We start from the raw sequence: 71,285 nt of genomic DNA on the forward strand, positions 1-71,285 counted from the left end.
ACTGCAGGCCTCATAGTATAGAGAGAATTTGCATAACATAAAACCGCTGGAGCTGCTTAGTAAGACCGACCAGATGTGCCCATATCATTAACTCAGGCCACAAACCACGTTACATTGTTCTTTTGAAAGAATATGAAAGGAACATAGAGTGAGATGAAAATCAACGCAAAAGTTCACAAAACTGATTTTAACGTTGTTAAGAAATTTGGTTCATAACTTGTGTCTCACTGTTGGTGAGATGTTCCAGCACTACCACTTTCTTCTCCTGCTACATAGCTGTGATATATCTAGAAGTTGTTTGCTTCAGTTACTAATGCAGGCTTGATTAAGTTATGGGATGTTGTGACTGAGTGTAGAGTCAATTTTGGAAAATGAATATACACTAGATGTTAATGTTATGGCACTATGAAGTTTTGGAGAAGAAATTACAACTCTTTACAACAAGAGTTTTAATACTTGCAATATTGATTAGGTAACAGATATATTTATCTTTCCCATGAAAAAACAAGCTGTTCTCAGAAGAAAATAAGGTTCCCAGAACACAGTCTGAAGCTAGAAAGGTGGCAGGGTTGTTTATTTTGTTTATCTAGTCTGTTCAGATGTAAAAACTCAATGAAGATCTTCCTCTTGTGATTAAAATGTCTTCCCTAAAGCTACATAGTGAACCTTATAGATAATATGAATATTGTTTTAAAGATGATATTTAATCTGCTATGTAATAATTCCACTTTATTGTGTTTCAAAATTGTACTGAATTATTCATTAATTTATTAATTTAGAACTAAAAATACTACATAAAGAATAAAGAAGATCTTCCTTCCCTCCTTCCTTTGATTTGATGATATTGTTATTGCCATACTGGAGATGTGTATTGGTGACACACAAGGGGGGGAAAAAACACAATAACATAAAAACTTGAAAATGTTATTGTATAAACGTAGTGGTGTTTTTGTATGCCCTACTATACAACAACTTAACTGGTTAGTATTTTCCACTAAAGTGTATATTATCAAAGTGGCATATTCAAAGAATGAGGTATGACCACATATGAATGGAACAGGTGATGTGATTTATCAGGCTTTTATTTTGATGAAACCGAATTAAATCAAGGATCGATTTGACTTTAACTGACTGCTTCAGATTAACTACAGTATTTATTGGCAGTACTCTTTAAAAAAAAAAAAAATTAACTTATTTTTTATCAATATTTTTATTTTATTTTATTTTATACATAAACAAACCTATATACATATATACAATAAACAGACAATAAACAGCCAACACAACACAAAAAAGGAAAAAAAGAAAAGAAATATATGCATATATACAAATACATAGATAGGGGTATTAGCAAATCATATATTTGTTTTTAATCATTTATAATATTCCAAGGTTCTTATAGCTTTTCTGTCTTTCATGTTTTTTAGTGGCTGCATGTAATATCTGGTTTCTATTTTAAATTCATAAAAAAATGTTTTTTTGGATGACCATTTGCATTTATGGATGTAATATTTTCCTTGTAAAATAAAAAGATTCAATAAAAACAGTTCCTTCCCCATAAGTTTTTTTTTTTTTATCATAAGTGAGAATCATGTCTTTTTATTTAGTTTAAGCTTAATTTCTGTCAAAGATACAAACATGTTTTCCAGTTCTTTCCAAAACAAACATAACAACATTAAAAAAAAAGATGACAAATATTTTCCTCCTCCTGTTCACAGAGAGTACAGCTGACATTAACATCTTTATATCTGGAGATGGCCTGTCTGACAGGATATATGATCTTAAAGAAACCTCCTTTATCTTGTTTGTGACAGTACTCCATACATCATGTTTCTCTTCCCTGAACGGATGACCCGCCCTACTCCGCATTTGATTGGCTGATTCTGATATTTCCGCAAATAATCACGACATCAACCAACCACAGGATACGAGGGAAACCAGTATTAGCCAATCAGAGGCCGAGTAGAGCCGGGCATGACGTCGCAATCCTGGGTAAATAAAGAATCCCCCCGCCGCGCCGTGACGTTTGTGATACCCGGAAATAAAGGCGGAGTGAGAGCTCTCCTGTTTCCCCGTCTCTCTCTCTCTCTCTCTCTCTGTGTGCCAGACAAACTGAGACAGGGACATCATGGACCCAAACACGACGATTCTGCGAGTCAAGAGAAAAAGGGGGACCGACCCCGCAGATGCGTTGTTACTGGCGTGTAAACGCATCCGTCCAGAGACGTCCCAGAACTCCGGTGAAACGGTACCGGAGCCAAATGAAGCCGAAGTGGAAAACTCGGTCTTCAAACTCGTGGCAACGGTGGCGACACAGGTGAGAGGCCCGCTGGAACGGTTAGCCAACCGGGCGCTGCAGGCTAATGTCATCGAAGCTAGCGGGGGGCGGGAACGGCAGATACGCGTTAGCTAGCGTCTTGGTGTACATTTTACGATTTAGTAATGCTGACTGTCTGAGCAGAAGCTTAATTTATCTCCTTTAAAGATGATGGTAGTCGTTGAAAAACGACGCACCTCTTGTGCTAGTTGTTGTTGTTGTTGTTAGCCTAGCGCTCAGCCCAGTGATTGCAGTCTGCCAACATTAGCTGTTGCTTCACAGCAGTAGCCTCGTTAGAATCGTCAGCTTGTTCTGTGTGTATTGAACATATAAGCGTGACATGTCTGCTGGTCTCGACTAGGCTTCGTTTCCATCCAACATAAAAGCTGTTGGGCCGCCAACTAGACTGTATTTATGTCCAGTGTCATCCATCATGCAAGCTAATTATCTGGCAAACATGGTCTAACATATAGAAATATGTTACCCTCACTGTTGTTATAAACGATTTTCCTGTATTCTGTCTGTCTCTATAGGGCGTTTGATATACCTTAACATGTTTCTGCTCACTGTAACCATTTTTTAGAAAGTTTAATTATGAATGAGCTCATTTTTAGTTTTAAACTTAGTTGAGGGTGGTGAGATATTTTGCAGGATTATCCAGTGCATGTAATACAACTTAAAGGTGTCAGTATTCAAAAGTCTTGTGATATCCATGTAAGAGCCATATATTCTCCTTTGTCATGTCATCTCCAGGATTCGCCTGTTCAGACGCAGGTCCGGCAGGCTTTGGCTCGGCCTCGGATGGCCCACGCACTTCGCCCCTCTGCTGCCAGTTCACAACGGATAATTGGGGACCTGCGGAGCACAAAGTGGAGCACTCGGAGGGAGGAACGCTACAGAATACTCTCCAGCCACCGTACGGGGCTGTCAAACCCAGCTGAGCAGCAAACCCCTCAGACAGATGCTTCTGGAGATGTGGAGGGAACTCCAAAAGAGCAGGACAAACGTTGGAGTCTAGGTGAAATCCAGGTGGTTGATCTCCTACACGAGAATGGAGAGGACCCGTCCTCTGGCAAGGTGAGTTGAGCATAATCGTAGCTGATTAAAACTAATGAATGTGGCTGACCTGTGGTCACATTCTACTCGAGTCTACACAATTAATCATATCTTTAATGAAAATGAACATTTTGATGCAAATGTAATCATTCTCACTAATTGTAAATCATACTGCAATTGATATCTATCCAAATAATCCATCGATGACACTGTGTTGATATTTTAAGAGCCAATAGTTATCTGCCCTATACTGTCACAATATCAGTATCAAGGTATTAAGCTTCTTCAGTTCTAACCAACTGGAGAGGAGTTTTCAGGCCCATGAACTCTGTGTGGTTGTGTCCTTACAGAGTCGTTCAGTTGTGTGAGAGCTGAGTTGATTTTACACCTATGAGACTTTGAGGCAAGATCCCACCAATAGCTATTAGAATAAGGTTATAGAATATTTGCAAAAACTGGAAAAGGACAAAGCCAGTGACAGGCCATTATGTTACACACTGTACACCGGTGAAGCCATCCCATGTCTCTGTGGACTCCCCAGCATACAAAAGAGAGAAGCACCACTCAGATGCAGCAGCAGCATTAACTTAGTTGCCTTTAACACATCCAAGCACTTAAACAGTGTCTGAGCTCATTTGATTGTTAACACTCAACACACTTACACATCCAAAACTCACAAGATTTTGCCAACGAGGTGAGGGAGATAAAACTGAGTCCAGATGAAACAATGCTTTTTTGTGATGTCACAAACCTGTTACCAACACGCTGAGGCAGAAAACTGTCCATCCAAAGGACAGAAACCCAGCTATGAACAAAGTCAGTAAGTTCATGCTGTTACATGCAGCCAGGACTGCACAGATCAGATTTGTACACTGGGGAGACAAAACAACCTCTTCATAAACAGACGAGGACCAACTCCTCAGCTCAAGACTCTGCTGTCCACCTGCACCTGAAGGATAATTAACTTTTAATCATCATTTCTTGTTGTGCCCCGCCTCTTTTTAGTAATATTATTTAAATATTGTTCTCTGTATATTTCAATTTTATGAACTGTGAATTTTCTCAGTGGATCCAACACAGTAATGAATACCAATACTTCTTAATGCCTTAACAAAGTAATTAAATACATTATCTTTGCGTTCATGACTGAATAAACTAAACTGATGAAAACTGACTCTAAAGGACGATCACTTTCACACTGTTATACTTTGTTTATATTTGGTGGACCCCGCCACCTTTCTAGCAAATCACAGATCTGTGTGGGGAAGACTTAAGGTGCTCAACTATTGTAGTTGTTTAGCTCCTTGTTATAAAATGTATTAACTGGAATTATACCAGTTTCATAATCCTATGTTAATCTGGTCCACGCATTAGTAAACATGGATTATGGATATCACCAGCAGTGATTAATTTATTCTCTTGCTCTACTTTTGTAAAGGAGCAGTCCACGGACCCTGAAGTGATCCTGTGTAACAGCACCAAGATGCTGCGGGAGCGTCTGTGCGTATCTGGCGAGAGGCTCGGGGAAGAGCACCGGGAGCTGGACGATGACTACGTCTACGATCTTTACTACCAGGAAACAGTCACACCAGGGTGGATCCAGGATGTCCTGTCTGTCAGGGCCTATGCCGATGAGGGAGAACTGGTGTGTTTGAATGGATGGACGGACAGATGAATGAGTGCTGAAATCGGAGTGAGTGAATGAAGAAATGGGTGAAGTAGAGAAAAACAGGGGTCTGAACTCAGAATCCTCATGTCCTAACAGCCTGAGAAATTTGTATTTGTGTACACAGGCAGTCAGCTGACATGCAGCGGGTTAATGCCTGCTTGTAAATGTAGTTTTTATTAACTCAAACAGAGTGGCCCTCCATCAAATACCAGGCCATCAGTCCAGTATGACAGTTTCTCTGAGAACACCAGTAACAATAACGGATCAGCAGAAATGAAGCTGTCAGGTAAACGGGCTGTGTTTTGTCCCAGGTGCCTGACCTCGTGGTTCATGAAGAGGAGGTGTATGAAGATGAGGATGATGAGAACGAGGAAGCAAACTGGAGAAATGACTACCCTGATGAGGAGAGTGGTTCAGACAACGACCGAGAGGAGCGTTTTGGTGGTATGTATTTTTTTTTCTCTTTTAAATTAAAATGACCAAAGACAGTGTAGGCAGAAGCTACATGAGCTTGGGTAATATTGTAATTATAATGTTTGGCATCACGTTTTAGACCAAACCACTTAAACCTGTTAGTGACATCTAGTACTGAGGGGTGCAGATTACAACCACTCCACTTACCAGCTGAATATCCCAACAGTCACCCGTTCCAAGAGTGTAGGAACACCTTCAGTGACCTTCAGTGAATGTAAAAACATGAAAACGCCCTAGAGCCAGTGGGGGGGGGGGGTCGGTCTGATGTGTTCAGTCTGACTGCTAAACAGATCCTTCACTCATCAAACAAAAGAGAAATGATCTGCAAAGCAACATCACAGGACCAAACAACAACAATGTGGTAACTGGCAGTGTCTTTGGCAGCTAATATAAGGAGGAAAATACCACGGTCATACTTCAAAAAGTATCTGTCGTTCTGTCTGTCCTACCGACTCCTAGACTGTCACTCTTCTGCCTAAAAAAACAGCGTCTGTCCGCTGTAGCAGAGCCAGGCGGCTTTTTGTTGTTAGATTTTATCCACCTCCAATGCGTTGAGTTGTCAGGGTTATGGTGTTTCCTGACTGCCTAATAAGTACTGTGTATGGTTTATCCAGTCTTTGTAGGTTTTGGCCAGTCATGTGGTTCCTGCCAGGCTTTACTCATGACATCTTCTATCCATCTTGAGATAACTTGACCCATTTCTGACGATTTGGAAACATTCACAATATAATCCAGCATTTAATATAGAGAGAAGTGCTCTGTGTCGGTCTCAGTCTGCCTGTCTTTCAGTTAAATTTCCATGAATCGGTAAGCTACTGCGTCTGTCTGTCTGTCAGGAGGGTCACAAGAGGGGCAGGTTTCTTGATGATGTGGTGGAAATCACGGTGTTTCCCCTCACTCATTGGCTGGTTTGTGTTGCTTGTATTCAGGTTACTGGGAGGAGGAGCACTCGTACAGCCAGAGGAGCTGGCAGCGCTACCAGAGGGAAGTGCTGCACGAGCTGGGCTGCCGTGGTGAAGATGACGATGCGGATGATGGAGACAAATATGATTCTGACTGATCTGTTCTAACCCACAGCTGTCAGTGGTTCTTCCCAATGTCCTCTCAGAAATAACCCCATAGTATATATCCCTGTGTAGGCGAGAGTGGAGGAAAATAACTGCTCAGGTGGCACAGAACAGAAACATGCCTGAAAATTATAACTGAAACAAATCAAAGTGTAGCAGTTTGTGTGTAGCACTGTTCACCTGGCAGAAACATCACATTGTTGGTACCAGTAACAATCCACTTGTGTTCCAAAGTCCAGTTCTATGTATCGGTGTGTAAGAAAAGCCAACAGTCACAAAGTTTGTCCACCATGAATGGTTCAGAAAGTTGCGCTTTTCGGGTGGAACCCATCCCTCTCTACTACACAGGTAGGTGTTATTTCCAGAAGGATCCAGAGTGTCTTTTTTTTTTTAACTGTGGTGGAGTGAACTTGTGTGTGTGTGGGTGTTTGTCCAAAGTGGATGTGTGTGTGTGTGTGTGTGTGTGTGTGTGTTAGAAATGTTGCGTATTAGTGCTACATGCCTGGTATGCTTTGTGCTGTTAACACTTCTGTTAGTGAGACGTCTTGGGCTGCGCGTGGTTCCAATTTAGGGTGTTTGCATTTTGTGCATGGTTGTGTGTGTGTGTGTGTGTGTGTGTGTGTGTGTGTGTGTGGGTATAAGTGTGTGTTAAGATTTTGCATAATGTGAAAGTGTGGTGCATTGTTTCTGTTGTGGATGTGAGTTTGTTTCAGAAATTCCCCTTTTTTGAAGTTCAGATTGTTTGTTTCTGTTGGTTGCTTGTTGGATTAAAGTTTTTGTAAATATGTAGATGTGTATAAAAAGAAAGCTTTCAAAATAAACCACAAACATCTCAGTGTCAGTTTGTCCTGCATGATGAATACACTGCTGAGTGAGTAAAAAACTAGGGCTACTGCCAACGATTATTTCTTTTATTGCATCTGTCAAATGTTTCGTGATTAGTTGTTTAGTCCATAAAATCTCAGGAAAATTGTGATAATGTCCTCAACTGTCTAAGATACTCAGTGTGCTGAAGAAAAGGACTAAAAAAACCCCCAAATATTCACATTTAAGAATGTGGACACTTTTTCAGACAAGTAATTGATGAACTGTTGCAACTATGACAAAAACATTTACAAATCATGAGTGTGAGTATTGAACATAAACTGTCATTCAAGATCTAAAGAGAGGCAGCTGTTGTTTGATCCCCAACAAGAACTCACAAATGTTAAATGAGTCTGACAACTGGAGCAAGGAACCACTCTGCATCCTTGTTCTTGCTGCAGATGTTGATCTGATATGTTTTCATCTATTTGCCTGAGGCAAAGCAGTTTTTGATAAAGAAGTGAAAGCAGGTGAGAAAGGTTAGTGTAGAAAACCAGTCCCAGCTGCTCTGACATTGTAAACGCATCAGTCCAGAAAGTGTAAGCTTAAAATCTTTGTCTGTGATCAAATTTTACATGTTGGAAATGTAAATAATCCATGGTTAGTGTTAGAAAAAGAAGCATCACAGGTAATAAAGAGGTTCCATTTCAGGTGAAATTGAATTTTTCTGGAAGGTCCCTTGTGGTTCAAGGCTACACACTGCTGGAGCTGTGACGGAGTGAACTCATTGCTTACAGACAAGAACAGCAGAGAAATTACAGCCACACTTTTCATTACCAGCTGTGCTTACAGCAGCTTGCAAGAAAAGGACAAATTCAAGAAGGCGACAACCAAAACAAGTTGGACAGCTCCAGAGGTGAAATGTACAGAAGAGGATGAAGGCCATGCAGGAGGGAAAAAATGAGAGGAGGAAGTTTTGTATTTTTCATTATGCATTTCAAGAAAAAAGTCAACTCTTCTCAGCTCGTCTGGTCCCTCAGATCCAGTTCAGGGAGCGACTGACAGCTGTGTGTCTCTGCATCCTTTCAGTACCAGCCTGGAGAAATGCAGCCATCTCTTCCATGCTTGTGTGGTTTTTCCCCCTAAACAGACAAAGTTTTTGGCGCAATTTCCTCAAAGTACTAATACTGACAACTACACTGAGTTAAAAGGGAAACAATCTTTGGTCTTTGTTACTACAGCTGTTTCTGAAGCCCAGTTTCACCAGTTCATCTACATCTTATTTCTTAATGTAGTGAGACCAGTTTAAAAAAAACATTTTAAAAAATCATGTATCGAGACCTGTTAAATTATTTTTTTTTTCATGTTTTGTGACCTGTTAAAATTTTCACATTTCAAGACCAGTTAAAAAAAGGTTTTCTTCACATGCCGAGTTCAGTTAAAACTTTCTTTTTTCCATGTATCAAGACCTGTTGAAATGTTCTATGTATTGATACCAGATGAAAAATATATTTTTTCATCATGTACTGCGTTGAGTGAAAATATTTTTTCGTTGGTGAAACTTTTTCCATGTATCGAGATGGTTAATTCATCTCACAGCTTGAGAGTCTGAGGTGACAACTTATTGGTAAGTGTCGGTGACTCCAAGTATAACTTTCATAAGATCTGCTGAAGTTAAAACAGTGACAATGACATGACAAAAATATGACTGGACAGTTTCAGTGTTGGTCCTGGAGCAACATGAATTCTGATGTTCAGGACACTAACATGGTGAAGTCAGATTTTGCTGAGATGGCTACGTAAACTGCAATTTTGACCTAAGCCTGAACATCTGTTGTTGTCCTAAATAAAGCATGTTGAACATTGTCAAGAACTAGAGTTAACTGGTTTGGTGCTACGGTGTAAAACAAAGATAACAAAAGGAAGGCTATAGGTCTGTGTACTTTGCGGCCATTCGATTTCGGTTTTGAAGATGAAAAACAAAAAATGGAAAAGGACTCGTTTCCTACATTTTGCTTGAATATCATGAAAAAAAAAAAAACAATCAGAAAAGGACTTGCATCCCATCTTTGGTTTTAAAATTCAATTCAAGACAGACTTGATTCAGACAGTTGACTCACCTCAGCCAAAACACTTGAGACATTTACTAAAGTATTTAAATACCCAAGTTTCTATTTCAACATGTAACAAAAAGAATTAAAATGAAAAAAGGCATTACAAAGATTACTCAAAATCTTTTCATAGCAGCAAACAAAAGACATTTTTCTTCCTGTTGGTCATTTAGGAAGTGGCATGAACAGATTATTTACAATAGTTTAATTCTCAGGCAAGATTAATCACATTCACACATGCTTCAAACGGTAGCTTTCAGTTCAAATGAGTTAAATCCATATATAAAATATATTTGCATCAAGTCCCTGTGGTCATGTGCAGCACCTGTGAAATCTCACAGGCACATACTATAGGCATTTAAACAATTACCTGTAAAACTAATATGGCAAATCCTTTATCATAGAGGTCATTAAATAGTGAATTACATAGAAATTAATCAATATCCATAATATGCAGTAAAACAGTACTCATTTTCATAGGAGTTCAAGTCCTTGAAGGTCCTGGAATTCCAGGTCAGTTCTGCACGTGAACGTGTGCATTGCGTGGCAGCATTTCCAGTGTTGTAAACAAGTCAGTGACGTCTGAGTGTTTCAACAAAGTGTAGCAACATGAAGAGAAATCTCTTGTTTGACAGCAGAACCCCTCGTCTGGGCTGGTGGGGACTGTCAGCTGAGAGGCTGCAGAGACTACTGGGTAAAGTTTTCGAGTGTATTAGATGTTATTCACTTTTGTCCATCTCCGTCAGCACACAGTAGCAGGTGTACTGGGTGTAGTGAGTCAGAGAACCTGCAGTGAGAGACAGCAACATGTCAGCAAGTTGCTGAGACAGTAACAAACAATACAGTGGGAAACATCCGCTATGCTGGATGTGTGGTTGACTCACGCAGCAGCTTGGTGATCACAGGTGGTCGTCTGGATTCTGGAAGATGGACACCAAGGAAATAGACAGGAACCCCTGACAGCGCGATGGCAATGCCAATCAGAGAGTTGACGGTGTCACTGTAGAGAGGAACTGCCACCAGGAAAATGGCACACAGACAGAACACCACCGGGTACAACAGAGTCAGCTGTAGAGACATGAAGGAGACTGTGAGCCAGAAACAAACCACTGCTTTCTTACACTTCATTTGAAAACCTTTGCGTCAATGGCTAATTCTTCAGAAATGTGGGAGGTGCATGAATGCACAGCAACGTTCTTGCTTTTCTGCTGTTGATACAGGTGTATCAAGAAATTAATGATTTCAAAAGATATATTCACTCAAACAAAAAAATAAATATAATAAAATACATGAAGCTACAAGAAGAAGTTGCATTCAGTCAGTGTACGGTCACAGTGTTTACTGGTTTACAGACAGACTGGTGTGTTCTCACCTTGAGTGGTCTGTGTCTGTCAGGTTCTTTCCAGCGGAGGTAGATCTGCCCGGCGATGGACAGACCCATGAAGAACCAGTAGCTAAAACTATAGTAGTTGATGAGTTGGAAGACATCTTCCACCGTCAGGTAGATCAGTGACATGACACACTGGACGGTGGCCGGAGGAACAAGGGGACGATGGAAAACAGGGAAAAAAAACGAGATGTCAGTGAATGTCACAGAGTATTCGTTTCATTAGCTCCACTTCTTAAATGATCAGAGGTGGAAGGGTGGTTTAATGAAAGAAGTGTCATGTTTACTACAAGCAAAGAGTTGCCAGATACTTTTAGTTTCCATCATAATCAGATTCCTTTTTAACAATTCTATATATCAAAATATATCACAAAATGGTTAATACATTGAAGGAAACTAGTAAATGAGAGGCCTCCACCTTACAGTAGAAGCTTCCTGTACCTCCTCCACTCTATTCACACTCACATTAAAGATCAGAGCGGGGATCGGAGTGAATCTCTGTATGTGGATCATGGACAGAGCATCTGGAAGGTGGCCCTCGCGAGAGCCGACAAAAAACAACCTGGACACAACAAACATGAATTAAGAATAAAGTTTTGTCAGATGATAATTAACACGTATTCAGTCCGGATGTTTGCAGTGTTTTGTGTGTGTGTTCTACCTGGATGCAGCAATAATGGAGGCGTTGAGGCCTCCGTAGCAGGACAGAGCCACAGCGATGGGGATGGTCCAGCTCATCACACCCAGAGTGTGATCTGCAAAAGTCTGAAGCAGAGACACACACTGGCTCAGCTGCTGCAGTTCCAGCTCATGCACATGCATCTGGTCCAGAATGTCATCAGCTTTTTTCTGTTCGTGGTTAGATCACTCACCACTGCCACTGCATCACTGGCCAGTATAGCACTAACATCCAGAACAGCATAGTAGGCCACATTGGTGAGGATGTAGATGATGGTGACTATGGGCATAGAGATGGCGATGGCCAGAGGTAGGTTCCTACAATAACACATCAGATCATCAGCCGCTTAATTTGAGGAGTCTCTGTTGTTTCTGATCACAATTCCTACTGAAAAGGAAACACAAAATAGTAAAGTTACCTTTCAGGGTTTTTAATCTCCTCGGTCACAAAGTTGAGGGTGTCCCAGCCGGAATAGGAGAAGAGGGCAGAGTAGAGCGCCAGCGCAATATCACCAGGATCTGTAGACGACCCCTCAAAGGGTGATTCGAAGTTGGATACATAACCTAAGATGGAGACAAAACAATTACAGGAACAATCAGTGATTATTTCTTTGCATACATGTACAAAGTTGTGCGAGTTTTGTTTGTGTTAGCAACTGGATTTCTGCCATGACAGTACATCACATCACATCACAGACGGTTCTGCCTGTGACGTCTAGGACTGAATGCAGTTCATGAAAGTTGATATCTTACTAAAGACTGGTAATGCATTATTCCTTTGTACAATGTAAAATGCAATACAAAAAGCTGTGTGGAAGAACACAGTGCCACCACTGATCACAGAGCAGCTGGGTGAGAGAGGCTGGGGCAACAGCTGCAACTAACGGTTATTTTCTCTTAATCATTTTGTCTATAAAATGTGAAAAAATGCTTATCACAACTTCCTAAAGTGATGTCTTCAAATTTCTTAAACTCAGACTCTTCATTTACTATCATACATGGGGAAGAAACGCTGAGAATGCTCACATTTGAGAAGATGGAAACTAGCTATTTTTTTTCAAATACATTTTTGCTTAAAAAATGACTGAAACAATTTATCCATTATGAAAAAAGTTTGAAGTTGATTTTCTCAAGCAACTCATTGACTTATCGATTAATCGACTAAGAGTTGCAGCTGTTCTTGGACCACAGTTGCGGAGGAGAGGACATGTTTGCAGGTGTCGCGGTGCTTACTGGACGCCATCCATGTTCTCGATTTTTTTCTATAGCTATGTGACTCCAGCAAAGTTTGAGCCACCAGCACTTTGAACAGTTTTGGCATTCAGGAACAATGTGCAAAGGTGTGTACCGCAGTGACACCACTCACCCTGACACAGCTTGACGATGCCCGTGATGATGATGACGATGAGGGCTGCCACCTTGGCATAGGTGAAAATGTCCTGCACGCGGGTGCCCCACTTTACATAGGCAGAGTTGATGAATGTCAGTAAGCCTGAGGAGAGAGGGAAGTTCCATACATGTTCAATCCCCGTATGAACATCTGCAGTGGGACAAACAGTAGAAGTACTTACATAAACAGGCTGCAGCGATGAGCCTGGCTGCTGCATATGGTGGTTCACATGTGGGAAAGAGTGGCTGCACCAGGTAGTTTGCAAATGTAATGGCAATGACTGCCTGGCTGGTGGGCTCAATGATCAACAGAGATGTCCACAGACGGATAAATGCAATAAAGCCACCAAATGACTCCAGGATGTATGCATAAGATGCCCCTGATTTGGTGATAGTTGTGCCAAGTTCAGCGTAGCAGAGGGCCCCCACCACGGAGAACAGACCTCCAATGACCCAGATGACGAGCGACAGGCCATAAGAGGCGCTGTAGATGAGCACACCCTTTGGGGAGACAAAGATGCCAGAGCCGATCATGTTTCCTACGATCAGACTGACTCCATTGAGCAGCGAGATCTCCTTCTTCAGCTGCATGCTCTCTTTGGGCGTCTGCATGTCTTGGGATGAGTCGCTGGCACTACCGTTCATCCTCTTGGACTCTTCATCAGCAGCCATGATGCCGTTGTCTCTGGACTGAGCCGGCAGGAAGTGAGGACCGGCTGTGGACACTACAGGCCCTTATCCTGTTGCTGGCAACCTCTGAAACAACCTGTCCAACAGATTCAGATGTAGCATTTGTTTCTTTGGTGAAAGGAAGATCATCTCCAAATTGTGAATCAGAACCGAGTCTTGTGACTGGTGATACATCTCTGATGTATCAAATAGGATAAAAGAAAAGTGATGAGTTGAACACAGGACAGACGTTTGGGATGAACAGGTAAGAGGGACATCATAACATAAAAGCACAAACTGGACACTTTTCTTTAGTGTGATTTAATGCACCATGATGCTGAAGGTGATTCATGGAGGCCAAAGCTCCTGCATCAACATCAGCTACAGGACAAAGAAGAAGTCAGCTGGAAACATGGCAAGAGAATTGTTATATGGGTCAAATGGTACATTATTATAATTTCATGTTTACTTGGTAAACTTATTTTAACTTGTTATAAGGGACAAATATATTGGGATGAAGGGAACAATGTGAACGATCTGCACACATGCAGGGCTTATAGAGAACTAGTGGTGGCAGGTTAGAGTAGCAGGAGTAGTGATTGTATATAATGGAGATGTGGAATGCACAATTCACAGGATGATAATATAACTATACATCAGACAGAGGCCAGTTATCACAGTGAGCTGCTGCTGCTTTAGTGTTGTGTCCGTGTGCATGTGACGTTCATGCTTCAATTAGTCATTAGGCATCTGCTCCACAGGCGCAAACTCACCACCACACACCACCTGTTTTTCTCCCGATGACACACCGATCAGTGACACAAACAACCGCGCTGCCGTTAACCTGAATCTCATAACTGCACAACAGACACTTTCCCATACTGAGATCTAATCACTGCACGGACTCATTCAAGCTAGGAGCTGAAGGTGCCAGCGGTGTGAGTTGTTGCATGTGAGTGTGAACGTGTGTGAAATGTGTCAAGCATTACTCAACTCAGTTCACAGTCCTGAAGAAGAGAGAACATAGGCGTGATGTACAGTACAGTCAGCCATGGGTGTGATAAAGCTATGAACATAGGACATCAGACAGAAACTGACATTCAACACTTACCATTTTCTAACTCTGTTGCAATATTTTGACATGAATCCCTAAAAATGGAAATGTGATGGATTCTAAACTTAAGAACTACAGGGAGATGAGGAGGAAGCTGGAGGAAGGTGTCAGACCAACACTTTCAATTTACACTCTCGTCTCTGAGAACACCATCAGGCTTAGGTCTTCACTTAAAAAAGGATGGATGTCTTACTTGAGATGCATTAAAAACATTTGTTTCTTATACCACAGTGATTCCAGTATATTGTAGTGCCAGTTTCAAGCATATTTGGATGTTGCCAGGACCGTCAGCCTCCCTCTGCACCCATTTCTCTTAGAGAGAGAGAGAAAGTGTGGCACACATGCGGCTGACTGACCTCATTTTCTAATAAACACAACATAAAATTCAAACAGGAAGCAGAGTATAACGTTGAGAGATGGTCGACGTCATGGAGACGACTGGTGTCCATGGACTGCCATGTAAGATGGCAACTCTCCACGTCATTAGAGAACTCAAACCAACAGTAACAACAATGATAACACTGAATAGAAACTCATAGGCAGCTGCTTTGATGACCACTTATTTGTTGAGGTAATGTATTGAGCACCAACACTCTGGGGTTCCAGGTCTCTAATAAGAGGCTTTATCAACATAAAATTAATATCTTTGTCTTTTTTTTTTTTCTCTTCTGGATCGTTTGTTGGGCAGAACAAGCCCCTGGAACACAGAGCTATTAGTTTTTGTAAATTGTCACAGCCATCTTTCACTTTCTTTTTCAATTTATTAACCAAACAATTGATCGATAATTGGAGACATCATCAATAATGAAAATAATAACTGCAGCCCTGATTACACTGAATATGTTGCATCTTTAGAGACGGAGGGAGCATGTCTCACTGGAAGTATTCATCCACTCCTTCACTTTTCTTCTTTATACCATGTGACATCTTACATCCAAGGTGTGTTTTCTTTTATTTGACAAAGATCCTTTGACAATTCTCACCATCTGTTTCCAAACACATGTAACATTAGAAAAATACAACTGCCAGTGAAGCATCGATGTTAAATACATTACTTAATGAATGAATTAAAGTTCAATCAAACTTTAAATACGTAACTGTGTCAGCTTCCAACAAGACCAAACCACTGGCTGATAACTGATAAACTGAGCCTACAGGGCTGGCGGCGTAATGATGAGTAATCTCTGCTTCCACAACAGCTTTGGTGGTTTTGGATCCGCTCATTTTATTTTTAGGATCAGTGTGTTTACTCATGTGATGTCAGATCTATACAGGGAGACCAATGTCTCCCGCATAACCGTGATTAAAACACATCCTTTATCCGTACAAAGCACCGGAGCAGCGTTTTCTTCCTGAAATAAAATCTGTGTCAAGTAAAACTGAATTACTAACCCTGACTTCCGCTGATGACTTTCAAAATAAAGTTAGACTTATGTCGAACAACTTATGAAGTATTTTTTTCTCTCTAAATGTGTTAATTTACACTGAACATATCGATCATAATTTGTATAGACCAAACCCGTATGTACCCAAACCCCAGGACAGGTACATGGACATGTATGGAGTGAATTCAAACAGTTCCGCGGACAGCTAAATAGATAAATAATAGTAAAATGACAAAACACACATGAAGCAACATTTCCTGTTAGTACAGGGCCTGGAAACGGCTGAAATGTGATAATAATATCATCAATAATAGTTGAATCAGTTATAACAGTGGCAGCCCATCACTGATGTTATCTGACCTGGTTACCTCCGCCTGTTCTTTGACCTGATAAACACCTGGATTCTCTGAATTCTACCGGAGCTACACAGACACAAGTTGTCTGCTTACCTGCTAAACACACACACACACACACACACACACACACACACACACACACACACACACACACACACACACACACACACACACACACACACACACAAACTGAGCATGATATTTAGATAATGTCGTCTTTAATTTTTAATGTGAAACGCCGGTAGCATCTCGGCTATCTGCTGTTAGCTTGCCGCGGCTCCTCACAGACCGACTTCTCTTTTGTCCCGTCAACCTGTCTAAAATCACATTTAATTGGCTGTATCACCCGGCGAACACACACGCACAGCCCCGCGGTAACGAGAGCTATTCCCCGGGACATTTTGCAGTCTTACCTGTGCTGGTCTGCCTCCTGCCCGGCAGTTTTGACATCCGGCCAACACGGTGTCCCCTCACTGAATGCATCAGCAGCCGTCAACAACTGGCTGCTGCTGCTGCTGCTGCTGTCCGGGGGACGTCATGTGACGCTGCTACACGCTCCATACTACAGATACACATCTGACATGTAACACACACATGGACGAGTCAGTGCAGAAGCTTCCACACAGGTGCAGCTCATTAACTGTTTAACTGTACCATGAGCTGCACCTGTGTGGAAGCTCATTAACTGTTTAATTGTACCATGAGCTTCCACACAGGTGCAGCTCATGGTACAATTAAGCAGTTAATGATGCTGGGCAGGCCCAGCGAAAAACATGTTCATATTTAGGCACAGAAATACCAGAATACTGTAGGCTATAGATTTACTACTACTGAAATTTAGTAAAGATTAATGTTATGATCATACGGTTAATTGTGACTTCCCATATACAGTGGCCCTGTGCCAGCCCAAGCCTTTTGGGGGCTCTAAGCAGAATTTGACTTGGGGCCCCCCTCCCTCCACTGCTGAGTCACCTGTGCATGACAATTATTAACACAAATGTCACACTATAATGTTACATTATAAATTGTTTTAATACAGTGGCAGATTCTGAACTACTGTCCCTCTGGGCGCAGATGCACAAGGACCCCCCAGGACCTTATTTGTACAAACGTGGGTGCAAATGGCTTCAGGTATGGACCTGGGCTTCAGGGCCCCTTGACCTCTTGGGTCATTCAGTAATCCATCCTCGGTTTGTCTGTGCATGCGAGGTGTCTAGTTTGTGAGCATGACTCAAATGCTGGCAGACGCAGCAGTTGTAGGCAGGTATATTGATCATGAAATCAGAATTATCTTGTCTTCAGTTATTATTGAACTATTTATTCATTTCACGCCTCGTACGGGCTCTGCAGTCGCCACTGAGCCTGATGCTGCTCCCATGTGAAGAGCAGACATGTAATTAGAGCCGTCCTGCCATGAGCGTGAGGTTCAGAGGACGGGCCCTGCCTGACACTGACAAGCTGGTGAGATGTAAGAGATGGTGAAACTGCTTTACACACACCCAGAAAAACTGCATTTTCCTCAGAGCACACCACTGACACAATAATGAGCTGGCACGGGTCCATGAAGTACAGAACCGCGCCAGTCACATAGTTATCAGTTGGATGCATTATGGGCTCAGTGTGTACATTGGCAAGTAGTGGAAGATAATGAGACATGGTCTTCAAAGAGGAAAAACAAATTCATGACGACACAGTTAAGACTTCTTTTTCCACTTCTGTCGCTTCTGTCCAAAAGCGAATTACAATAAATACATTTGTTACAAGAAAGAAGCCACAGCATAGCACCATGGATAAAGTAACACAGAAAAAAGAAAAGAAATGTTCAATAGTGCACCTCTGGGTCTGGTTTGAGTCCTCTTTATCACACTTAGCCTGCCATGTCTGTACTAGTTGGCCATGTAGATAAAGGTCATGTGTAGAGAGAGGGTTAAAAAAAAAGAAAGAAAGAAAGAAAGGCTGTTTTAAGCTTCCCTGTTGAATCTGCCTCTTCCAAGAAAGCTCTAAATGTCATGATTCTGGAGTAATGAACTGTAGGCACACACAGTGTTAGAGACACTGACAATGTCAATGGCAAACAAGCGGTTATGTTTGTCAGGAGCACAACAAATCTAAAACCTCCGGGGAGGAAACTCAGGCCAAGATAAGAAGGAGGGACAACTGAGCAGGAAAACAACAAGCCTCCAATGTGCTTACGTTGCACACTCACATGTAGGCACATGGCAGTTAGTTAATAAACTCTATAACTATTCAAATACACACAATGATTTGAGTGACATAAAATCTCACTTTTAGAAAATAAAACAAAGTGCCAATTTCAGAGCATCTAAAAACTAACTTGTTGGTTTTGTGGCAGATTAAAGAAATGCTCAAGTTTAGTTCACTTCAGAATAACTAATACATTTCTGGTCCATTTTGAAGATGGAGGGCTTATAACTATTATACTGTGTGTTTGTCTTTGTTTGATGTTGATCTGAATACAATCTAGAAAAAAAGGAATCATCCTCAAATTTATTATAAAATATTCAGCATTTATTTTACAATGCACACATACCGTATAAATCTTTCTAATGAGCATTACAGCAGTAGAAACGACAACTCAGTGAAGACCTAAGTCATTTTGAAAAAAAAACAACAACTCTAAAGTGCTAAATTATAGGTATGCTATGCAGGATTTGTTGGTTTCAGTTTGTAAAAACATAATTCAAAGTTGGCCCGTTCTCCCTGAATCACTGGGAGTGACAGAGAGCGACGGAGAGCAGTGGCAGTCCGGCAAACTAAGAACATTAAGCAAAAATAAACACAGCAACACACAACCCACTGGGTTATTTTACGAGGATTCAGCTGAATTGCATGTCCACTGTTTGCCTCTCCGCTCTGCATGTGTGAGTCTCAGCCCCAGCTCTGGACACACAGAGGCCTGTGGGGGGTTGTAAGTGATTATTGAAAGGGAAAACATTTGTCTATACATTGTTTGTAAGGAAAATCCTGCATAGTTTACCATTTAAACTTAAACTCAGCTGAAAAAATGCTAAGACAGTACAAAATTACAAATACAAAGCTTATCTAAGGTTCAAGGAGAGCTTCAATTATGTTAAGAATGATATAGTTCTTCTGTACAGACAATACAATGGAAATCACAGTACAGCAGACTGCAATTGTCACAGTAGACTTCCCCATGTTTTGAAATAAAGCTTAACTTTATCTCCACTTTACAATTTAAAACTTAAACAAAAATTAAATCCCTTCTTTAACTAGACCCAGTCTAGATATTCTGAAAAAAAAACTAGGCTCCAGGCCTGTATTTTGAGTTCCTGAGTGAAGGTGTCATTTCTTCTCCACTGTCCTGGAGAAGAAAATCCAACCTGTTTGACTGCAAAGTGGATGGAGTCAGGTGATACTTAGAACAACTTAATCTCCAGTCATATGATTTGTACCCACAACTGCCTTCTGTAGTTCTAATTAAACACAAATGCTTTATTGCAAAATGCATCTGACCAAAATCTGGGAACTCTAAAGCTTATTGAACACAGTTTGCAATCAGCGAAGCAGGTACTGGGTCTGACCAGGACCAAAAAATAACTGACTTAAGGTCAGTTTTTAAAACAGTGATAATTTCACTTAGCGTGCCTGTGTTTACAACCCAGCTGGTCTGTCAGCAGTAGAGTGACGGTGTAAGATGTGGAGAGCTCAGTCACACATTTTTTGGAGTTACTCTTCAATTGTAATTTGTCGTTGTTGCCAGCAGTTACCACAGCTGATGGAAGAATTTCAACTGAGGACACTGAATCTACAGTGTCATAGTCAGTGGGGGAACATTGATCAATCTACATTTAATCACGCACACTGATGAGATGACTGTGTTTTTACATGTAAGCTTGACCACTGCTTTGACCATCTGTCACAAATTTAAGTCCCTCTAACTCTTCTCCTGGGCCTGTAGCATGTGTTGTCTGGTAGATCCTGTGCTGGTGCTGCCAAAAGCAGAACCACCAGCCTGTTTTCTCATCCAGTCCAGCATGAAGAACCGCAGCATCAAAAAGAAGCCTGGCGGAAGAGAGCAGAAGCACGATTCAATCATTCATATGTTTTCTCTGATTTTTCAGGGTCACTGGGCAAAAAGTCTATGAAATAAGTAGAGGGTAGACATTCATTCAAGGTAGGTCGAGACAGGTCTCAAATACATTGCATCACGTTGGTACAGATTATCCTAGTGAACGACTAATGTGCGGCAATAACAGGGTTAATACGTTTAAATGTTGGACCTGAATCAAAACATGTGAGAGGAAACAGCCTTTATTCTGATAGGCACCAGCAACACAAGGCCTTGATTAACCATGGCCATTGTCTCATTCCCATACTGATACAATGGACCACTGGCTCCATACACACAGTCATCAATCTCTGAGGCAACAATGAAACTAGGCCTGTCCAAAGACTGACTAAATATAGTCATACCTTCTGGGAATGTTGAATTAATGCAATAAAACTACACAAACATGTAGCTTGTCATGGTTTATGTGTGATCTTTTCCCCCATCTGGATCAGTATATTTGTCTAGGAGACAGTAATGCAATATTAAGTCTTGTAACACGTTGTAATGTGTGAAAATGCAAGTCTCTTGTTGTGATAAAACGAGCAAACTCCTCATGCTTGCAAAGCTGAGTATAAACATAATATAAGCTCCATGTATAACACCTGAAATGAATGAGGTCTACTGTATACCTGTGTTGGACTGACACAGTATATGCCAAGCACTGACCTTGAAAAGAGTTGAGGATGCAGAACAGGAAAAGAACGAAATCAGAGAGAGGTCCATAGTCTAGGAAGGTCAGACCCCAAGTTGTCCCAAAGAGACAGCTGAGACCCCAGATGCTGAGAAAAGCCACACGGTTCTGCCTCCATTCATCCCTGGTGCGGATCTGTCTGTAGACAAGGAGGAGCATCACAATGCCCGAGCTCACCAGGACCACCAGGGTTGTCATGTTGGTGAAATAGTGGGCCAGCAAGGCCTTGGGGGTGTCTTTCATCCAGCACCTGGAAACAACAAATACATTCTGAGAATGAAAAGCAAATCAACCCGAGGAGGAAAAATAAGAAGCCAAGTTTACTAAAACTGACATTACACCACTTGTGTACTGTGTGTGTGAATTGTGTGGCTTTCAATTGGCACTCTTTGGCCATATGTGTCAATTGCGTTTCTATGACCAGTGTAACAGTGCATGTGGACCTTTTCCAGAGAAGGGGTGAAGCATGCCAGACACACTTCCAAGAGGCTTATGGCGATTACTTTAGTATTTCAAACTGAACCTCTGTGGTTTGTTGTTTTCAGTTACTGCCAATGAAACCCAACTTTCCAATTTTGCTTCTTTGTAAAGAAACTCAGTGAGATTTTAGGCAATTACATGTGTTTATAAATGCAGCAGTGGAGCTTTGTTAGCGCTGATCATCAAGAGTAAATGCAGGAAGGAGAAGTATATTCAGTCGCTCCTATGACCACATGGGTAAACCACTGCTTTTAAATGTCAATTGAGACACATGCATCACTGGTTTTAGACACACCTGCAAGTGGGTAGCCCTGTCGTAATGCCACCCACATAACAACATTGCTACCAACAACAAATTCTTGCCACACTGGGCTGATCTTGGCCAGTCAAGCCAAGCCAGCAAATGTGTATGTCAAAGCCAGCTGCACATGTGATTTACAGAGCTTGCTTTTATTTGTACACTCTCCATGCATCAGCTCATGTGTTTATCCCCAGCAACTATCTTCATATACAAATAAAGTTACTTACATCCGATAAGGGTCGGACGGTTCCTCACATGGCAGCACCTTCCTCTCTCCATAAATGTCACCTACTGTAACCAGGACGATTACAGGAACAGCAGGAAGAACTGGAAAAAAGTTATAAAGGTCACACCTCAATATCACCTTTACCTAAATGTGCAGTAAAGGAGGGTTCTTTTTGGAAATGTTACTTGACTAACTCACCGAAGCCGACCAGGTTCCACACACAGGCCTTTGGGGAGGGGCTGAAAACCTTGTAGACTAACCAGAAGGTGTGGAAAACTTCTATACCCATCCAGGCAAAGGAACTGAGCAGAGCGTAGTGCAGGCCTGCTCCCACCCAGGAACACACACTCTCCCCTCCCACATTGGCCAGAACCCCAGTAAGGAAGAAGAGCCCATTGAGGAAGATAAGAGAGACAGCTAAGCCCAGGTGGATAGGTATGGACTGCTCCTTAGATCGTCTGGTGGAGGGAGAATGGAATAGAAATCAGAGGGTTACTTAATAATTACAAATGTATCTTTTTTGATAAACTACATAAGCCCTCAAAGAGTAATATTACCTCTTCCTCAAGAGATAAATGATGAGAGCGACACAGCTGAAGACAGACACGGCACAGCCGAGATATGTAATGGTGGTCAGTGCCACAAGGTGGCAGACTGGCCGAGGCTCCAGTTGCTGTCGGGACACAGAGCAATGAGCACAGCAACATACAACAAAAATGTGACTTTCTGTGTGACCTTTTTTAAAACTTTTCCTCACTATGAATGGATATGTCTGCTAGTGTCTATATGTGTTAAATCATGTATAAAGAGATGTCGGTTGATTGATTTTATGGACTTTAACATTAACAGCATTGAGTAGAAAAAGAGAAAATAGGAGTGAATATGCAGCATGTCTCACCACTAGAATAGAGAAGTAAGTCAGGTGGTTACAGTGGCACTCTGTCTGTTTTGCACCATTATGATGTGTCTCACATCCATCCACCAACCAATTGACCTGTGATGGATCTGCAAAAAGAAAATAATTAATATCATAAGGAGTTACAACAAATACATAGGGAGATACAGATATATTGTATGGTACAAAAACATTGTTTTAATGGTTCTAACCTTTCCTGGTGTCCCATGAAACACATTTCCTTGAATGCCTTTTCTGAAAAAACGAAGGAGGGAGAGATGTGAGTAGTAATCATTTCAGGTACATCATTTGAATCAGTGGCAACTATAAATGATCATTTCCATCCTGCATGCTAAATCTGTAGTGTGTCACCACAGATAGTACAAGTCTCAGTGTAATAATATTGGAGATCAGTTATAACCGATCTGAACGGAGGGTTTGTTGGCTTGTGTGCGTCACAGAGCAAAACAACAGACTGTCCTGAGCGTATAAACAGCACCATCTGTTTTTGTGAGATTTGAGGTAAGAAGAGAAACCTTCAAGTGGTTTCTACATGTTCTCTGTGTAGAAGTAGACATTCTGAACCAGACGTCATGAAACTGGAAAGGAACATGCCGTTTGTGTAACAGCAGCCACAGCCAACCACATTTCAGACGTGTGTGTGTTTACTGACACGTACATTCCACACGTTACAGTCACAACAAAACATTTGTGTCAGCTGTCTTTCTCTTTTTAATGAACTAAAACATTTCTGGAAAAAAAGAAATATCTAGCTCTAATTTTCATACTGTTCATTAGAGCAATATATTCCGGTGGCCACCATTAAACAGTGAGCAAGACAAAACACATAAATTCCAATAATTGGAGAACCAAATAATTAAATTGACTGTATATGGCAACAAACACTGGCAGACATTTCTCTTGTTTTCCACAGATTCCAGTGTTTTTAAAGCTCATTAAATAATAACATTTGAATGTAAAGATGTAGAAAATATAAGTGAACTCTGATCACACTGATAGAATCAAAAGGTCAAACCATATTTGATAAGTTTATCTGTTCATTGACATACATCACACACGTTACAGTTACAGCAGAACATTTTGCTTCAGTTGTGTTTCAGTTTGAGGGAATAATCTGGGTTCTGCAAAAGTACAGGACAAATATCAAACCCTACTTTTCTTAGAGCAATATATTCCTGTGGCCACCGTTAACAGTGACCACGATGTGGACCAAAAAATCCAGTTTATTACCTAACCCTAACTAACCATAGCACAAAAAGTAAGGAAATTTGTGTTTGGTAGATTATTTCTTCATTGTTGCAATCTTTATTGCCAATCAATCTTATACCATTAGAAACCCCATTTATTTCCCTTTTAAATGGTGCCATATATGTAAGGAACATGCATTTGTTGGATGAGCTGCAGAGCTGTGTATGTGGGTCCCTCCATGAACAATTGTGTGGGGTTCCTCAGAGATTACCTCCTCAACCCCACTGAACACTTGTGGGATCAGCTTGGGCGTGCTGTTCATGCCACAGTGACCAACACAACCACTATGGCTGACTTGTGACAAATGCTGGTTGAAGAATGGGATGACATCCCACAGCAGTGTGTCACCAGGCTGGTGGCCGGCATGAGAAGGAGGTGCCAGGCTGTTGTGGCTGTGTATGGTTCTTCCACACGCTACTGACACTCCTGTTTGTTAAATTAATGAATAGTAAAATTGCCAATATGTCTTGTTTCTTCAGAATTCAATCAGCCAATCAACCAAACAACACCAAACAAGAGTCAATGGCAGAATAATCTAGCAGAGTTTGGCAGAGAAGATTCATCCTCAGCTCTGCGGCTCATCCCACAAATACTGTTCCTTACAAATGTGGCACCATTTATAATGGAAATAAGCAGCTTTCAAATGGGATAAGATTTAATGCCAAGAAGCATTGTTACAACTAAGAAATAATCTGCCAAACACAAATTTCCTTACTTTTTGTGCTTTGTTTAGTAAACGAAATAATTGAACTGGCTATATGCAGCAACAAATACTTGGTACATTTCATTTTGGATAGAAGACTTTTATCAAGGGTTTGGCAGATTTAATGTCCATATTTGTAAAACATGATTGTTAGAACACTGATCACACTGATAGAGACAAAAGGTCACAAGACAAACACAAACTTACAGGTAGGAGGACATCATGGTTGAAAACAATCTTAACTGGCTGAGACATCTCAGAGATGACCTCGTTCTCCACAGTAATTTCCACAACGTCGTCAAGAATCCTGCCCTTCTTGTGACCATCCTGGAGGACACACACACACACACACACACACACACACACACACACACACACACACACACACACACACACACACACACACACACACACACACACACACACACACATCTTTACCTGTCCCCTCACATAATAATGCCTTTAATACACAGAGGAGCAAGAGTCAATCTTTTAGCATTCCCATGAGTACAAATAGTTTAGAGCCTTACCTGGAACAGTGAGTCATTTTTGAAGAAAGTGCAGACTACTTTGCTGGTCTTTTTTGGTCTTTTTAGAACAGGGGGGATCTGGACTGTGATTGTGGGCTCTGCAGAAACACCTTGAGTGATCTGAAAAACAGAGAAAAGCAGCACAGCATTGTACATGTATTGTATGTGACTGATGAACAGGGGAACAACCAGCCATAACCCAGTTCACCATATAGTATAGTGAGCATGCATCACATCCCCATGCTGTCCACAGCTGTAATTAGAAGACATGCATGTGGATTGCTGGGTACTCACACAAATGGTCCTATTTTAAGATTGTTTGGAGGACTAAAGTCAGCTTTCAAAATCTGTACTCTACTTGTCAGTAAAGTGCTGCTGTCACTCACTTTCATGTGGCTAACCTCGCACCTATTTTCTTAACTAAATCACTACTATCCTTAACATGAATGAAAATGCTAAGACAGTTACTCATTCACTGAGTTAAAAACCTGCTAAGTGTCTTGATTAAAAATGGACACACACAGTCACAGGAGTGAAGCAGCCAGTTCAGCTGAGATGCAGAACAGGGATAAGTCAGTGCAGTGTCTTCTGTCTACAAAAATGATTGTCAGTTAATCTGTGAATCAACAGATTACTTTGTATGTGAACTGAGTGACTTTCTACACATCACTGCCACTGAGCAAAAATTGTCAAGTTCTTATATGAAACTAGTTGCAAGAATAGCATAAAGTTGATGAAGTGATAAAGTAAAAAATATTCCATCTTATGAATGATTGCCTGTGAAAAAAACTGCAGTTTCATGCATGCTGAAGAAGCTTCTCTTTTGTTCTATAAACCCCTTTATTTCTGTTTCTGTTGGTGTAAAAGAGGAAATGTGCTTCATAAGTATGCAGGGTAAAAATACAACTGAGGCAGAATCAGTGTGGTTAAAATGTAGCTGGTGTCTCAGCTCTGGACTGAAAGGATATACTTTAACCCTCAGCTTTTGAGAGAAAAGTCTGAGTCTGTAGTTTGCTGAGGAAAAATGAAAATTTCAGCATCTACAATTCAATGACGATCTTCATCACTTCATCCTGAATGTTCAGAAACCTCCACAATTGCTACTTAATGGACCTTGTGATGAGATTTTCATTCAAATCTTACATGAATATTATCCCTTTAATGTAAATAAGTCAAGTTTTAGCTCTTCCTCTGTGTGTGTCTTACATTTGATGTCACGCTGAAGCCTTCAAAATCCTCTTTCATCTCCACCTCGAAGCCGCGAGCACAGGGATGCTCAACAGTAATGACATCTTGGGACCTCAACAGAGACACACACACAATATTAAGTTGTAAAGGTTGTGTTAGTTACCCCCACCCTGACATATTATAAAGCTTAGCTTCCAGTTTGTCGACAAAGTTCATGCACTAGCTTACACACAGCTTCACAACAGTGGGCTTGACAATTAAGAAAAAGCCATATGAGGAGGGGAATGATGATAAGGACACCCTGTCATGGTACACTGACAAAAAATGTGATATCACATTTGAGAAAACAGAGAGAGGAAATTACATTTTGACTTTGGTGAATCCCTGGTTCACTTGATCACATAACGCTTCTGAAAAAGAACAAAAAAAATAACAACCATTATACATACAAACACCTCAATAAGAATCTGATTCTTAAATCTGTTTGGATCATATTTGGATTTTTGTTTGGTTTTGAGTTAGTTTCGAGGCTTTTATTTTGAAGGTAATCCTTACAGACATATTGTGTGTTTGCCTACAAAAAAAGGAAATGTTAATAATCAATGTGGAAAATCTTACTGGATTTACTGAAATAGAATATAATACACAACATCTTCAGTCTAGGTGAATCAAAAACGTTTCTCTTGCTGAACACATTCCAGTTACAGATGTGCAGACAACATCCATTCTCTCTTACTGCAGTTGATGGAGCGTCCCGTGAAACTGTAGCCTGTCAGTGTATCAATGCTGAGCAAATCATTTTTGACATTTCCATTGCTGATGCCATAGCGTGCTGTGTTCTTGTTTGCATCATTAGACAGATCCGTGCAGCAGGAGCCCTGTAGGCTGGCAGGCCAGCACAGAGTGAGGTTCTTTCCTTTGACCTGTACAACAAAATAAGAAAACAAACCCCATTAAGCTCTTTAATCAAGAATGCCTTGAATAAGACTGACTTGACCTTGACTGCCTGTGCAATAATACTATTTGTTTTTGTATATATTCATATTCATACTAATACACTGAGTCTGTTTATTCTTATAAACTGTATTTAATTTTGACACTTTATTTAAATGTATATAATGCATATTTCACTTCATGTATATACAATGCACATAAAGTATTGTCCATTCTATATTTTATTTTATTTTAATTTTTATTCTATTTTAACTTTTCTCTCTTATTCAAATCCTTTTCAAATCTTTTCTAGTATTTCTTTAGTATTGTACTTATTGTATGTCTGTATGTCTGTCCACCTTGCTATTGTGACAAGTCAATTTCCCCGATGTGGGATAAAATAAAAGTCTAAAGTCTAAGTCTAAAGTCGAAGCTCCTGTGCCATAAACTCTGCGTCTGAGCCTTGCATTTTTACATACGCACATTTTAATAGTGTGTTCTAACAGCTCACTATTTCACTTTCAGAACTGATACTGTAGATACCAAAAAAAGAAAGGATCCTAGTTTTGTTTTCACACCTTCTTCTTTGTAGACTGATGATTACTTGTAATCTGGGGCAAACACTTGTCTTTTCAGAACTTTCATGTTATTGCGGCAGACTGAAGAATGACAGGTGACATTATAATAGTTTTTAGATGTGAGAGGTGATGACCCGCTGCATGGACACATACTGCTCATTAAACCCTCGTCTTGCCTCCTTCTTCCTTTTTCTGATTTACCTCCAGCTTCAACTGGTCCAGCAACGGCTCCCAGTACAGACAGAAGTTACTATCTTCTGATGGATCAAGTCCAAACTGCTTGAGGGGAATTACTTCAGACCGTCTGCATTTGGCTGTGATCTGTCCATCAATGGACAGAGAGCTCTCATTGGCTGAGACTGAAATCCTTTTACAGCCTGTGGACAGGTTGACAATGAGGCTCAGGGAGCGATTGCCATGGCGCCAGGTGCCACAGAAGTTCGTGTCCACGTCATTTTCACTTGAACCTGAAAGAGACACAAGTAGAAACATTTCAAATATAGTCTTTGTAAGACTGTGAATGTAATACCCTCACATCATTGCAGTTTCAAAACACAGTCACCATAAAAAATGTGTTTCATACAGTTCTGTGTTACTCTGTGTTATTATTAAAAATAAATATCTAAGGAATACTTGATATTCGCAAAAAAATCTAATGAGCTCAAAGTAAGATGTTGGACCTGTGAAATAACTGTAGAAACTTTTGAAAAGGTTTTAATATGGAAAATAAACATTTGTTGTTGAAATTTCAATATAATTGACGCACAAACAACCGGGTCATAACAGTCAGATTTAACACTCAAGAAAGTAAAAAGAAAAGTTCAGTTTGGATCCATCTATTCAAAAATAACTGATGACAATCTAGGAACAGAAGAGTTCCAGGTCTAATTTTCATGCTGGTTCATAAACTGAATGAGCTCTAAACTGCAATAGACTATAAAATGTGACCTGACCAATCTCCAGTACATCATGTTGGTAATCACAGCCACCTCGACTTGTACTGGATGTAAACATGCAAAGCTTATTGGCAGAGAGAGTTCTTAGTTATTAGTCAAAACTGCATCGCATAATTATCATCGAGATAAAACTACATTTCTCCATGTGATAACATGTCAGCAAATACACGTCAAATAACATGCAATGAACTGAATTTGTATGGACGTGCTTACAGCAGTTCACAACTGTGCTTCACACACGTTTCAATTTCAAGTGCAGAATTAATCTTGCAAACTAAACGTTCATGCATGTATCTATGAGCATGTGCAGCACTGATGTTTCAGTGTGAGGAACTGAACATCACAACCTCACAGTCTCACTGATCCTCACTGAAGCCCATGCATCCTGCCTTTGCTCCAGACACTTGCTATCTGACAGTTCTTCTGAAACTTAGTGAGCATAACAAAACATTATGAGAATGAATTAATTCAGCTTATTTGCAACATAACTTTACAGACAGAAGCTATAGCAGTTTAACGTCACTGTGTTTTCTTCACAAACATGCTAAATGTTCGGAGCATAGGCTCAAACATCTGATCAGATCATCTTCCCCACAGAGGAAATTTGTGGTGTATGTTGGAAGTTTCCATCACATTGTTTTTGATCTTGATCATCTCTTGACTATCCCTACACATGACATACCACATACAGAAGCAGGCACGATGGAGCTGGAGTTCAGCAACATAGTGGTGAGAATGAATATGAGGCTAAAAGAGGCTTTCTTCCCCAGTGTGGTTATCTCACCTGAGGAGAGGAGGATGATCAAGAAGAACACAGCCCTCAGACTCACACTCAGTCTGAGCTCCATTGGTAACTGCAGCTGAAAAGACACAAAGACAGCAAATTATAGCTGTAAAAGAGGAACAATTCTAATGTTTACTTCTGGATAGGAAGGGAGAACAGTTTGCTAGCAAATTAAAGAACCACTGAAACCACCATCTGATAAAAAAATGGAAGATTGGATGAAAATGCATTGTGTGCATTTGCTCATAGTGCTTGTGGCTCACTTGCTGCCTTAAAAGGCAAATTTAGTGAAACACAAACATGTCTCACGTTCTTCTGTGTGCCAACATGTCACATTTAAAACAAAAACCTCAATACCTAGAGGCAGCACAGGCTTGACATAGCACGTTTGTTTAATGATACTATTCTTAACCAGCCGCCTGTTTTGTTATCTATATTCTCTTATCAATGAATACAAATGAGTTAAGGCTCAAAATACACACAGGGACCATTCTGTGCTCTTATCATTAGGCACAGTCTTCCCCTAACTGGCGCACACACACACACACAAAATTAGTCTTTCCATTACCATATAGCAAGATTAAAGTCAACTACTTTTGATATTAGTATACACTGCAGACAAGTATTTAGTACTTAGTATTTAGGGACTTGATGGGTGATGAGCAGTGATGGTTGCAGGAACAGCCACTGCGGGAGAATAACTGGTTTGCCATTAATGTCGTAAAAGTGTTAAGAGGTCATACAGTAAGTTGGTGTTGTGAGAGTCAAACGTTTCAACCCGTTTGATTGGTTTGCAGATGCTGAATCCGTCTCTCCAACGTCACTGCTTAAACTCGCTGAAAAAAGCCTACTTTGCATCATGTTAAAATTCACAGGGAACCATGTGTGTCACATGACTTGTGTCACATATGCACACAGATTTCTTTCATTTCCGATTTCCACCAAAGAGTCCGACTCATCCCAGTTTTCATCACACAGACTTTTGAGCTTAACTTTTTTCCCTCACAATAAAACACCTTCCATATGCTGGTGCAGTCACCCATGGTCACACCTTGCAATTTAACATACAACAAATAAACACTGGATCTATGACTGTGAAGCATTACTGTAAAGCATATGTGACAATGAAAACTTGTCCACACAATGCAGACACAGATTTTGGAGGGGAAACGGAGCAGTCGTGGTAACCCTCAACATCACAAGACAAACAGGAACCTGTTGAACCACAGACAAAGCAGAAAGACAGCAACAAAAACGAAAAAGACAGACAAAAAGAAGGAGAGAGGAATATCAAGCCGCACAGCCTCGGGGGTCAGGTGGCTATTTATAAGTACATTCGACGAAACACACACCTGATACTCGAGAAGGACCTAAGCCTTGGAAAATCCCACAGCAGCGCACACAACTGAAAAACGTACAAACACAAGGAAGGATGTTTGAGCAATACAGCAACAAGCTACAGCTGATCCTGGACTATGAGACAGATGATTCTTGCACCTATTAATGAGATTTTTAGTGTATGTTTAGAATGTGCTCTGTGTTCATGAATCATTGGCAGTGGCTCAGGCAGTACAGCGAGTTGTCCACTAATCCTCGTGTTGGTGGGTGAATCCAGCTCCTCTAGTCTGCATGTCAAACTGTCTTTGTGAGTGTGTGTACTTTGGATAAGAGGCGCTGCATCCTGGGCAGGAATTTGTAAAAATATTATGATTTGCCCATGGTACTTAATTGTTTCTGTCTCATCCCTATGATTTTTGAGCCTAGGTTTACTATTCTCTGCAGCTTGCTTCTTCCTTTTATGTTTAGATTACCTTACCTTTTTAGACATTATGTGTATTTATCTATTTACACTTAATTTTCCAGTCCATTTTTCTAAAAAATTGGTGTGATTTGCACATTTTAAAGATCCAGTGTTTACACTTGCAGTGTTTCCACAGAATCAGACTTTAATTGTGGCGGTGGCCATCCAGCTGGGGGGACCATAGAGCCAGAGCACTCCAGACTTCCATCAACCTTCCAGTTTAACGTTGCACTAACTTAGATGGAGATGAAATGTAAAGAGGCTGCTCTTCTAGACTCTCCAATTTTTATTGGACCAATTTGCCCAAGTTCTGACAGTAAAACGAGTCATTTTAGAGGGGTTGTGAGAAGGGATGTCTTGATCAGGTTTTTTTTACCCTGATCCCGATCCAAGTCCTTTAATATTTAGTAAATACTGATGCCGAGTCCCAATCTGATACTTAGCCTTAACTAATATCTTGCTGGATAATACAGCCACTTTAAGAAAAAAGGACCTGCATCCAAGCTGCTCCTTAATTAGTCCTTCGTTCAAATCCCTCCAAATCATCCACTGCTATTAACATATTCCTTACGTTGTCACATAAAATGAGGTGGACACGTTGCTCGTCTATTTCTCAGTGTTCAGCATCTCCTCGATTTCCTTTGCTGTATGAAACCTTCTATGTAATATTTTGTCCTTCCAAATGAGTAGGATTTAATGCAGCTCTTTTGTTACCCCCTCGCGAAACGGACATATTGCAGATGTTTCATGTTGCCGTTGGACTGCTTTTGCTTTTATCTGCAGGTTTGCCAGAGTAACGAGTTCTGAAAAAAAAAAAAAAAAAAAAAATGGCCTTGTGTCCACATTCAAATTGCTGATCCCAATCTGTGGAAAAATGCCCATATCAGCCCCGATCCTGCAGATTGGATAAGGAAATCCCTAGTTGCGAGGCATTTATTACTGTTTCACAGACGTGTCTTTCACAATGCTAGCTTTTGGGAAAAAGTCCCCAGTGCATCATATGACGATGTAATTAGCCGGCTTGGCCATGACAAACACTGGCTTCAAGGTCTGGCGCTCTTTGTGGGGGCTTGATCTTGATGATGAGACCAGCTGTCTTCTTTGATAAGGAAGTTACGTCTAGTCAACCGCGTTAACTAATACACCTCTTCTTCATTGTTACTACCAGCAAACCAAAAACCACACCGCCATCCGCTGTATTGGAGGATATGACGTCATGCTATTTACTGACGGGTGCGGTCTTGAGTGCGTGACCCGCAGTGTGGTAGCCAACATTGATACTGTAGCGGACTTACACAAATAAATGAATGTGTGGGAAACACTGACTAGACTTCAATTAGTCTCATAGTTATAGCTCTGAGTTTGCTTTTTGCATTAACTCTCATTCATGACTAATTTGATTCATAAAGGCATTTATTTTTGCTGCAGGATGTGCGTCTGAGTCTGTGTCAATGGTTTAACAAATTCAAGTCGCCTTCCTAGTTTTACTTTTGTTCGTCCTCCACAGTGGATACACTCTGTACAACACTGAAGGGTAAGGCATATAAAGGGTGCTCTAGTAATCATAAAAAGCAGTTTGTAATCTTTGCATAAAGTTTAACCTCTATTTTGGTGTTTGCTTGCTGGTGCTGTAAAGTGTGCAACATACTATACCTGCAAACCTGGGTTTCACACATTACATTTTCTGTTTCACACTGACTAATTCCTTTGTGTGTGAGAGTTGTTCTACATCTACAGCTGAAATATTGCACATCTATAGTTTTATGGTTTCCATTAATACATATTCCCGACTTAAATGGGACAAAATCATCCAGAGCAATAGAGTGTTGAGCTGTCTTTAAGTAAGATGGACCAACTGAGCTAAAATAATAAATACTCTTAAAACCTAAAATGTCATTTTATTAATATGTAACAAAATAGAGTATTCATTACATAAAACAACTACACTATACTAGATATGCATGTAAAGAAAGTGTACAAAGGTCTTGTGAAACTGCAACCTCTATATTTTAGACAACATGACTTTGTGAGTTTCTTTGTGGTTTTGACACTTCCCTCTCTTCTAATTCAACAGTGACATTAGGAGTTTTGAGGAAGGGCTGCTTAGGCGTGACTTCATAGTGGTTTAGCGATAGGAAACTAATGCACTACACACAAACACACACACACACACACACATTTTGGTGCAGAGAGGAGTGGAGCAGTGTAGTCGTTTTAACCTGTGACTTTTAAACCTGGTTCTTCACCATGTGCGTGAAGCTGCATGGCAGTCCTCTTTAGATGACAGTGTGGATGTGCAGGCTTGTCACATTCAGCCTGTGCATTGATTTTTAAACATAAATTATTTAAAGCTAAAGGGCTTCTGAGGCTGTGAACACAACAGTCCAATATTGTGCCGCAGCTGCTAAGAAGGTCAATACAAGTAGGGATCAAACGATTATCAGTTGGGTTATATCGGTACCGATAGCCAGCATTTTGGTGTGCATGCACAGTGCTCACACACACAGTGGAGAGTTTAAAAGTTTAGCCACCACGTAAAACTGGACTCATAGCCCGGCGCTGTTTTTGGGGGCTTGGTTCCGAAGGCAAGCTAAGGCAGCAGACTCTCCCGAAACTGTAATAAACATCCCAGTCCTCTACAACTCACAACTACTAGTAACATTACTGTGAGCCCGTTAAAGGCTGTAGACGCTCAGCAGACTGTAGAAACTCTACAACTCAGGACTACTAACATTACTGTGAGGCCCAATACGTCAGCGGCAGCTGTCTGTTCCTATGATAAACACTGATTATTACAGTGAAGATGCTGTAGGCTATTTTTTGTTTTTAACAGTTTTTAATCACTTGAAACAAGGTTGCAGATAATATTGATAGGGAAATAGTGATAAAAGTAAGAAGTGTGTGTGTGTGTGTGTGTGTGTGTGTGTGTGTGTGTGTGTGTGTGTGTGTGTGGTGTGAGAGAGAGAGAGAGAGAGTAGAGCACATTGATGGGATGGCAAGAGAATAGTGTTTGTGTGATAGTATGTTGTGTGAGAATATTGCTGTTCAAGACTTTAGACATCATGCACCTACATGAACTGCATGGTGTTCAGGGATGAACAGTCTCCATCGTTACTGTGCTATTTTTTCAGCTACAGTCACATTCATTGTTAGTAATGTAGCAGCCTAGTTTTGAATGACAGTGTCCCTGCTATCACATGTTGGTAAAATAGAACATCTACATAATAAAATCAACTACAGGCTTCCCAAATGCTGCAGTAAATGAAGCATGATGAGTTGAGCATATGTCAGCATGTGGCCCCACTTTTAAGTCTCTCTCTTTTTTCAAACCCTTATTGCAGATGGACAGACTCCAGTCTATGTGTAAAAACACTCAAAGTTAAGTCTTGGAGTTTATATTATCCAAAATGTTGACGCCAATATTTTCCCTTTTACTGCAAATGAATATCAGCTCAAAATATCGGTTATCGGCCTCCTTGATGACTAATAATCGGTATCGGCCCTGAAAAAAACATATTGGTCTATCTCTAAAACAAAGCAACAGATTACACATGCAGGCGGCTCTATGATGGTCATGAACGTACCAGTGTGACATGGGACATGCAGGAACTTGCTGTAGTTGCACCATCCCCCACATAGCCCAGCACCAACCTACTGTAGAGGGGGTTTGGGATTTATTCTACTATCACAGAAGTTTTAAGAGTAGTAGGCAAAGCATATTTAAATTCAAACTTCAAAGTAGCACTATGACAAAAAAAAAAACTACTTTAACACATCTCATGGCCTTTATCAGCAGATGCACTTTGTTTATTTGGCATGTAGATGGTTTATTTTGTCATCATCATATCTAAGAGTGAAACTTTCATGACGACAACTGAGAAACTTAGTCAGCTCATGAGATGGGATGTGATATGTGACCAAAGGCTACAGACAAAGCTAGTAGGAGAGGAAAATACATTCTGATCTGCTCCCATATTATGAACCATACAAACATGCACAGGTACTTTAGTACAGTCAAAACTAAAGGTGGAGAAGCAGCATTCAGTTATTATGTACCACGTCTCAGTGGCAATAAGAATGCAGAACATTTTAGGAAACATAAGTTGCCTTCAAAGTCATTTCAGTGAAGTATGTTGTCTTAGATTTCTTAATCTCAAAATCCTTCTACATGAATAAATGGGATGTTTTCACAAAGTAATCAGGTTTTGTTATAGCTACAAACGATTTTAAAAAAACTACAAACTGTCTAAATTTAGACCAGACCAGGAGCGCACATCTCTGTTTTGGGTTGAAATGATGCCACAAAGCTCTCACAGTCCTCCAGCATCACACTGGTGGTGGTGTTACTCATCACGGCTCCGGCTATAACAGGTTTATTGATGAAGGAGTCTTCTAGTTGCACTGAGGAAAACAGTAAACTAGTGTCATTCCACCCACACACAGCGCTACAAGTGTTAACATGCAATGGAAAGCTCAGTTTGCTAGAAATGTTTGCGGGAAGGCGAAAGCGTTCCTACCAACAACAAAACGCCTTCTTGTGAATGTGCAGATGTGCAAATGTGTGATCCATATGATCGTCTGCAGTGTCACACTTTCACATTCTTCATCTTTTACCTTTTACACGTTTCAGAATTGGCATGAAATGTAAACTTTCAACAATCTCTCACGCCCCCCACCCATAGTCCCTGCACAGCGCCCAGGAATTTCCTCTCTGCTTTCACTTCCCAGCTCTTGTGTGTGTGTGTGTGTGTGTGTGTGTGTGTGTGTGTGTGTGTGTGTGTGTGTGTGTGTGCGCACGTGTCAGAGTGAGAGGCATTGTCCAAAGACTGGCATAAATAGATACGTGTGTGTGAGTGTGTGAGCTGCTCACATACACTAAACATTGGTCATTTTTCAGTACCAAGCCCACAGTCATCCTGAAACGTGTTGCTTCAATGCACTCAGCACTCCTACACACGTCAGATGATATGCATTTATTCATGAACACATGCAAACATATCCTCCTCCAACCAACCTAAGTGTGAACGAGAAAAACCCCTGTAACCCTCTCACCCCCGAGTGTGACGCTTTGTTTCTTCCGGTAAAATTTACCACATGCCTTCCCATCTCCCATCATATAAGGGTGTGACTCATCCTGTCAGACTGGAGAGAGCGCACAGATATTAATCATCTTCAGTCTTGTTTGGCCTCACACACGGTGGAGTGGCAGCCAAAACACTGTGTGACACAGACAGATGATAAACGGGACAGAGAGAGTCGGCAATGAATCAACTCCGCTTCAGACAATTCAAATGTCTGAGTCATTCCAAATGTATGGAGGTGTAGAATCTTTTACCACAACTACTGGATAATCTTACATCAAAGCTTGTACAAACATTGATGGTCATCAGAGGACGAGGCCAACTGACTTCTAGTTGATACCCTGACTTCTTCATTAATGCCACTTCAAGCTTATCATTTTAGTTTTTTGGGGAAAAATGTCTCAACAACTATTGAATATACTGACATCGGGTTGACATTTGGTTTCCATGGTGCCCAAAAAATAAATGCTGATGACTTTAGTGATCAACTGACCGAAGATCACCTGGAACAGTATTTCACAACAAAAGGTGACCGTCACAACTGACCGTGAATTCTATCAGCATCAGTTGGATCTCAGATCTCAACTTCAAATCCTGTGCTTCGTGGGACCTGTTTTCAGTTCGGTAAAGTGTGCTGAAAATACCACTTCCTGCCCTTCTTAAAGATATGAGCATTTAACTGCCACGTTTTTCAAGTTTTCTCTTGGTGTAAGCACATTTTAGGATAAGCTGACAACAAAGCCTGACACCAAGTAAAGTTTACATTAATCATGTTGCATCCACATTAACCTTGCAGGTTGACTTTGCTGTTTGGATTTTGTGCTGCAAGAGTTTCAGTTTCCACTTACCCCACTACCTCTACAAGCAGCGCGAGGGAGCAAAGAATGTGCCAGAGTGATTTCAAGGGACAAAAGCTGCTCTTTGTTGTCAGGCCTTAGAGCCGAAGTGACAGCAAGCTTGAATACGGGTCAGAGATCACTGGTCTGTTTAAGCTAGTGGTTATAAGACATGCGCATGCACACACACCCGAGCAGCTCTTACTTTCTGCACAGCACACAGCCACTCTGAAAGACCACTGTGAAAAATGATACGTTTTAATTGTAAAATGTAAAATGGCTTATTTTCCATCTCTTAAGAGTTTTCTTCCAAGATGATCAAAAGAAGAAATCAAAGTAAAAGTATTATGTAGAGTAAAAACAACATAGCAATGTTGAGGAAAAGGTCAGGAAGAGTCCTTTTTCCTTCTAAAGTAACACACTGGCCACATTAATCTTGCTGTATTAGATGCTGCTGTGGGGAGATTGTGCTCTGCTACAATGTCGTGCACTGCTGCCAACATGGCTGCTGATAAGATTTGGGTTTGTTTTCGTTAGACGCATTTCAAGAAGCAACTGGCACACCATGGCTGCTGTTTGACATGCTGATTTACAGTATCTTGTATAAGCAGTTAAGGACTAGCGTGTGAAAAAGAAACGTTAAAGTCACACACCGCACCGAACAGCTACTCAGAAAGCTTCTGAAAGTGAAATTCATTACATCTTATTGAAAGTATTCATGACAACTTTTTTCTTCACACCAGATGCAGCGAACATGAAAATTAAACCAAACACTGCTGTGTCAAAGCAGGAATAAGCATCAAAGTCTGCTGCACAGAAACATTTCAAGTTGAAGTGGAAGACTAGATGTAATACGGTGGATGTGGAATGCTCCTTAGGCTACACTTGTGTTAGGACCTTGCATTCCTTCTGATAGCACCATGGCTGTACGGTGTGTGCATGTCTGCACGGATGTGTACGCGTTCCTTTATCTCTATCTTGATGTCCTCTGTGAGGAAATTGGAGGAGCAGGTGGAATGCTGCAGATATTTCCTTCGGGACACTGAATAAATCAATAAAATAAGACACACACGCACACGGAGACGTGCACAGACAAAAGCCAGCATATCAGCGGGCCTATATAACCCCAAATGTGGCCTTAGGTGTGAGTCAGGGGGCGCAGACTGCCACCAGGGGCTTTCTTTTCCTCATTAGGGAAATTTAAGTCAGCACAAAAGAGGAGGCGTTCCTGCACTGAGTCACACAATTACTGCAATATTTGCATTTTAAGGGGTAGGTTTTTAGAAAAAAAAGCCCTTCTCGTTTTTAGTCATTTGTTCACTTTCACTTTCAAACATCAAGCGCCTCTCTGATCGGCATATACTGGTTTACAGATGTTTAATTGTGGGGCAATACCCAGGTTACCTGCTCTCACTACAGGGTTCTTTTTTTCTGACTGAGTGAAGTCTTCTGATTATGAACTTTGGCACAGCCAGGAAACCACAAGAGCTGTGAGAGGTAAAAAAAAAAAAAAGAAAAAAAAAGAAAAAAGAAAAAGAAAAAAAGAATTCACAGGCTTGGCACAACTCACTTACTGTAAATAACACTTCTACTAAACCCAAAACACACAGGGGGGAAACGTATTTATCGAAATAAATGAGCAGTTAATGTATAAATAAGATGGGTGATGTAATACAAAGACCTGTATAGTTAACATCAGTTGGTTAAACGGTGTGTACCTGCTCACTTCAACAACAGCCATCATGTGCACCTTGATATGGCGTTAGTCACCAGGATACGTAATAAATACAATTATTAATATTTAAATCGATTTATACTGAGCAGAAATTAGATTGAACTTCTAAGTGAACGGCGATACCATTTTAATATTTCTAAATGTTCAAAGGGGCTTTAATTGACGTGCTGAATGAATCCGACAAGCTGAATTAAACGCTAAATTACAGCATTGTAACTTTGGCTTCACTCACCTTGGGTCTCTTCTTCTTGTCTCGTCAAGCTTTGTGATGCTCAGAGCCTTCAGGTCGAGCTGTGCCCCGCTGGCCCACACGAACTGGACCCGGTGACAAATGGAAAAGTAGCCGAACGTGGGTCGGACGCACAAGTCCTTCTGTTTAAACCGACGCAGGTTGGACGGAGGCAGGAGGAAAACTTAATTCGTGTTCACTTGCCTTTTCTTCCAGGTCATTTCTCACATTTGTCCTCTACACACGTGAGACAGTTCGACACGTTTAAAAAATAAAAATAAAAATTGAAAGTGGGACGAACAAGTGTCCGGACTGAGGCGTGGACTGCAGCCGACACTGCCCGCGGAGAGACTGTTGGTTCAGCGGCCACAGCGCACAGCAGGAGGTGCTGCTTCCGGTCGACACTTTCACAATACAACACTCAAACTAACGGCTCTGAAACAATCCCACAGACCTTTCACTTGACTGTATGTTATTCAAAATATATGTCACGATATGCTCAATTTGTTCAAAGAAAAGCTTGTTTCCCTCTCATGTCTTACATCCCTCTGTCTAATGTGTCCATATTTCCCTGGGAACGTTCATGCCAATCACCCGTGTTATTACGTTTTTGTTTTTTTTTACATTTTATTTTTCCTTTGAACATTCAGGAACACAAGAGACAAATAAATCATCTGTTCATGGCAAAAATTCAGAGGTCATTTCCTTATTCAGCCAAGATGTATGTTGGCCACAATTCAAGCGGGCTGGGTTACAGTCACAATGATGCAATACATTTTTCCCAACCTTATTTTGAAGAGCAAGTCATTTCCTGGTTTGACTCTGTGATCTGCGTCCAGCTTGACGCTGTTGAGGCTCCAGGTGCAGCAGTCCTGCCCGCACCTGAAGCTCCTCTCAGGCCAGATATCAGACCAACCTCAGCATGTCAGTGCCGTGACTGTTGGTGTTAATGAAGAAATAACCAACAGTATAATAACTTTTGAGCTATAATCCCTAATAATATATAACCCTCCCCCCACCAGAAACAAACAAACAAACAAACAATGAATAACACTACTTTGATTACACTTGTTCTGTTCAGACCTTCAGTCAAGTCAATTCCATATATGCATATATATGTATTAAGACACTTTGAGAGACCTGTCAGTCCACTCTGGGTCTGCCCTCCAGGAACATGTCAGCTAGATTATCTGCAAAACCTGTGCATGATATATTTTGTCTTATTTAATTTTATTCTCGTTTTTCTGTGACGCTGATATCAGCTTGCAAGGTAGTGTTAGATCTGCACTCCTTCGATGCCACAGGCAGCTGGCACTCTCAGATGTTACCACAGACCGCAGCTTCATCTTCAGTTGGCTTTGAACTGTGAAACTTGGAAGAAGAAGAAGAAGAAGAAAAAAACTTTATTGATGGTTGCACCAGAAAAACAAGCATTGTCTGGGTAAGTCAGCTGAGAGAAGTATGAAATCCACAAAGAAGGCAGCTGTAAAGAGAAGCATAAACAGCAAAAAGATTTGACTTTAAAGTGTTGATGAGATATTTTGATTAAGCAGTTACAACAGAGAATTCAAACTCGCCATGAGTTCCATCTAAGATTATCACTTCCTTTATGAAAAATAAAGTCACAAAAGCAGGTCACTTTAAGAAGATCGCTGGCGCCACTCAAACCGTTCACCCTGTGCACAACACTTCCTGTTACTGTGGGGTTAGAACTTGTTAAGCCCTTGACTACAAATATTATATGACAAGACTGTTTTTGTGGTTTTCTGTTCAACAGCTCGTTGTCCTAACTAAGATGAAAAATAATGAGCTGAGCTTGTTTTGGCTGCAAAGTTACAAGGTAAACATTAAAGGTGACTGTATGGCACAAATTCTATGGCAGTGTTGCGAGCTGTGACCCAACAAGGTTTCCCAGGTGTTCTGGTATCGGCCTCGTGAAGTGAACCAAACACAGAGGAGGACAGAAGGCGTGAACCTTTGGTGAAGTGTCTTTGTGCGTGTGCAAACCCTTTGTGTCCATCCACGTCTCTGTATGTTATTTAGATGACAAGTGTCCCCGTTAGGGACATCTGTACTTAATCTTAAACATGTGGTGTGACCCTGCCAATGCAATTTGTCCTGTGAATACGATTGTAATCAACGTGACTTTGAGCTGTATTTGCGCTCTGCACAAAAAATATAAATATCCATGACGCACCTGCAGCAGCATGCGCTCAATGAGGTTAATGTTTAAACTCACAGCATTATCAGGTGTCATTGTTTGTGCTCGGCCAACAATTCAAAGCACATTTACTACATATTCAAAGCACATTTCCACTAAAAAGACAACTTTAAATAATTGTAATCTTTTTGAATTAGCAAAGAAGGGTTGGGGGGCTGGGTGGTGTGTGGGGAGGTGGAGAGGCAGGGGGAGGGGGAGAAAGAAGGAAATGGCTAGATTCAGCACCTGGCTCCTCTCTTCTGTTCAACCGTCTGCATTACTGGTTGAGTGTGTGTGTGTGTGTGTGTGTGTGTGTGTGTGTGTGTGTGTGTGTGTGTGTGTGTGTGTGTGTTTGTTCAAAGCAGGAATTGTCAGTTGAATTGTGTGGGTTTTAATAATAAAGGGCCCTCTGTCTTGGTGATGGCAGGTGTGCCTGGAATAATAAACACACACACACACACACACACACACACACACACACACACACACACACACACACACACACACACACACACACACACACACACACACACACAGTGACTACACATTTATGACCCACTAGATGTGCTGTGTGGGACAGAGAGAGATTGAGAGTGGAAGACAGACAGACAGAAAGCGAGAACAGGGTGAGATACAGAGAGCCAGCAGACAGTCTCAAGCCTTCATACGCTGGTTATCTTATCATCCATCTCCATGAAAAACCATAGCAGACATCGTGGGCGACTGAGGTCCTTTCTCTAATAGATTAACCATTAGGCGTGCTTTTTGCAGGGTAAAGTGCAAAGCAGTAAATGAAGAACAGTGTCCTGTAGAGTGTATCGTCATCTTCCGTCAAAATCGCCAAATATGGTTGAAATTTCTGTCCGAACATGCAGACAAATGCTTTTGTGGCATATCATGTAACACAGTGGTCAAGTTGCAGGAGTGTGTGTGCTTCACAGGAAATAAAAACAGTTTGTGACTCAGATGCTTGGTAGCTGATCTGCCATTGTGCAATTACATTTTCCCACCAGCAACCACTACAGGATAATATCCAAAAACAAACTTTCCTAAGTCACATGTGTGTTGGGATAAATATCACAAGCCTTTAATGCAGGTTCTGTCAGAGAAGGTGTGTTTTTCTGTGTAACTGTGCAAATAAGCCGCAGTGCGAGGGGAAGCACACACCTTCTGTGAGTGTGACGCTGAGCGAGGTGTTGACAATGCTGCATTGTATGAGGGAAAACACCACAGTATTACTGCACTTGAAGGGACTAACGCTTACAAAAACAACTTACTGGGCTACAGTCAAAGACCTTGATGTGTATTTTTGCCATTTTTAGCCAGACTCTCACTTTGACCTAAAAAGTAATATATTCTAAAACCCTTAAACCCAACTGAGAATCCTCCACATACTTTAATTTCAGTCCGACCACATTATGAAACACATATGCCGGTGTTATCGTGTTGGAGGGAACTCACAGAAGCCCTTTCTTGTTAAATCCACCAACAATAGTCTCGGAGCCTTTGGGGTCTCAGGGCTACACCCTGTATAGTTTAAATGACTTTACAGAATGGTTGTAAAGCCGAAGGCCAGCATTCACTATGAAAACAACAGCTTTACTGAGCTTTACATCAGCTCCACACCGTCACATGTTCAGACATCCTTCCCCAAGGTGTCCGGAGTTTTGAGTTCAAGTACATTTTATCTAAAGTTATTTTCGTCTTCTGTCTTTCCACGGTGTGTCTGTGGGTCCTATTTTGGTCCTTTCATTTCAAGTGTCAATGCAAAGATTGCTATGGTATGCACATGCATCACACCGACCTGATTCTAGGCAGGAGGTGAGACAGACATCTGAAGGCGGATACAGATGTCTGAGCCAAAATGAGAACAAAAGAGCAAAAACCGCAGTTGAATATTGGACTCGTGCTCATCACATCGACAGAACAGGATCCCCAAATCAATCATGATGTGGCTAAATTTCTAAAACAAGAAAGATACGTTCAGATAAGTGACAGTAAAAGCTGGACATTATCATTTGAGCTCTCAACTTTTGACCCTGACCCATAAAAAAACAATTGAATTACAAAGAAATTTCACAAAGTCAAAACTCACTCATACAGTTTGAATAAAAAGAAGTAAAATAGTGTGCTGTACAATATAAATGTCATTCAGGAGCATATAAAAAACATTTTTTATGGCCTGTCTTGGCTTCTGAAGTTATTGTGTAATCCTCTAAGGGAAATGTAGATATTATACTGAACAGCAGACTTTACATCAGTTACAAGTAGGGCACTTTACATTATAATATTTCTAATATATCTTTTTACAAAGAATTCCACTATCCTCTGTTTCAACCCTTCAGTGTCTCACATAGTAAGGTGAAATAATATAGTACAAGGTGCTGAAACTAATCTTATCATGGTTTTTAAGAGCAGGTTGTCTGAACAAACATGCAGCTCTCGTCTCTTATCTTCTCTTTTCACACCACTTACTTGCTAAATGTTCATCTGCATCCCTCTCGGTCTGCTACCTGCTAATCCTCCCCCGTCTCTGTTCCACCCTCCATGCTTTCCTTTAACACAAAGGAACAATTCCTTTCCCTTTGTACCCTGGTAGACGTTCGATCGTGCTGCACTGACTGTCAGTGTTAAATATTAAACATGATATAAGAACTGTGTGTTGTGATTTATGCCTCTCAACAAGCAAACTGTGTGACGTGCTTCTTTCACTGCACTTATCTCTCATCTCGGTCGATTCTGGCTCTTTGTCTGGAATATACAGACAGGAATCTTCAGGCTATGTGGGCTAGACACACACACACACACACACACACACACACACACACACACACACACACACACACACACACACACACACACACACACACACACACACACACACAGGCTCCCCTTTGTGCATTATTAAAAGAGTGATAAACCAGGCAATAAACACACACCCATGCGTCCTCATCTGCCGGGCTTTGTCACCATGGTGACAACTGTGTGTCCTGCTAGAGACCAGCTGGTGGACCCTGACTGTGATGGTGTGACAGGAGTGTGTGTGTGTGTGTGTGTGTGTGTGTGTGTGTGTGTGTGTGTGTTTGAGGAAGAGAGACAAAGCAATGCACACCGTGTATTGAGAAGTGGTCCACTCATTAAGCTTCCTGTTTTCACATTATATGCCTGGACACAAACCCGCAGGGCAGCAGGAGGAAGAGAGAAGCGTAATTAGCATATTGATCCTTGTATTGATTGCCAGTTACACATGAGTAATTATTCTCCAATTCATTCTTTACTGTGGTGGGAGTAGTGTTGACACTCCAGGCAGCGTGCCATCTGTTTCCATAACTCTCAGAAACGTAAGGAGCGTGCAGAGACAAGTCTGATGTCTGGCTGGCACAAGCAGAGCTATGTGTTTGTCTCATTGAACATGATTACAGACTTTCTACTACCAAAACATCCAGACCTCGCCTCCATCATTCTATTCCTACATACTCCCTCTTCTGCACTGGCTCTCTTCTCGTGCACCGCTGCACTCTGGCCTCAGTTCCACCTCAGATTCAGCCAGAGCGGCATTGTTTGAATCATTTAAACCGCATGTTAAATGACAAACTCTCAGAGGGCAGTTCATACAGAGAGGGACTTTGCCTGGAATGAACATGTAATTGAAAGGACTGAGCAGTCTGCAGTGAAACTAAAATGACTGCCATTTCAATGCCAAATCAATATAAAAACCCTGCTGTTCACAAAAATGTAGGTCTTTATCATGAAGTGTGTGACGGGGAGCTGAGGAGCCGACATCCTCACTGTGAATGACCAGGATTCCTGAATTCAACTGACCTGAACGAGCACACTTAAGTAAAAATACATGAAAACTCCTCAGTCCATTTTGTTACTTGTTATTCATTTCAGATAAGGACACAGGTCTCCCATATAACTGTAAGCACATCTCTCCTGTCATAACTTTATATGCAAGTGAAGCATTTCCATCAGGTTACTGTATGAAGTCAAATCCTCTCTTTCATATTCACATTTTTCAGCTATGATGAATTTATGCCACACGGGCTTTGTAGAATAGTTAAAAATCACAGAAACAGTATTTATTATTTGCATGTTGTTCAGATTAACAGTTAAATATTTATTAAGGGATGACAGATAACAAAACAGTATTTCAGCTGTTGAGAAACAAAGTAAAGCAGAAATGCACACAGGAGCTTTTTTATGTAATACAAAATGTACAAAATGTAACTAAAGTGTTAGAATCATTTTTTTTAATGCCCGGATAATTTTACTGTATTGTAACAGTAAAACTATACTTAGTATAAGACTGTACAGCTGTTCAGAAAGCTGCAGTGGAAAGAAGATTCCAAGTGTCATTTCAAACAGAACCCTTCTATTTTAAAATTCACGGCACTGGAGCGCCATCTAGTGGCTTGTATTGTTTACAACAGAGAGGGTGGAGGTAAGCCAGTCAACAACAAATAACCACATAAGGAAGGAGCAACACTGAAGCAACACATCTGAGCATTAGATCTACACCTTCACTACACACAGGATGGTAGATGGGCAGAGGAAGTGGAAGTCCATCCTCCTGTGGTCACTATGACTGTACAGGACACACACACAAGGGCTCCACTCAGGCAGCAAGCCCAGACACATCAGGACCCAGCTGGCTGAAAACAGAAAAAGTTTTGTCTTCTTCTTCTTTTTTTTCTTTCTCAAAAAAGACAAGCAACACAAACTGTGTCTGAGTGTGCAACTCACCACTTAGAGTGAAACTGAGAGATGGGAAACGCTGTGAACACGTGAACAGACAGTGAGTTAGGCAAAGGAAACACCCTTCCTCTATTTTCACAACTTAGGAATTCAGGAAATCCTGCAGCGAGGAAAATCACTTGAAAAGAAGCACTAACTTAATAAGTTAGCCCGGGAACCCACACCCTATTTTTTAATGGCTTCTTTGTCACAACAGGCAATGAATGAGAAGGACGGCCTGTAGAGCTGGATCATCTCCACGTACTACTCAATTAATGAAGGATTTATTTTGAATAAGACAAACCTGTTTTGGAGTTTAAATGAAGTGTGCTTTGAGTTAACATGGTGGAGCCCCTTTAAAAATAATATCATAACTGAAAATAATTTAAAAAATAAATGAAAGTACAAACCCATCTTTTGTCTGTGTGTTCCCACTTGTGTCTCTTTCAAGTCAAAGTGAAAATGAGGGGGACTCAAACTTCTGTGGCACCCTCCCTGAGCCTCATTGTCAACCATGAGATTTCAATCCCAGCCAATGAGAGCTCTCTGTCCATGGGACAGATCATGGCTGAGTGCAAGAGGCCCATAACCCTGACCCAGCTGGACCAGTTCAAGCTGCAGGTACATCAGCAAAAGGAGGCAGGACGCAGGTTGAGGGTCTGATGAGCAGTATGTGTCCATGCAGCGGGTCATCACCTCTCACATCTTAACACTATTATAACTTCACCTGTCATTCTTCACGCATCATCTGGCTCATTAACATATGAAAGTAATCACAGCTGGCTCAATGTGAGCGACAGACAAAGACTCATCAGATATGTGTGAAAACCAAAGTGACATCCTGTTCTTTTCTGGGTAACTACACTATCAGTTCTGAAACAGAAATAGTCGGGCGTTCTGCTAAAATGTGCTCATGAAATGTGCACCGTGTATATGATGCAGCAAGTCCTCATTAAAGAGCTTGATGGAAGTGGTTTGTTTTCGTTTGTTTTGTTGTACAGGTCGGAGGAAAGAACGTCAGTCTGTGCTGGCAGGAGAGCCTGCAGGCTACAGTACAAACACCCAGAGCACCCTGTGGTGTCATCGATGGGACGGTCAGATCAGACATCATCAGCCACAAGACACTGACAGCTTATAAGTTATATGGAGCATCCATGGACTGCAGTGAGGGACAAGTGATGATGCAAGAGTCTCACACTAAGGTCACCGGCACTGATGGAAAGGTAAATGTAGGTCAAGCTGAAACAAGCTAATGATTTGTTCTAACAGTTACCTAACATGTGGCAGTGATGGCAGACGATTCACAATCACACCCAGCAGGACAAGGGTGAGGACAACCTTAACAGTAGGAAGACAGACCTGGTTTCTCTGTGTAGTACAATGGAACCTCGATACACTTATGTTGAGGTTACAGAACAGACGCAATCCAGCTCCAAGTACCAGAAAACTTATTTAACAAGGAAGGAAATATATATGTATAAAACTATATAGTGGATGAATTATTAAAACATCAAAAAAGCCATCTGGTTTCAACCATTAGGACTCCAAGCTATCATTGACTCCAAGCTGGAGCCCTGATAAAGGCCTACGGGTTGAAACATTTCACCTGCAGTACCTGGACTGTTTTGTTTTTTGGAGGAAAAATATGTGCAACATTATACAGAGGACAAATAAAAGCCATAGCAGTAAAAATACAGCAGTCTTATCAAGTACTGTAAATGACAAAATGCAGAAGCATGCTCCACTGCAAGACTGACGGCTTCCTCAGATCAATTTGTGCCATGAGCTGTGGTTACAGCTGACAAATCAGAGTGACAAACCACAACTGAACAGTGACTCCAAACATCAGTGAGCGAGCTCTGCCTACATCCTACACCTCTGTTCTTCTGGTATCCTGTGATATTAAGCACCACAGACCAGCTGAGTTGGTGAACATGAGCACACTAAGTGAAATTCACAGATATCACAATACTGAATTGGATTTGGGGAATTAAAATAAACACCTTCACCCAGAAATCTTGATACAGGCCCAGAGCTGATACTTTCAGAATAACTAGACTGGGAAGGAATTTTTCTGAGGTTTTAAACTGTAAGCTCTGGATGATGTTAAACTTAATTTCCTGACAGGGAAACATGAGGAGGCCAAATGATTGTAGGTTACCTAACTGTGGTTTCCATTGTGTAGCATGTAAAGCAAAGCTATATATCATTATTGAAACTCTCCTTGAGACTTAGATGAAATCTAAGCTTCATTTGTATTTTTGTACTGCCCAAACACATTTTTTACAAGTGGTTTAAACTCTTTTAATGTAGCTGATGTAGTTGTCTTTTGTATTTCTGTGATATGTATCATAAAAGAGGTTTTTACAGTATGTAGACATTGCAAAATTTAGAGCTGAATGTTTTATAGTAGACTTCAGATGACTACATGATTTTCAGACCCTATTCAGACTCTCTGAGTAAAAATGAAAAGCATAAAACATAATTATTATTATTAAAATTGACCAAGAGGAGTGAGTTGCTCTTGAGCATTTCTTTAATCTCCATCACACACTAGTAAGTAACACTTTGTGTCACTCAAACGCTCATGTGCTTGTGTAGTTAAGCTTTTGTGTCTTCCACTAGTAAAAATCCATCTTTGCATCTGTTGTATGTAATGTAATACTATTAGTTTTTCTTTTTATAAATGCTAATACCAGCTCAAATATCTAAGTGAAAAGGATAATCTTATGTGATATCAAGTGCAACATCCTGCTATGGCTAAATAAATAGACAAGGAAATCACAGGGATCTCTCGTCTGGATCACATGTATAAAAATACATCACCTGATTTTTCATGCTGATAATTTCATGGTGTTATTAGTCTGACGTGTCCATGGGTTACAATAGGCTTTGCTTAAATTTCTATAGTCCTCGTCATTCTGTTCAAACATTCTTCTACAACTGTGAACTTGTGTTTGTGTTTATCAGCGTTGGAAGACGTATTCAGATCCTTCACTTGAGGAAAAGTTGCTATACTCCACTACGAGAAGGAGTCCTGCATTCAAACCCTTTCATAAGTTACCATGTTACACTTGATAAAGTACTTGATAAAAAAGTGCTCATAATGGAGAAAATGAGTTGTTTATGGTCAAGTTGGTTAAAACTATTTCATACACGGTTGGGTAGTTTGATCTGCAGCAGTACCTCATTTTCTATAAAATGATCATAACTAGCATCACTGTAGAATGAGAACCACAAGTCTATAAAATCTCACCTATGGTCCTGTATATAATTTTAGCTTTCTTATATGGAATTCAACCATTTTCAATGGACAAATCATCTGTTTTATATGTTGAGTATGTGTTCAAACTCTTGTCTTTATTTCCACATCAACGGGCAGACTTTGGAAATAATCAAATCAAAGGTACTAGAAGGTCAAAGATGCCAAGCCTGGAATGTACTAGTATGAAAATGAATTCATGTCAAGTGTTAAAGCTTCACTAAAGGCTTTGTAGCATTCTTCAAAAACTCACAAAAACACATTATTCTATCATTTCAGAACGCAATCCCCTGAGTTAAATGTGATAAACAATGCAAAAAGCCAAGCAGATGTATGGCATAGTGTTAGAATCTTCTTTATTTACATAAGTGTAACTTTACATTTGATTTACCTTTTCTGTTACTATACTAAGACTTTACTGTACAACCCACCAGAAAGCAGCAGTGGAAACATACATTTAAAATGTCATTTCAAACAGTCTCCTCCCATTATAAAATTCATGGTACTTGTACTGGAGTGCCCCGAGCAGCTTTCCCCAGCAGGAACAGAGAGGGTGAAGGAAAGCAGGTCAATTAAACCAATTTAGGAAGGAACAATGAAGTCGCACTTTACTAACACACCTGAACATAACCGCTGTTTTCATCAGAGGTGACGCACTCCTGCTACTGGACCTACACCATCATCACGTACAAGAGAATGTTTACAAGAAAGTAATCACAGTTGGGTGGAGCAGGTGATGTGGAAGTTCATCCACCTCTGCATCACCGGTCACTTGTCATCCATTCTTGGCCAGATCACTGTACAGGACACACACTGAAGTTGTTTAGCTTTCGTCAGCTTGCAGCATCTTCTCGATCTCTTGATCCCATTGGTCGTCTTTGTTGTCTGACTCCGTCACCACCTCGTACTCCTGAAGCTCCTGCTGCAGCTCCTTCTCCCAGTCTGCTGACTCATCTGAATGTACGGGGAAAAGACGATTCAGGCGCGTGTGATAAGAGCACATGAGAGACAACATTTAGCTGAAGAATCAATAGAAACTCTTAAAGAGCTAACCGTCAGCAGAGGTGGTGCTGTCCTTCTTGTCCAGCACCAGCTGCTCCATCTCTTTCCTCAGGTCTTCCTGGTTGATGGCCGTCTCGTCAAAAGCGTCGCTCACAAACTCAGAAACTCCAGGACTTGTCGACATCTCCTCCTCCTCTTCCTCCTGAGGTGGCTGGGACACACACAGGCAGGAAAGAAATTCAACTTTACATCTCTGTCCAAGTGATTATTAGAAAATGAGATCAAGATATGCAAACACACCACACACATCTTCATTTTAACACCTTACCTTCTGTATGTCGCTGATGGAAACTGGTGGAGTCTTTGGTCTGACATTGTCTGCAAAAAATAATACAGTGCTGTTAATTTTCCTTATGCAAATCACAGTGTGCTGGTTGCTAAAATCAGCGACTCATGGATTACCTCTCACACCACCACTCTGTCTATGGTTTGCAAACCAGGTTGTGCACAGCAGGAGTGGCATTAATAGGGAATAAGGAAGTGGGTGGCAAGAACTGCCGACTTTGATTCCCATTCATTTTCACCTTCCTAACACCACTGTGATGGCCTTCGATCCTACAAGAGCTCAGTAATATCACACCTTCAGCTTTAAGTTCTTTTGCTCCCACATATCCAATCAAATGTCACATAAACATAACATAGGTGAAGGTATAAAAGAAGAACATGAATGTGAATGTGCCACCTTCAGAAACAAGTCACTGGTGATAGATGGAATGAGGTGAGAGAAGAAATCATTCTAAAGCTCTCTTCATTTAGGTTGTTAACACATTTTACTGATGTGTTGATCATCATCATCACAGTGCATGCCTGAACTTAATTTTGATATTATGTGATTGACTAATTTGCTCTTTTATTGTAAGAATCATCCTTTTACCCTGTCATAACATTCATTTTCTCCTTGGTTATTAAACACCTTATAAAGATGTTTAAGTTGACTGACTTTCTCAGAATTCAAAATTGGATTTGACTGCCAACGATAGTTTTGAGGTACATGAGATGAATTAATGTGATGCATGCTGTAAATAGCCACAGGACCTCACTGACAGGCCTGCCCACTGGTGGAGAGGACAGAAATATTGATATGCAAACCTATACAAATGTGATTTAAGGCCTGTCTGCATCTGTTCTTGGCAAACTGTTGTCTATTACACTGTGTGTCCCGTACAATAATGACTGAGATCTGTAAAACAGAACTATGCTTACACATGGAATATTTCTGGAGTTTTAGGGAGTTTTCCCATCTGTACTTCCCCAACAGTGATCTGGATGTTTGTGGTGAATACACACTACCACAGTAACACATAAAGTGTTAAAAATAACCCCATGGGTTATTATTAAGCATAGATCAAAGTCTTACCTGTTAAGAAGACATCTGCAGTGTCCACCCTGTCCTCACTGTCCTGCTGCTGCTGCTGCTGGGCTGCCAGCGCTGTGAGCTGAGCCGACTGCTTCACCAGAGACACCCGGTAGAAATAATTCCTCCAGAAAACCTCCTCCTTCACACTGTCAAACACAAACACATCACCTTCAATTTAATCTCATTGATTCCACAGGTAAACTAAATTTTGTCTGGTTAACACACCTGCTGAAACAGACACCTACTGTAAAATACACACTGTACCACACACACACACACACACAAAGAGTACTGACTGTTTTGGAACCAGGTCAAAGCGCATGCGGTTGAGGAGCTGGTCTTCCTCCAGCATCACTGCAGCCAGAGGATACATCTGCTCCATGTCGAAGTGGAACTGGACACCAGCCGGAGGGTCCCGCAAGAAATTTCTCTTGTCCTACATTCAGAGAACAAATACTTAACCAAAAAGAGCAGGACAGTGATTGTGTTGACACAGTAATATAGTGTATCAAGTTTTTGCTCACTGCTGACAGAGCGAGGATCTGTTGCTGGATTGTCTCCTCCTCATTGTAGCCGACCCAGGGAGGCACCGCTGCTTCTAAACACAACCATCAGCAAACAAACATTCACTTTGACACACAAACATCAGACAAAACCCTGCGTTCAGAGAGACGTCACAACAAACTATTGCTCGTCTCGGCTCCAAGACACATACACCTGGATCCAGAATAACAGACGCTGTGTGGCCGTCAGTGTTAGGGTGCTGATGGTATCATGACATCATCACAATTTCCGCTGAAGTCCACCACATTTGCACCAATGCTTCTGGTGCAGACACTGGATATTTTGTTCACTGATGTGTTTTCTTTTTTGTAAAATCACCTGAAACTAAGGATCACTGTGTTTTTGTTGCCTTAGAACACGCCTGGCTCTGGTGAGGGCATTTTACATTTTTAGTGACTATAGTAGATGTTTGAGATGAGACATGTTCAGCTGCAATGCACAACCTCACTGCTATATATTACAATGTTGTAACAATTAAATAATGTTATGTAAAGAACAAAATAAAAAGTGACTGATAATTTACTTTACATGTCTAATTTTAAGCTCTACCTGTAAATATTAACTCAAATGATTACATTTAATTGCTATGATTCTTTTATTTTTCATGCACATTTTTCTCTAATTGCTCTGTGCTTTATATTGGTTGTGCCCTGAACTTTGATTTGCATATAAATGGAGTCTGACTGACTCATTTCGAAGTATTGTGTGTGTGTGTGTGTTTTTTTTTTTAAGTGTGGAGGAAATCATGAGGACCACCAATTTGAACAAAATTATAGCTAAGAAATTTGACCCCAATCACCCACAATGTGAAAAATGTACAACTTCATTGAAAGCTAGATTTGCCTTCTGACTTTACCTGATTTTTTCGCCTTCTTCTCTAGAACAAACTTCTCTTGCTCCTTCTGGAAGTCTCCGAGGAAAGTCTGCACATATACAGACACATGTTCAGTGGAGGAATTTGCTTATTATTTGGGGGAAGTCTAGTATTAGGCACCGTTTCTGCAGGAATACTGTCATGATAATGTTATGTCATGTTGAGGACATCTCTGCACTTGACAACAACAAGTAAAATATCTGTTCTTCCACATTTTAGACCACAGCTGTCTTACAAATGCAGCCAAACTTGTCAGACAAGGCGGTAAAGCGACATGCCTTGTCAATGATGCCGTCAATTTTCCCTTCCTCCACGGTCTTCTTGATGCTCTGAGCTGTCTCCACCACCGACTCGGAGATCTTCTTCGTGGCAGTGGAGGCAAAACTGAAGATGTAGTCTTCAGACGGAGGAGGAAGAGGAGAAGACAACAACAGCGTCATACTGTGGGACTGTCACCAACAACACTGCTGCCACATTATAACACAGCTACATCACAGCACAGCTCCTGGTGGCGCTGGACAACAGACAACACAGCTATAAAACACACTAAAATCTCAGTTACATTTAAACAAAGTGAACAGTGCTTTTATGGACAGAGACAGTCACATCACGGTGAATTAGACCCCAAATCCTCGAGCCACTGAAGGACGTTTGCTAATTCCCAGCACGACGTTAACATTAATTTATTTGGCAAAACTAAAAACAACATATGGAAAGGTGTTTTTCTTCTCACCACCCAGTCCTTTTCCCGGCTCAGAGTCTTCCTGGTTCGGCTCTGGTTCTCCATCTTCGGCAGCTGGTTGCTGTTTGTTTACCTCGTTTTGTGCCTCCACCACCTTTTCTTCCTGCTCCACAATCAGGTCTTTGTCATCCGACGTCTTCGGGAACGTCGGGCTCTCCAAACCCAACCACGTCCCCAAACCTTTAAACATACTGCGCGAAATTACACGAAGACTAGCTTAAAAGATAGGAGAAAAAACCAACAGAGGGTGTTTTGGGACTTTATTCTACCAGGAACTAAACCGTCAGGATTTCTTCTTCTCTGTTTGCGTTTGTGTGAGTTCAGCTCGTCTGAGGGTGTTACTGCCCCCCAGTGGTCGTCAGGGGGAACGATGCCTTCATTACCTCAAACAGTATCTAAAATAAATAACTATTTAAAGTGTCAAAGTATGTGTTCTTATGGGCCATTATATGAACGACTGCTTCCGTGATAATAATGATTATCATAATCGTTACAGGTGTTATAAAAGACTCACTTTAAAAGAGGCACTTAAACACCAGATGGCGATAATGAACCCGGAAATGTTTCACACAGCAAGACGAGGAGGAAGATACACCGGTGGACTGAAGACAGGCAGGCGGAGGTCTGTTTGCGGTTTCGCACCACTTTATCTATTTCATGAACTGTATGTCTGTTAACCTAGTGTGTAACTCACTGAAATACTTATCATTCCCCATAAACCTTATCTGAACTGCTGGAGCTTGATTTGACCGGATTTTCCGGGCGGCAAGACCGTTAAGTTGTAAGGAGACGCGGTTTGCGTGAACCAGGCTTCTTCTTAAAACACGAGTAACTTTAAATATAATGAGTTTGGTCTAAAAACAGTATTGCGAATCGAAAACAACTTGGGCATTTTATGATTAATTGAGGTGTTGTGGTGAATTCGGCATATAGTGTAGTGCGGTTGATTGAGAGTTGACATAGTTGGACGATAAGTTATGGAGTTATGAGGCTGTGATCGTGAAGTGGCCAATGGCACGTCTCTCCTGGCTCAGTGGCATATGATGATCTGTGGATCAGTACACTGGTGTGCTGGCAGGCCACTGACTGACTGTCAGATGAGCACAGCCCCCTGATCAATATGCAAATATAATGCCACTGGGCTGGTGTTACCAGTACTGCTGTAAATGTATACATTTAATAAGTCTAAGTGACAATGCCAACTTAACATATCTTAAATAATGTTACATGTTATGTTGTTGGGGTGTATGCATATAGACAGTAGGGACACGTGGGATGCTTGTGATATGACAGTCAAGTAATATGTTACATTTCTGCATATAAACTACTCAAAGTCAGTGAAAGAGCTAGCCTTAGCTAACATGGCTAATGTTAGCCTAACCAGCTTAGCCAGTCTTACTAATCGTTAACCGAAGCTTCGAGCTTGCCAATACTTACTGCCAGGTTTACTTTATTAGCTGCACACTAAAACACATTACTTCGTATAAACTCTACTGTGTGGGACAGAATACCCTCAGAGGTACTGCATGCTCAAAAAATATGCTGAAAGCATACCATTGAAAACTCAAGCCCAACAAGCAACAACAGATGGGCATACTGACTTGAATGTCCTTAGTAATACTAACACAATGTCCAACTTTACTTTTGTAAAGGTTAAACTATTCAGTGTTAAGCAGCCTGCAAGCTGTAGCCAACAAGTTGTATCTGATATTCCACTTACTCTGGTGGTAACTCAGTTCGCATTAACAGGAATTGCAAATAACTTTGTTCTTGTAGAGAAAACCTTCTGGCAGGGCTTTGAAGTGGAACTTGCCATACTAGAGATCCTTGTCTTTATCCATTTCTGCTTAAGGAGGCTTGATTCTGTTAGCCATCCACAATATTTCTGCTGCATGGCTTCCTGATTTCCCAAATTACGTGGGGGGCCGAGGTCATAACGTGCGTGCGTAAGGTGTAAGGAGGAATTTGCATAAAGTCTTATAACTGTGACAGTTCTCATAACACATAATCAATGTGCAAGTATGTATGCAGGCATGTTTACATGTAACTTCTGCCTTAGTAGTTTCCATCTACATTGCTTTTGTTTCATGATCTGTGATATTGTAATGGGTTGAATATAAAACATATTATTGTGTCAGCCTGTAGCTGCTAGGTTAACATTAGCTCAATTGGCTAGTCACTTGCTCCTCAGAGATACATTAATGTTACATGCCCAGGCTGCATGCAACACTACTTAAAGGGATATTCTGGTGTAAGTTTAATCCATGGTCTAACACACCGTGACACCCCCCCTCGAGAGATCAAGTTTGCAGACCGCTAGCTTATGTAGTTTTAGCAACCTCAGAAATGACCGCATGAAAACAATACATTGCTGTATGTGCCTCCACCAAGAAACAGCCATCAAAAAGCCACAAATAATGCTCAGGACAGCACCAAACTTCAATAACAGTACAAATAGGGTCCCAACACACAGTTGGAGGCATCAAACCTTAGCTGGCTTAGCCAGATTTCTATTGTAAAGTGAACACAACTCTCCACTCTCCTGCAACAGCTTCTTGTTGTGGGGAAGTCCCTGCAAGTCGATTACCGAGTGCAGTAGATGCGTCTGGCTTTCCATACACCTTTTCAATTTTGATAATAGTGGCAGACAAAAGCATCGGATCTATGTGGAGGAATGATAAATACATGACACTAACAACATAAATGTCATACTTTCTTAATCTTTTCTATATTGTTTATCACCATTTGAGGTTTGATTGGTGCTCACTCAATTATGTCATCTTGTTGGGCCCTCTTATTCAGCGCTGTTCTAATCACAGTTTTATAGCAAATAACATCAGATCATTGAACTCAAGTCATGTTCACTAGTGGCTAATGTTACATGCACATTAGGCTAATAGGCAGCCCGGGCACGTAACGTTAACATACCAACGAGGAGCGAGTGAGCTAACATTAACTTAAAATCTACAGGCTGACAAAATAATATGTTTTTTTTAACCCATTACAATATCACAGATCCTTTAACAAAAGCAATCCGCATGCACCAGTTCAAACATAACATTCTTGCAATAACTGAGACAGAAAGTATGAGTAAATATACCTGTGCATTGATTATGTGTCTATACATCCATGCTGTGCTCCTGATGTCTTCTCCATGGACTATAAAAGTGGGTACTGTCAAGCTGTCAGTCTGATCGACACTGGCCAGTAGAGACGTGTCTTACATCTTTCAGCGTAGGTCCACAAGATGCAGTTCAACAGCAGCGTTTGCATGAATACGTTTTTAAAAAATGTTTTTATCCCAAATGTATTTCACTTGCAATAATACATTTTTAATTGCTGTGTCGATACTTTTGCTCTCACTCTATTCTGTTTGCCTGCATAACAAATACACAAATGTATTATTAATTCATAGATATTGTAAATATAGAAATCCTGAGCTGTAATTTCCAAAACTAAATAGTGCCCCTTTAATATACAATATGTTCTGTATTTTAAACTGCTGTCTTTCTCCAGGTGAACAATGAAGACTCTGATGGTGTTTGATTTTGACCACACAGTGGTTGATGACAACAGTGACACTTGGGTGATTAGGTAAATACAATATTGATTGACTCAATGAATTATCGCTACATAATGCATTTAAAAAAAAAAAAAAAGTAAGTAAGGTATAGATATTTACTGCTGCAAATTGTATCTACGTCACTATCTGCAGCGGACCTTTATTTGTTGTCTTGTCTCTCTTCCCAGATGCCTTCCAGGTCAGACTCTCCCCGACTCTGTAAAGAATTCCTACAGAAAAGGCCATTGGACTGAGTTCATGGGCAGAGTGATGAACTACATAGGTGGAAATTCATTATCCTGTTTGTTGGCCACCTATAGTGGCAAAAATATTTGCATATGAACATTTTATTGTTTCCTCCAGCTATTTCTTCAGTCCTCTGACCATTTTATCTTACTGTGCATCCAGGAAGCCAGGAGGTCAGCGCTGACAGGGTCCGCAGTGTGATGGAGACCATCCCCTTCACAGCTGGAATGACAGACCTGCTGACATTCATATCAGAGCATAAAAGCACCATTGACTGCATTGTCATCTCCGACTCCAACACCATGTTCATAGACTGGATCCTCCATGCGTCTGGACTCCAGGCAGCGGTCGATCAGGTTTTCACCAACCCGGCTAAGTTCAACGAGCTGGGATACATGGAGGTTCAGTGCTACCACTCTCATGACTGCGATCGGTGCCCTGTCAACCTCTGCAAGAAAAAGGTGTTGGAGCTGTATTTGTCGGAGCAGTCTGATGCAGGTGTGGAGTACGAACGGGTATTTTACGTAGGAGATGGGGGGAATGATCTCTGCCCTACTTCCTGTCTGAGAGGGCACGATATTGCGATGCCCAGAAAGGGGTACACCCTGGAGAAACTGCTGGCCAAACTGGAAAGTCAGGAAGATACCACCTCTCTAAAGGCTAAAGTTATTGCCTGGAGCAGTGGCACCGACATCCTCCAGGAACTGAAGGCAAGTATCTAGTCGTAACCTAGGTGGCACTTGATCCAATTCTCAGTTGTACCTGAAACACTGCACTTATGGGAATATTGCATCTGCACCGTGGCAGGCACATGCTGCTCTTTGTGATTGTGTGAAATGTATCTTACAATACTAAGACAGTATTTTTAATTTTTAAATTACAATTTTGTTTGTAAAATGTCTTTCTTTGAGTTTCAGATCCTTGAAAATAATGATTTGGCCACAAGAGACTTTATGTTTGGACTCTTAGTTATGTTGAAAAGTTTGTCTTTTATCCAGAGATGGAGAATCAAGACAACTGAGCGTAAATATAGTCAAATACATTACTGTTTGCACATGCAGTTATGTTTGACACTGCAACGGACAAGATTTTATTTGAAGTATTTAAGAGTTTAATTGTTATCTAGGACCTGCTTCAATATGCGGGTTACCGTAGAACTGAAATTCAGGCAAAGTAATTTAACAAGAACAGGGTCTGCAGAAAAGCAGAGACAGCAGGTCTGACAGACAGAATGTATTATTATTTGAATTTGGGAAAAAAAACAAATGGGGTTATTGCAAAACACACAGAATGCGAAATACACAGTTGCCCCTGGCTGAGTCCATACACTTTAGAGTTGGTTCATTTGTCCAGACCAAGAAGAAAAAAATGATACTTTGTTGAATATTAGTTCTGGTCTGGTTCCTGTTCACATTGACATTTTGCAGATGAACCCAAGAAGAGTAAACATGAAGTCATACAGACTGATAGGTAACTCAAGTTTTTGCACGGTTGTGGTGGTGTATTCAGCAAATCGACCACAAGTTTTACATGGTTAACAGGATGAAAGGGAGGCGTCCTGTACAATGAGGATTTGGGGCTTCATATTACTGTGGGATCGCTGTCACACAATTTTTAATGGGCTTTAAAAAACATCACAGTACATAGGGTAGGAACACATGCACAACAGTTTGAAAGACGCTTGATCTACTAATCAGGAAAAATGATTGCACTAACCTGCAGACATGTTACCATATGAAATGATTATAAATATACGGCTTGGTGTCGGAATCACACTACATCTATAGTAGTTGAAACACACGACGAATGTCATCATTCAAGAATGTTGTGTTACAACTCTTACTTTACGTCCTCTTTCACAGTGGCACCTTTAAGCCCCATGTTTACTCCCTCAGCCTAGAGCAGAGTGAAAACCATTTTTTTTATGTGTGAGTAAGCCTATAACACAAAATATATATATATATATATATATATATATATATATATATATATATATATATATATATATATATATATATATATATATATATATATATATATATATATATATATATATAATGTGTGTACTCGTTCTGTTCAAAGGTGAAATAAATCTCCCTACAGACACCTGTGAGCTCTTATTTTTTTTTGTAAGAAAACATGTAAGGAGACGGCTTCACTGGTGCTAGAAGGACAATTGTGTTGCCTTTGGACAGAGCTAGGCTAGCCGTTTCCCCTTGGTTCCAGTCTTTGTGCGAAGCTAAGCTAAACTACTCCTACCTCTGTCTCCATATTTACCAGAGATATATGATTGTGTTATTGATATTCCCCTTCAGCTATGTTTAAGAGAGAAAATAAGCACATTACCCCCCAAACTGTTCCTCTGAAGGTGGTAACCCCAGGCCAGCTTCCAGGAAACTCTACTTGTGTTACCATCCACCGTGCACCGCACTGAAACACAATTTCTTTTCAGCCCATCAGCACTTGGCATCCTTAGAACACAATATGTTAATATGTTTATGAAAACCAGTTATCACATCAGACAGGTGTGAAGCCTTTGCTGACCACTTCAGGTAACTGACCTAAATACTTTACAACATGCAAATACTCTTTATGACCTTTATGCATTTAAGTACATAGTGAATTGCATTAGGCCTGTTGCAGCAGACATTTTAACTTGTCAGTAGTAAAGGTCTAACTTCAAACATTAACAATGGCTCAGTTCTATTCAGTTGTCACAGTACGCCTTGACAGTGCGACAGTGAGCCAGCATGCACAATGGAGTTTAGCCAGCTGTCATTTTATTATCAACAGCTGTGCTTGTGTGACATGACAATACATCTCTAATGGAAAAGGGAGATTATAGCTGAAAACATAAATTTACATCAAAGCTGCAGCCACCATTTTTAATGCAACACCTCCACATTGACTTGTCTTGTTTGCCCTCTAGACTGGATAAGAATGAAGAAATGAAACAGTATTTCCACTATAAACCTTTCTGACTCCTGGAAAATATACCCTTTCCTGCCAAATAAACTAAGCTTATTGTGTCAACGTTGTAACTTCATCCTACAACTGAAAGTATTTCATCTTGTTGGTTTACACGATGTAGCAGTCCTTCAGTGATTCGAACTGTTTTACAGCACAAGTCTTTGGTCATATATGTGTACCTTTCTTGACTGCTTAAACAAGATTTGGATTCATCTGATCATGGTGTATGTGAGTTGCCTCTACTGAATGGTATAAACTTCAACGATTTAAGCTAAGTGAACAAAAGTCCAGGAGTGTTTCTTTTTCTTCTTTTTTTGATCTTTGTGAGTATAAATCCTGGTGCTGTTTTTACATCAATCCATGCTCTCATGATTGTGAAGGTCCCAAGGTTCATTCAGTTATGTTGTCCAGATGAATCAGAAATGTCTTAGATTATATATGGGCATAATCCTTGGTCTTGGTTTATACTACCTGGAGAGAGTATTTGGTTCTCAACTTCAGTCTGAGGATTTTCATCAACATTGTCATCAGGCAACATGTGAAATTGTATTTATTGATTCTTGTAACTCTAATAAAATGAAAAGCAGAAACCTCTTTTGTCCATTTTTATGTACTGTTCAAAGACTGGCTGCCAAAATAAAAAGCGAAACCCCAGAGACACTGCAATGCAATCAGCCAGCAGCGTAACAGCCCATTTTTCTAAAATCTTTGATTTTTTTTTTTTTTTTTTTTTTTTTTTTTTATGAAAAGCAAATCACCTAACCCAGTCCATTAGATGTGGAAAAGAGGTATTTGAGTCATCCTAACACCTCCATAAATGTTTGGCATTTACTCACATCTGTTGCCACTTTCCGACAGTTGTTTTTAGACAATATACAGAAAACTGACCCTTCTTTACTTGGGTTAAAACCTACTTGGATACTGAAGCATATGTTGCCGTACCACCAGACTACACAACAGCGTCCTTCCTGAACTCATCCTTTTCACTCCAACATCATTTAAATAATGTTGTTTTGTGAGTAGCATAGACGGCACATAGTGGCACTAGCAAAATTTCTCTCCACAATATGAGGACATATTGTCTTTAACGAACATTAATGGATAAACAAAATTCTATGTTGATGCATGAATTAGATTGTAATTAATGTGCTGTTGCCACCAAAACTTCAGCCAGTGTTCGACTGAATAGCTGATGTATCCTCTCCTTTAAGATAGGAAGATACATCCTGTGAAGACGCAAAAGATTCTTTCCCAAGAATGACAGAAAGGAAAAAAACAAAAACAAAACATCACTAGATTGGCACAAATGTAGAGGGATTTGAAGATGGATTTGGGTAGGAATGCAGGCCAGTAACTCACAGAGATAGCTCTTGCTTAAGATCTAACCTGGTATTATGGTCCAAGACTCAGCAGGCTTTGTTTACTTCCTGAATTTTCTCTTCGGTGGGAAGAAGCTACCAGCGAGGCTTGTTGTATTAAAGGGAGATGCTTAGGTGCATAAGGAACAGCCAGGCTCAGCAGTGATGCTGTTGAACTTGGGCAACAAGTATCCAAAGTTTGGACTAGTTTACTTGGAAGGTTTGTTGTTCTTGCCAGGGAGAGGGTCCAGAAACAGCTGGTGTATGACCAGAGATTTAATCCACCATAATGTCAAATATTCCATTAATGTCTTAATTACTGTTTTGGGCCGTCACATGCAGTTAAGTTTTTTTGTGGGAGATGTTTTTTCTATCTATAGAATCTATCTATAAAACCTACATCTGTAATTACTGTGAAGTGCTTGAAACTTTGCATGAGGTTGGGGTATTTTTCAGCAGTGTTTGTGGGACAGCACCAGGTAAGCCATGATGTTTTTCTAACCCAAACCAAGTGGGGTTTGTGCCTAAACCTACTGTTGTTTAGAATTGTCTTGAGTCATTATTTTGAAAGAACAAATTCAATATTTACTGGTTGAAGCATCTCAAATGTCATCATTTTGCTGGATTATATATGATTGTAAACTAAATATCTGGCATTTTGACAGTTGGGGACCATTTGAAGACCTTTGAAGTCACCTTGGACATAATCATGGACATGTTCAACAATTTACTGAGGCAAAACAATGAAACGCTTAATCGAGAACATAATCGGCAGTTTACAAGGATGACAAGTTCCATCTCATCAAGAAGGGGTCTAGTGAGTGTTAGAACCAGATGTGCAGGCCTATCTATTAACCTTTCCTGTTGCCTTAATAGGCCTGTTGATGGAAATCTTTGCAAGCCCAAAGGTCACCTGAGTGAACCCTCCAACCACTTATGGACACTGTTAAGAGAGGGGACCTCTTTACAGTGTCCATTAACTCAGTTCCTGTTCTAGTAAAGGGAAGGCTGATGGGAATGCCAATAACAATCATCTGGGAAAATGTTAAGTACAAAATCTTAATCTGCAAATAACTGATAACTATCCCACAGCAAACAGTACAGCATTTACCTCAAAGATAGAAAGCAAACGTAGGCCAATTCATTTGCTTTCCATCTCCTGTTAAGACAGATCATCAGTTTATCGTCTGGATGTGACTGAAGCCTGTCCAGTGTGTGGTCGAACGTAAACTTGCCTTTTGATTTTAAAGTCTCTACTAGATTTTTTTCTGGCCACACTGACTATCTCCTGTGCAATGTTTTATACTGAAGGCAGAGTGACATCGCCAAAATAAATAATAATAATGTCACTTCATATAATCTGATGTGATTATTTTCACCGGCAAAAAGTCTTTTGAAATGCAGTGGAACCAACTTCATATCCTGTGAACCATGTTGATCGGGTATGTTATTGTCCATTCAGATGTATTATGCTCCAAATGTGTGTGTGTGTGCTTACCTATACTGTTGTTAGTGATTTTCTATTGCGTTTTCCATGTATGTTATGATAATATCATATTAGCAAGAGCTGTTAAGAGAAACCAGATTCTATAGGAAAACTCAGTACTATCATTTAATACCACAAATGATGCATGTACTGTATATATATTGTATCACCATAACATCATTTATTATCCATGAAGTGCTGATGAATTTTTAAAGGAGCAATCCTTGATTTCAGCGGCAACTGTCTCATTTGCACATCAAACTGAAGAATGGGGTGCGACTCCACAGGGCGCCACAGCCATTTACATCCATCTTATTTGATATGCTTTTCCCAAAACACTGCATTTCATCATAGAAAAACACCAACAATGTTGTCTTTGCAATCTACATGCAGTTCAATAGTAATTTAAACATGTACTTGATGTAGTCAAAGAGACAATAAGCATCTGTTCTTGATGCTTTGATGCCCTGAGTAGATGCTGGATACCCTGAGAGACCTCTACTCTGAAGGTCTCTTCCCGGACACAGCCCTGCAGTGCTCCACCAGTCAGGTGCCACAAGGTGGCACTGTGTGCTCACAGCTTATGCATCAGGATCATGTTCAGCAATAGCCCTGTCAGGTGTCTATGTATCTTTTGTGTAAATGGGTATGGATGAGCGCTTGTGGCAATGTTAAATACATTAATACAAATTCATGGCAAAATATTAACTGCACAGACAGCCGTGTACTGGTTCATATGTTCACAGCATCATGAACACATCCAGAAGCTAGCATTTAGTGACAGTGCGAGGACATCCTGCAACTTTAATGATTTAGTGATTTAAAGGCTGTCATTCAAGTGGACAACCTTGGTTCATGTCCTGTGTTGCTCATATAGGGAAACATCTGCTGAGCTGTACGGTCCTTTAGAGAGACGCTGAAGACGCTGCCAGCTCCAGCAGTGCTGCTCACCAGCTCTCCCTGACCTCTGACCTGCCTGTACCAGAGGCAGGGAGAAGAAAAGAGAAGAAAGATTCTTCAAGGGATCAATAAATTATCAGAAAAACCATTGAGCCAACTGATATAGCCAGGGTCTTATTTATCTGCCCCACTAGATGGTAATAGTTGACAGGGGAGCTGGTTCATGACTAGGAAATGGCTGCAAGTAATCACTGTTGTCATTTTTCTCCCATATTGTCCCTCATGATGAAATTATTGTGAAGAATGTGGATGACCTGATTAACCATTAATGGGTTTCAGCTGCACTTGGGGGAATAGTAGTTCTTCCAACTTGCAGAGGTTTCAAAAGTCAATATCTCAACCTTTCAACTGAGTATTTATAAATGGTTTCAATTATTACTGTCTGTGTCAAAACAAGGTGAAACATTAGGCAAGTTTTGCTTATGGCCTGTGTTACTACTACTACTGCTACCTGATGAAACTTCCCTTCACGTTATCTCCCTCATTGAAAAATTAAGAATCTATGAATAAGCAAATATTGTTGATCAGAAGTTAAAGCACTTTACACAACAGATCTATTACTCCACTGTAAGCTTCCTTTCTGTGTCAGTGTGCTGGAGACTTCCACATCACATTGCTGTGAAGCTGTGTTTTTTTAATCTTGGTCCCCGGGGCTCCCTGTCCTGCAACACACCTGATTCAAATGAATGGGTCATTATCTGGCTTTATCAGTGCTTGATGACAACTTCGTTTGAATTTGAATCAGGTAATCAGGTGTGTTGGTGCAAAGAAACATCTAACACATGTAGTGCAGGGGCCCTGACGGTGACACATTACACCAGCTATGCTTAACTTCTTTCTTAAGCTAGAGTGTAAAGTCCTCACTAAATGTTGTGTTGAAAAGTAGCTGGTTGGATACTAAAGCTGAGTTGTTGTTTGGTTGCACCAGGGAGACATAAGGTTCATCTCTTCTACTCTGGTTTGATGACCAAAGCATGATGCTGAACCTGATGAGCAGTTGGCAGCTTGCATGGCAGCCACTGCCATCAGTGAATGAGTGTGTGTGTGAATGGGTGAATCTGACAAGTGTAAAGTTCTTTGAGTGATCAGTACACTGGAAAAGTGCTTTAGAAATGCAAGACCACTTACCATTCTTAATGCACTGTTTATTACCTTGTTGTCTCTCCTGCCCAATAGTCTTTGCAAAGGCTAACAGATAATAACAAATTTAATGAAATACCCATAATCAACAAATAACAACAGTGAAAAATGTGAATGTAAGTTAACAATGCTCTATTATTGGGCAGTTGTATCCAACAACTGCGATAACTAGAATGATAAACCATTATGTAATAATGACAGTCTTTCATTCCTCATGCCCAGAACTAACCAACCAAACCAACAACCCCCCTGAGTAGGCAGGTCCTTGCTGTAAGAAGCTGAATCTGGGAGGGATGATGCTGCACTCAAGGCACTTCTGAAATAAAGGACAAATTTCTCCCTGTTTTGAGCCAATACAGGGCGCTATATTTACATGTAAAATACGGGCTGATTCCATAATTAATGGGGCGGGTGGCAGCCCCACCTGTGACATCACTCTTGGGTGGGTGTGGCAAGAAAGAAGCTTGAAACATTCCACCAGGGGGGGCAGCATAACACTGTTTTTCCCTTCAAGTTGCATGTTTATGTTCCATTATGTCACAAAATCAGGCTTGTTTGTACATGTCTTCAAATCAGAGTAGAGAAACTTTCCTCAGCTTTCCAGTCTGCAACCACGCTACACATACTACAACAGTGTGCACAGTGAAGCTCAACATCTGAGGTCGCAGTAAGAAAAACACATTTTTGAGTTCAGGGAAACTTTAAGATAAACATCACTTTGGGAAAAACAACATCCTGAGGTAAAAATCTGATCCCTGCAGCAGATACCAGAGTAGCTGTTGCAGAAATGACTGTCTAGAATGTTAAGGAGTCAAAGCTATGCTGAATGCATGAGGCTATCCCAAAATAATATGGCATGAAACAATTACCCTTGATTTAGTATTCTTTTATCAAGACCACACTTGTCTAACTAGTTATTGAAGTCATTATAATAACTCAGGGATGATAAATTGAATGAAAACAGTTATCCAAATAAAATGAGACATGTAGACGATGTTTATATGGTGATAATGTGTGTATTACAGGGCTTTTAGACAAAATATTTAGCTCACAGTGAATTAGACATCATTTTTATTATATGCTGTTGTACCTTTGCCGACGAGACATCTACCTTCCATGCACTTGCTGCTACATCGCCTGCTGGTGTCTCTTTTGAAGTCCCTATCTATGCCATTAAAAATGATACAGTTTGACAGCGAGGAAAGGGTAAACTTCCCCTTATCCTGGTAATCCTAAGAATGGCCCCTCTACAGTCCATAACTCCTCTCCTCTCCTCCCCTCCCCTCTCCTCTCCAGCTGGTTAGAGATGGAGGTCTTATCAGCGTTGGCAGACTACATCTCTTCTCCAGATTCACCATACCCAGCCGAACGTGGAGAGCTTGCTGAAGGCTGCTTACCTGCTGCAGTTTGGGGGGGTGAAGAGGGCCTTGCAGGGCTGTCGTCATGAGCTGCTGGATGTGTGGACCACTGCTTGGGCATGCTGCTGTTCTCTCAGCTCCACACATGCGTTACTCTGGAGGAAGACACCTGCAGGCTGCTCGCAGGCAGGTCAGAGATCAGCTCTTTGTATTTAGTGATTTTCTTTTTCAGTGTCGAAATTGTAAATGGGAACACAGACTAAATGAAAGCAAAGTAGTACTTTTCTGACTAATAGTTCTCACCTGTGCTGTAATTCAATCATTAAGGTTAGGCTCTTAAGAAATTTCTCACATGAACAGAAGAAACCAGGAAACATCTCTGTCTTTATTTAACTGCTCTTTCCTATGATGTGATTAACTACTCTCCTCTATGATTGCTTTTTATCGCTATAAGCTATGATTGCCAAAGTCACTCTGTTCTCTATAAAAGATTCCAAAGTAATGTAATTTCAGGTGGGCTGACTCTGAACACTTGCAGGTTTCAGGAGGTGATCAAGAAAGAAGTGGATCTTGACAGCCTGAGGACAGTCCCAGCAGAGGAGAACCAGGAGGTGGTGGCAGAGGCAGTGGGCAGGTGGCTGGACTCTGACCCTCTACTCTGAGCTAAACATCTTTCCTTACAGCAAAACGACTTTGACAGCCTCCTGTCTACATTCACCCTAACACCCATGTTCAAACAGCCCTCCACGACAGATGAAATCTAACTCCAAGGTGATAGTAATTGGGGGCTACTATTGCCGTCCTTTGTCTGAGGTTCAGCCTGGGACCTGTCCAGTGGGGAGTGGATGCAGGGTTAAGACATGCCTGATTACTCCAGAGAGAGCTATGCAGTGGCCTCACTGGTCTTTGCCATTTATGTGAGCAGGGGATACAGAACCAATAGCACTGAGGTGTTGGATACAGTGTGGGAGTATAACAGTGATTCTGAATACTGGACTGAGGGGCAGCCCATGTTGACTGCCAGGTACGTTGATAAAATATGTTTTTTAACCAATTCTAAGGGATGGGGATGGCATGACTTTTAATTGAAGCTGCTTCAGTCAATATTTGATATAAGACGGATCAAATAACTTTATGTAATGTGAAAGGGGTTGCTGATAGTAAAAACTGATAAAACAGAATAGAAATGATGGCCACTGCCGATATTTTGTAGCCAGTTGAGCTGGAGCTGATATGAAATACTTCTTATACTATTAGGTTTTACAATTTGCAATATACAAAGTAAATATGGACAAAGGCTGTCAGATACAATCGATCGAGTAAAAAGTAGCTCTTCTGTCTGAAATGTAATGTATGTTAGGGGTATAAAATGGGAATTCTCAGCAGAAATGGAAACAATCTTTTGGTAGTATTTGTAGGACTTTATCATTGTTCACAAAAATGAATATACCTCCACGACTTCATTACTGATCAAATACCTGAATTTATAAGGCTCACAACACACAACACAAAAGTTTCGCCTTATACTATCTATTTTAACAAAATACTGGTTGAACTTGGTATGAACGTGGTTTATGAAATATACAATAATGTTGATAAAACCCCCTGCAGGTACTGACGGTTCCATGGCCTCTTGTGGCTGTGTGTATGTTACGGGAGGCTACAGAGGAGGTTCAACACTGCCAGAGGCTTAGGTGTTTGATCCACTAAAAATTAGGTGGATGGCTGTAGTTGATATGGTGCAAGTTGTGCTTTTACAAGTATGGCATACGTAAAACAGTATGTAATGGTACTGCATTGCAAGGTGCTGGCCTGGAATCCAGGAATCAAACCACCACCCCTCTGACAACTTAGTGGACAACCGGTCCTACCTCTTGAGCTACGCAGGCTGAGCACACTGGATGCCTGCATACCACTTGCATGCTGCGTTGTTGAGCTGCTGCTGCTCACTCTCATGTTTGTGTTCACATAGGCTGCCTGGCTGTTTACATGGACCTTGCCTTCAATAATTATCGGTAAATATGATAAAAATAATGATTTTCCTTCACCCCCAAACTGCCCCTCACCTTCTACAGATACAGACATTTAAAAATGTAGTGAAATGCTGCTATAATGTCCATATAACCGTCTACTGGTGGTTTTAACTGTGTGCATCCTGCGGTAGAAATAGATGTGATGAGCTGGACGAGGCAACGCAGCAAACCATGCTTGATATGCTTGTGAGAAGCGCGTTTCAGGGATCCTGTCATATTTAGTGCTGCACATCAGCACCAGTACCAACTGCAAATGTTCAGCTGATGAGAATTTACAGGTTGTCACACATCAAAAACCAAGACCACAGTGGAAGTCTTGATTGACTGTTCACTGCTCTGCTAACATGATTAGCATAGTTTGGTCATTATCATTATTTTTGGGATGAAAAGTTTATTTGCCTTGTTGCAGAGAGTCAGGTGAGAAGATCAATGCCAATCTCATGCAAAATGATGTGCTAACTGATTAGCTTAAGTTATCATGAAGATGTAAGACACAAGACAACAGCTTGCTAATTATTGGTCTAATACTTAATAATTACTAATAATTACTAATGAGTAAGCTGTAAAGGTACTGGAAGTAAGGTTCTGTTGCCTTTGGACGGGGTCAAAATGTAAATGTTATAGCCTACAAAGCTAATCTAAGTCTATGCAGACTCTAGCCACATTCATATCTATCAAATATAATATCATATATATCAAATTATGATCGGATGTACAGCATAGGTCATTAGAGTGTGTAGTGACTGTGATTTTCTTACATATCCTGGGCTCTAAGACAATAGTGAACAGTGTGAAGACGGGATGGGACAGGACCAGATGCTCCCCCGTAGACAAGTGTGGTAATGTGACAGTGCAAAGGTCCCCATGATCAGGAGCCTTAATCAGCATTTGGTCTTTGGTATATCTCCTAAGATCGAAGGCTCAACAGGATTTCTGATAGGGCAGAGGGCGAAGCATTTTGGCCTTGCTTTTGCCATAGATTTGAGAATACCAGAAAAGCGGCTGCATCTGGATCGGAGGCTGGCATGAGATCTGTTTCAGTAAAGACTCCACCCAGCCTGGCCTCTGCAGAATTCTTTTATCAATGTACTACACGCTAACACCTTTGATGAAATGAGCCCAGAAACTACAAGTGCTATTAATCTTCTTGTGTATCTCAGAAAGTGAATAAGCCTTGTCACATTATTTCTATGAATTGACACGATCCTGTCATTTTACAGGGGTAGGGAACACTGCAGTGAATGGAGTGGCAACTATGGCTTCAATGGCAGCTGGAGCAACAACAAGATCCAGAGTTACAAAGTGGACACAGACCAGTGGAGTATCCTAACCACTTGACCCCATCCATGTAGTTCTGAATACAAAATCTAATTTAAATATGTTAGCAAGTTCTCAAGGGTAAAAAGACACCTGATCCTGATTGTACATTCAGAATGAGGGAACATCAAAATGAGTTTCCAGGTTATCCTTTATAATTCAATTAATCCATATTTACATAGAAATGCCCAGATTGAAACCCAGTTCCTGTCATGTTGCTGCTCCCTGCAGAGTATGGGACGTGCCTGGTGTCTTTCAACAGCAGCCTGTAC

General features: G+C 40.8%; 5 protein-coding genes across 12 annotated transcripts in view; 2 read left to right on the forward strand and 3 right to left on the reverse strand.

Annotated features, from left to right (window-relative positions):
- Positions 1-2,025: 2,025 nt before the first annotated feature.
- On the forward strand, positions 2,026-7,424 carry slc7a6os (solute carrier family 7 member 6 opposite strand). Its single transcript, XM_037095551.1, has 5 exons — positions 2,026-2,317; positions 3,071-3,394; positions 4,812-5,018; positions 5,354-5,486; positions 6,446-7,424. Exons 1-5 carry the CDS (start codon positions 2,129-2,131, stop codon positions 6,574-6,576), a joined length of 984 nt encoding a protein of 327 aa, XP_036951446.1. The 5' UTR covers positions 2,026-2,128; the 3' UTR covers positions 6,577-7,424.
- Positions 7,425-9,516: 2,092 nt separating this feature from the next.
- On the reverse strand, positions 9,517-17,107 carry slc7a6 (solute carrier family 7 member 6). Its single transcript, XM_037095550.1, has 10 exons — positions 16,890-17,107; positions 13,135-13,718; positions 12,930-13,055; positions 11,983-12,127; positions 11,758-11,881; positions 11,547-11,650; positions 11,351-11,447; positions 10,871-11,020; positions 10,383-10,566; positions 9,517-10,285 (listed from the first exon to the last, which is right to left on the reverse strand). Exons 2-10 carry the CDS (start codon positions 13,622-13,624, stop codon positions 10,218-10,220), a joined length of 1,488 nt encoding a protein of 495 aa, XP_036951445.1. The 5' UTR covers positions 13,625-13,718; positions 16,890-17,107; the 3' UTR covers positions 9,517-10,217.
- A 1,876-nt stretch (positions 17,108-18,983) lies between these two features.
- Positions 18,984-40,172, reverse strand: adgrg1 (adhesion G protein-coupled receptor G1). The gene is made up of 15 exons (XM_037095845.1): positions 39,789-40,172; positions 30,104-30,179; positions 28,565-28,830; positions 27,589-27,775; positions 27,217-27,262; positions 26,871-26,964; positions 25,665-25,784; positions 25,342-25,461; positions 23,375-23,417; positions 23,166-23,272; positions 22,825-22,940; positions 22,466-22,725; positions 22,269-22,368; positions 21,236-21,510; positions 18,984-20,520 (listed from the first exon to the last, which is right to left on the reverse strand). Exons 2-15 carry the CDS (start codon positions 30,165-30,167, stop codon positions 20,393-20,395), a joined length of 1,926 nt encoding a protein of 641 aa, XP_036951740.1. The 5' UTR covers positions 30,168-30,179; positions 39,789-40,172; the 3' UTR covers positions 18,984-20,392.
- Positions 40,173-50,316: 10,144 nt separating this feature from the next.
- On the reverse strand, positions 50,317-54,898 carry LOC119018011 (synapse-associated protein 1-like). Its single transcript, XM_037095327.1, has 9 exons — positions 54,575-54,898; positions 54,120-54,238; positions 53,824-53,890; positions 52,928-53,001; positions 52,700-52,839; positions 52,404-52,549; positions 51,315-51,364; positions 51,038-51,197; positions 50,317-50,938 (listed from the first exon to the last, which is right to left on the reverse strand). The coding sequence occupies exons 1-9, from the start codon at positions 54,771-54,773 to the stop codon at positions 50,808-50,810; spliced, it is 1,086 nt and encodes a 361-aa protein (XP_036951222.1). The 5' UTR covers positions 54,774-54,898; the 3' UTR covers positions 50,317-50,807.
- Positions 54,899-55,022: 124 nt separating this feature from the next.
- The window catches only part of phospho2 (phosphatase, orphan 2), an 18,770-nt gene continuing 2,507 nt past the window's right edge, over positions 55,023-71,285 (forward strand). Inside the window, exons 1-9 of one of the 8 annotated variants that reach the window (XM_037095332.1) lie at positions 55,023-55,205; positions 58,100-58,177; positions 58,334-58,428; positions 58,554-59,101; positions 67,602-67,853; positions 68,202-68,687; positions 69,636-69,678; positions 70,917-71,012; positions 71,245-71,285. The exon at positions 71,245-71,285 is cut by the window's right edge and continues 2,413 nt beyond it. In XM_037095332.1, the coding sequence (XP_036951227.1) occupies positions 58,107-58,177; positions 58,334-58,428; positions 58,554-59,101; positions 67,602-67,691 (804 nt within the window). In that variant the 5' untranslated portion in view covers positions 55,023-55,205; positions 58,100-58,106 and the 3' untranslated portion in view covers positions 67,692-67,853; positions 68,202-68,687; positions 69,636-69,678; positions 70,917-71,012; positions 71,245-71,285. Of the gene's footprint in view, positions 55,206-58,099; positions 58,178-58,333; positions 58,429-58,553; positions 59,720-61,320; positions 61,956-63,384; positions 64,062-67,601; positions 67,854-68,201; positions 68,688-69,635; positions 69,679-70,916 lie in introns of those variants that run through there. The other 7 variants (XM_037095328.1, XM_037095329.1, XM_037095330.1 and 4 more) reach the window with 7 other exon arrangements.

This window comes from Acanthopagrus latus, chromosome 4 (assembly GCF_904848185.1).
Source record: "Acanthopagrus latus isolate v.2019 chromosome 4, fAcaLat1.1, whole genome shotgun sequence".
Taxonomy (NCBI): Eukaryota; Metazoa; Chordata; class Actinopteri; order Spariformes; family Sparidae; genus Acanthopagrus; species Acanthopagrus latus.

What these genes read in the sequence shown, in the direction of transcription:
- slc7a6os (XM_037095551.1), top strand. Translation starts at nt 2,129, where the DNA reads ATGGACCCAAACACGACGATTCTGCGAGTCAAGAGAAAAAGGGGGACC. An exon ending in AGGACCCGTCCTCTGGCAAG is followed by an intron (nt 3,395 to 4,811) that starts GTGAGTTGAGCA and finishes ACTTTTGTAAAG; the next exon opens with GAGCAGTCCACGGACCCTGA. An exon ending in CCGAGAGGAGCGTTTTGGTG is followed by an intron (nt 5,487 to 6,445) that starts GTATGTATTTTT and finishes GCTTGTATTCAG; the next exon opens with GTTACTGGGAGGAGGAGCAC.
- slc7a6 (XM_037095550.1), bottom strand. Translation starts at nt 13,624, where the DNA reads ATGGCTGCTGATGAAGAGTCCAAGAGGATGAACGGTAGTGCCAGCGAC. An exon ending in TCCCCGCTCTGATCTTTAAT is followed by an intron (nt 11,021 to 11,350) that starts GTGAGTGTGAAT and finishes GCCACCGTCCAG; the next exon opens with TGTGTCATGTCACTGATCTA. An exon ending in TGTGATCACCAAGCTGCTGC is followed by an intron (nt 10,286 to 10,382) that starts GTGAGTCAACCA and finishes CTCTCACTGCAG; the next exon opens with GTTCTCTGACTCACTACACC.
- adgrg1 (XM_037095845.1), bottom strand. Translation starts at nt 30,167, where the DNA reads ATGGAGCTCAGACTGAGTGTGAGTCTGAGGGCTGTGTTCTTCTTGATC. An exon ending in GGGACGCTCCATCAACTGCA is followed by an intron (nt 27,263 to 27,588) that starts GTAAGAGAGAAT and finishes GTTCTTTTTCAG; the next exon opens with AAGCGTTATGTGATCAAGTG. An exon ending in ACCATGATGTCCTCCTACCT is followed by an intron (nt 23,418 to 25,341) that starts GTAAGTTTGTGT and finishes TCGTTTTTTCAG; the next exon opens with AAAAGGCATTCAAGGAAATG.
- LOC119018011 (XM_037095327.1), bottom strand. Translation starts at nt 54,773, where the DNA reads ATGTTTAAAGGTTTGGGGACGTGGTTGGGTTTGGAGAGCCCGACGTTC. An exon ending in TTTGACCTGGTTCCAAAACA is followed by an intron (nt 52,550 to 52,699) that starts GTCAGTACTCTT and finishes TGTGTTTGACAG; the next exon opens with TGTGAAGGAGGAGGTTTTCT. An exon ending in CAGCACCACCTCTGCTGACG is followed by an intron (nt 50,939 to 51,037) that starts GTTAGCTCTTTA and finishes CCGTACATTCAG; the next exon opens with ATGAGTCAGCAGACTGGGAG.